Below are 72,089 nucleotides of genomic sequence, written 5' to 3'. Positions count from 1 at the left end.
TATATAGGCTTATTATTTTCGAAATATATCTAACACGTTATTAAAATATATCAAATACTTTAAATTTTAAATTGAATTTATCCACTTTTTCTTTAATTCATTCATGAGTTTTAAATGTCATGGAGGCTTGAAGAAAAAAAATTTACATTGAATTAAATTTACGCGGTTAGAGGAAAAAAACATGGATTGAATTATAAAAGCAAAAGAAAAAATGTGTGTAACTATGATTTCTAAATATTTTATTAATAAATTTAAAGAACTTTTATGTTTTTATTTAGACTAAATTAGTTTATTTATATTTCAATGACATATTTGATGTATTTTAAAATCAACAAAATATATAATATTTTAAAGTTTTATTTGGAGATATTTAATCTTTTTTACTTAACAATGACATATTTGATATATTAATAGATTATGAATGACATATATTTGATATATTTTAATTACATGATAGATGTATTTCGAAAATGATGGCCCCATATAAAAACTAATAATGTATTTAGGTACATATGATATTTTTCTTAGTTAATAATGACATATTTGATATTTGAGTATATTAGAAATGACATATATGATATTTCAAATTTTAATTGGGCAAATATGATATTTTGTAACTTAACAATGACATATATGAAATTTTCCCTAATTTAATTAATTTTATTATCATTCGTGTAACATTAATCTTATTGGAATATGATTCATACTAGATTATTACCTGTGTAATACGCGGGAACATATATAATTAATGACATGTAAAATTTTTATAATATCATTAGTTGAAAAAAATTTAACCAGGTAATAATTAAACCACTAAAAAAACATGAAGTTACATAATGGTCGTTTGAATTCCGGTTAACAGTGACCAGACAGTATACATCATCTATTAGAGATCTCACTAAGTAAGGTTTTTGTTTCTTTGAATGTCTTTCATTCACCCGGATATATCTGCATAAAAATATTAAAAATTAATTTTAAAGATAAAAAATGATGCAAGATATAAAAATATTAGTTTTCATTATTATATCATTAAAAACATTAATTATTAATGTCTACAAACTTAAATAAGGAAATAATAATAATTTAAATTTATTAAAATAAAATTAACTCTAAAAGAGTTAAATAAGGTATATGACATTATTATTTGATCTAATGACATTAATTAAAAGTTGAACTTCATCTAAAGGTCCATATTTGTTTAAAGTTTTTTTTTATATATATTTATATTTAGAAATGATCGATACAGTATTATTCACAATATTTAATTTAAATTTTCGTAAGACAATTATTGTGAGTTAAGGTTTGTATGGAGTTCATTTATTTAATTTAGAAAATATGACAAGTCGTTTGATTAACGTACTCGTGTCGAAAGTTGTTATTATTAATTAATAAAATTTCCGTCTATGTATTTAAAAAGTAATTACTCGTGTCGAAAGTTGTTCTTACTCGTAGTTAGTAACGTTTATGAGGTGGTTTACTGTGAATATTATAATTCCGGGCATATACTTTTCATTATTACTAGGGAAATTTGATTAACGTAGCTTTTGTCAAAAATTGTCAGAACTAATTAAAACCATTTTGTTATGAATATATTTACCAAAATAAACAAAGCAAACAAAATTATCAAACCAAAACTCCAAACGAACCTAAATTTATCACAATAAAACTAAAAGAAAATGATATATCCTTTTAAAAATTAACCTAATAATCTTAAGACATGACAAGTAGTGTAAAATACTTATTTTTTTTCTTGATCTCATCTTTTGATTTTGTCACTTGTTATTATCTTATAATTAAAAGGATTTTTAGGCTATTTGATTAGAATGACTAATATTTTCCAAAACTAAAATATCATAAAGGAATTTAAAAAGCCAAAAAAATATCAAAACAAAATTTGAAAATATAATATTGTTGTAGTGGGTGTAGAACCCATGACCTATGAAGGAAATTAAGCTAAAGAATTACACCCAAAACCTTTTCTATTATAAAACTAGAAATGTAGCCCGCGCTTTGCGCGGAAGCAGATGGCCAACATCTCGAAACAACTGTCAGCTTGATCGTGATTGGTATAGGAACCTAACTATATATTGACCCGAACAACAGTCTAAAAAGAGGAAAAATTTACCTCAACATAAACAAATTAGTACATTATTAGGAAGCATTGTGGATAACAAAGACTAATAGTCTAATACCATGTTGTGTATATATATACACCATAATGATGTTTGCTAATTAAACGATGATTTTTATATTGGGCAACGAAATTACAACACTTGCTATCAACATGAACTATGTTATATCCGTCGCAAACTTAACATTGATGACCAACTATTTACGTATATTGCAAGCCGATATTTAGTGTCATTTCAATTCCTAGCCTGCTCGATCAATTCCTCTCAAACCAATTGGCATATATATATTTTGGTCTTATGCCCTGTTTAGATAACTTATAAATCTTGTTGATGATTCCTTCATTGTAAGTAAATGTGTAGCCTAGCTGTCAACTGTCAACCAAAATCAGTTTTAGCCAAATTCGAGTAACTCTAAGTAGATGCTAATATAATATCCTTTGAAGAATGGACCCGTAAAACGTTAGTGCATAAAAAAACCTAGCAACCACATAACATGTTATCATAGTTCCAAGTAACCGCGTCTTGGCCATGCCAAGTATCAAACAGCTTATGGGTATTACCTACATTTCCACGCTTGAAAAACGACACAATCATAGAATTTACCACACTACTTTGAAGGTATTTCTAATCCATTTGATTGTTTAAATTAGGGTTCTTGATATAATAATTTGGGGATTTTTGGTAAAGAGTATTTTGCTTTAAAAACCCTATGTTGTTGGTTATATTAGGACCAAGCAAGATTGTTTGTAATTTCCCACCTTAATTTGAATAATTTTGTTGTCATTGAGTTGAATGGTTGATTTTAATGTTAACTTTGTAGTGACTTTCATAGTCAAAGAATGAAAATGATGATTTCGATGATTTTTGGGTAAGGATGTTGTATGGTCATATTATTATGATTATGAAAATGGTTTTGATATGTTTGGTTAACTTTTAGGGTAAATTACAAAAATCATACTGGATGTTTGTTCGAAACTACACTGGTCATACCTACAATTTAAAAATTATGCGAGACATACCTATCGTTGTCAAAAACTTACACTGACCATACCTATCGCTGATGGTCGTCTATTTGGCCGTTAAGTAAAGTCATGTGTCGTATCAAAATTGTAAATTGTAGGTATGGTCAGTGTAAGTTTTTGACAACGATAGGTATGTCTCGCATAATTTTTAAATTGTAGGTATGACCAGTGTAGTTTCGAACAAACATCCGGTATGATTTTTGTAATTTACCCTAACTTTTATTAAAAGAGATATGAAAATTTTGTTGTGGCCATAATTGTTAGAGATGGAAATAATATGAAAATGGTAATTTCAGTATTAAAATGAGTTATGGTCATGTTGTTGTGAAAGTAAAATGAGATTTGAAAATGAGTCAACTCAAAGATAATATTGGTTTGAATTGGGTAAAAGAAAGCTAATGAATTGTTTGTGTTTGGCTATGGCTAGATAGTCTTGAATACGATGGATGACCTTATATGTGTTTTGTAATTTGATTTGCTAGATTGAAAGCTTATAATTTGTGTTCTTGCGGTCATCATGGAGTTTGGTTGTCGCGAAGGAGGTGAGTACTCTTGCATACAATTATATGTATGTTGGGTCGATTACCATATGATGGTGGATTCCGTGTGTGGTAATTGATTTGGCGTTAGGGCTTAATTTGAGGTCGGGACCTAAGATTATAGAGGTGTTCATTATTCGGATTAACCGAATAACCCACCCAATCCATTTGAATTGTGTACTATTTGGATTGGGTTATTCGGATTTGGTTTGGTGTTTGGGTGAAACCGATTAAGGAAGTTGTTAAATAGTTCGGTTTTGGTTTAGAAAATTTTTAATTGGGGCCCAACTGAAACCCGATTAAGCATCTATGTTTAATAAAACTATATCCGTTTCTATTTCTAAGGTTTGTACGCTTAAAAAACCTTTCAAATTTAAACGATATATCTATGTCTAAGATATATAAAATATTCAGCCTTTCACATTTAAACAGTATGTTTCTATGTCTAAAGCAGTTAATAACCATGTAATTCTTTTCATATTCACTTAATGTTTTTTTATGACATTGACATTAAGTCTATATCTAAGGTTTTACATAACCTCTACATTCACATTATGTATATGTTAAAGGTTTACCTAACCTTTCTACACTTTACATGATGTCTATGTCTAAGGATTTTAACAACGTAGATCCTTTCACATTCACTTAATATCGATGCTAAGGTCTTCCTTAACCTTCTACATTCAAACTAAATGTATGTCTAAGGATTTTAACAACGTAGATCCTTTCATATTCAAATCTTGGATTTCTATATCTAAGATCTTCAACCAATACAAATTAAACATTGCTATAATCATCTCGTTAAACATGTATCAGAGCAAATTTAACATTAACCATGTCAAAGCAAATGATACTAACCTGATGATCTTAGCCTTGTTTTGAATATATCAGTCTTTTGCTCAAAAATCCTTCCTTTAGATTGAATTTTCTGCAAATACACTGAAAAACATAATTTCGAAACAAAAAACCCGAAACTTGATATCCTGAAACTTCAGATTTAAACAGCAAACTTCAAACTTTCTTTATCGTCATAACAATCAACTAATCCACCAAAGCTTGTTGTAGTCCTCCCCCTCAACGATAAATCCCTCCGTATTAAGCATATCCCGAGTCCCTACTCGCCTTGCATAACCGGCATGGGATAGATGAGTTGAATTTCCAACAATCAATCCTGTACTAGTTGATTATCATGAAAACCATAAACTTTGAGATTTGAAGCTCAAACTTCAGGAACATGAAACTTCCTGTTTCAAAGCAATTCTTTGTCTCTTAGTCTTCATTCTTGAATGTTTCTTCTGATTACTATCAAAGTTTTCAGATAAAGCATATATACAGCTTCTTGTGCTATACCTGCACATATAAGCTTAAAATACAAAAGAAAGAGACAAAAATACTAGTGTTATTCCTTATTATTTCATTACCATAATAGAGAATAGTAACGACTTAATCTAGAACTACAGTTTTCATTTTCTTCTCCAAATTTGTTATTCAAATCTAGAATAACGACAAAAATACTAGTGTTATTCCTTATTATAAGTCATAGATCCTTATGACCTTATCTTAGTCTAGAACTACAAAATAATACTTAATGCGACTTAAACCTATTGTTATCGTCGACTTTGGTGTCAAGAACCTTAAAATCCCTGTTTTATCGTTCTAAGGGATTGACCTATAGATATCTAATCTATTCGTCAAATTATCAAGAAAACAAGAATCTTAAGATCTCGGTCTTATCATTCTAAAGATATTTATCAACAATCTTGAATCTTAAGAACTCTGTCTTACTATTCTATTGATACTTATTAGAGAGTTAGAATCTTAAGAACTATGTCTTATTATTCTATGTTAACAATGAATGACCTATCCTGAGGTCTTTCACTTAATTCTATGGATAACCTACCCTGAGGTTCTCCAGTTAAAATCTATGGATAACCTACCCTGAGCTCTTCCATTTATATCATGCAAATCTATATTGATTACTCTTTCAAAAGTTACTTGATTTTAACTCAGTAAAATCATCTAACTGAAACTATAATCACTTATATTTTTGCATCAGAGAAAATCAATAATTTTGCCACTAAGATATGTTCTCATGAAACTTTGAGTTCCATGTAAACTTTGGATATCATGATCATAAGAAAATTTTGATAATTCCTAAATTTTTCACCAAATCTTCATTGACCTAAAATTTTTCAAATGCTATCAAACATCAAATCTTCATGATTTATCCCATTTTAAGATCTTGGGCAAAAAATAAAAATCACACACCATATGTAATACATGATTACCTTATTATAAGAGTATTACATCTTGGCTAAATTTATTAACAATAATAAATACCTCTATGATTGCCTCATCATACTAATATCTATCTTTGTTGAAGATAAAATGACCTATACATCTCTATGTATTCGTCTTTCTTGCTTCCATGCTGAGAACTTGCTTGACAACCTACAAAATTAAGCATCTGTTTGCTATCTTGCACATCTCAACAAACAATCATCATATCTTCTTAAAGTAATAACATACAATCTGAAGAAATGAATAATTTAGCAAGATAAAATAAATGAATCTGCTTAACAATCTATTATTAACCTAGGTCACTTTAAGGTCCATAATTCACCGTCAAGCACTTTCACACTAAGTCAAAATCATTTGATATCTCTGCATCAAATCTTTTTGATTTAAAACCGATCTTTTAAAGGATAATTCTCAAACTATTAATCATATTCTCTTTAATTCTTTGAGAATCTTCCATCTAAAGATCATATTAGTTCTTCTAAAGATCAAATTCAAAACTATGAACAACTCGGTGTTTATTCTTAAGAAAATCTTCTTTCTAAGAATTAAAAACATTTCTTTCAAAGATAAAATTCAAAACTATGAATATCTCAGTGTTCATTCTTAAGAAAATCTTCTTTCTAAGAATAAAAAAATTTCTTTCAAAGATTAAATTCAAAACTATGAACAACTCAGTGCTCATTATAAGAAAATCTTCTTTCTAAGAAATTTACATTAACTTAATATTTGTTTATTGAAATCAACAACGTTGTGTTCTTTTCCTTAAACCTATATCATTCAATTAAAGAAACTTTCTTTTAGCTTTTGATCATTTCTCTATCGCTTAACTACCCTACTCGTTTATTCGTTGTTCCATACAGAACGTAGTTGAGTTCTCTTGGAAACTAGATTCTATTCTGACTCTGTCTCTCATGCAATAGAAACTTTTATTTTTACAACACAACAATACAAACCTAAATAAATAAAAATTACACACATTTTACGAGACATAACACACACACACACACGAACATAAACGAATAACATAGTTACAAGAGCTAAAGTACTGTATTGATTAGATCAGCTTAGCATGTTACATAAGCCCACATGAGAAATAATTTCTTATTATTAGTTATGAACAATGATCCAAGACGATTACCAATATATGTGTCCTCTTAAACACTCGGTACTTCCAGTTTCCTTTTGGTTTGATCCAGTCACCATGTAACCCGAGTAGCCTAATATGCCACTTAATCAAGTTTGCGAACTTAAGTGACCCACAATCAGATATACTCTCACAATCGACACAAGCACTATGATTAAGACATTTGGTAACTAAAGGGAGACGGTCTTTAAGAATCAAGTCAGCAGTGACAGGTCGGTGATTCCTCACATGCAGAGCGACATAACTTGACTCATCGTACGGAAATATACTCAACATTACATAATGCTAAGTACTTGTATATTTGTGACATAACTTTAAAGCACTTATGAAAACCCATGACTTTCTATGAGACCCATGTAGCGAACTTTCTGACAACCTATCCCAAGTTGGAAGCTTTAGGTAGGCTAGGCATACAAAGACACCCCAAGGACTTACTTGTCCGAATCTCAAAGGCCACATTAGCTCCATAGTTTTCAAAAGATTTATTAAATATTTGCATATCTTGTCACAAGTATACATCCTAAAAAGCAATACATACACATGTATGTACCCGAGACCTTCTATATAACAACCAAATATAGATCTTTCGTAATATTTAAGGACCATACTCTAAATAAAGAGCAGACATTCTCAGCCATAAATCTGAATATGTTTCCCATAAGAACATTGTATACATTTAAGTTCAGATTATAAGGAAACCTTGGTACTTTGTGCCTATCGATACATCATATAATGGAGTCACTGAGCACAGCAATTTTATAGTACAATTAAGTAGGCTTAAAAGCTAAAGTATCGTTACGTCTAATCATCTTCACACAGTGACCTTACTCCTTTTATTATTTTCTTTTTCTTCTCTGATTTTTGTCATTTTTATTTTGTTTTTATGACTCTATATGACACACAATATGACACGACACATTTTACAAAGTTCCTGTTGAGAGACACTGTCACTATAGATTTCTCATTCCAATCAATTGGACTAGCAACTCGAAATGAGTTCGGTCGAAAGCCTTAGTGAACAGATCAACTAAATTAAAGTCACTCGACACCTTTTCTAGGACTATTAATTTCTTTTTAGCACAATCACGAATAAAATGAAACCTTATATCTATGTGCTTAGTCTTACTGTGCTTAACAGGATTATTGGTAATGGATATGGTGGATTCATTATCAATTTTAATAGGTTTACAAAGAAAGTTCTGACCGTAATCACACAGTTGTTGCTGAATCCATAGAACCTGTGAACAACATCCACCAGCTACCATGTATTCTGCCTCGCAAGATGAAATAGCAACAGAAGTCTACTTCTTGCACTGCCATTAAACCGGTCTTCCTCCTAAAAACTGACATCCACCTAAAGTCAATTTCCTATCGAAGTTGCAGCCACCATAATCTGCATCTGTATAACTCACGAACTCAAAATCTCCCCCAATCGATTACCAGAGTCCCAACACTGGTTGACCTTTGAGGTAGCAAAGAATTCGTTTAACAACTTTCATATGGATTTCTCTAGGACACGATAGATAACGTGCACACAAACAAACCGCAATCATGATATCTGGTCTTGATGCTGTAAGATACATCAATGAACCTATCATGGCCCTGTAGCGAGTAGGATCAACTTCTGGATCATTAAACGTGAACATTCCAAGTTGATGGTTCTTTTGTATAGGAGTATCCATCAGTGAAGTATCTTCCATTCCAAATCGTTTCAATATATCTTGAACATACTTCGTTTGATGAATAAAGAATTCATCCTTCTTCTGCTTAACTTGTAAACCCAAAAAGAAGTTCATCTCTCCCATAGCACTCATCTCAAATGTCCCTTTCATAATCTGCTCAAATTCCTTGCACATCTTTTCGTTTGATGACCCAAAAATAATGTCATCTACGTAAACTTGTACACTTAGAAAATCCTCTCCCTTCCACTTTTTGAACAAGGTACTATCGATTAATCCTCTTTCAAATCCATTTTCAAGAAGATGCTTCAACAGCTTGTCATACCATGCCCTGGGTGCTTGATGTAATCCATACAGAGCCTTATTTAGTCGAAAGACTCTATCAGGATTATCTGGAGCTTCAAACCCTGGCGGTTGGGTAACATACACTAACTCCTGGACAGTACCGTATAAGAATGCACTATTGACATCCAATTGATATACCTTAATGTCCTTGAAGGCAGCAAAAGCTAGAAATAGACGAATAGATTCTAGTCTCGCAACCAGTGCAAACACCTCAGTGTAGTCCAACCCTTCCTGTTGAGCAAAACCTTGAACGACTAATCGAGCTTTGTTTCGTGTAACAACACCTTTTTCATCCTTTTTGCACCTAAAAACCCATCTGGTGCCGAAAGGATACTCTCCTACTGGTAAATCAACCAGCTCCCAAACTTGTAATTTTTCAAGCTGAAGGAGTTCCTGCTGCATAGCTTCTACCCACGATGGATCTTTTAATGCCATTTGGATAATACTAGGTTCTTCTTGAGATACAAAGCAGCTGAACTTGCATTCATCAACTATGCCGGTTTCTTTCATCTCTGCGAATAAACCATATAGCTTATTGAGTTGAGCTCTTGTCTTTACTCTTGCACTTGGTTCACCAATAATGTCTTCAACTGGATGATACTTGTTGATTCTATGTTGTGCAGCCCTATCAACTTGAAGATCAACACCCATGTTTGAACTTATTTCTCCCTCGTTGGGTAATCCTTGAGGTGAAGGAGTAACAGGTTCAACCTCATGTGTACTTAGAACTTCAGTATCCTTTGATGAACCATCTGCTGAAGAATCTGACATAAGCTCTTCCTCTTGTGTACTTAGAACTTCAGGTTCAACCATTGGCTGTGTCAGTTGAAGTTTTTGATGCAACTGAACTGCTATTCTTGCTTTGATTTTGTGGCAATACCACATCTTCTTCCTCAGAGCTACCTGTACCAAAAGAAATAGGGCCATTAAAGGAAGTAAACACATCATCATAATTAAACAAGATAGTAGACCCTTGATGTACAGGAGAATTATAGCTAGAAATCATGACATTATAACCAACGTCAACTATTTCAGCCTTAATATTGTACACCCTCCTATTTGGAGATCCTGGAATGTAACCAAGAAAAATTCCCTCCCCTGCTTTCTCAGTAAATTTAGGTTGGTCACGAACTTTGAAAAACGTGCATGGGACTCCAAAAGGTTCCAACCCCGTTAAATTTGGTTTACGATTGTTTAAAATTTCATAAGGTGTCTTATTAAATCTTTTAACAACTAAAACCCTATTTAGGACATGACATGCAATATTCACTGCTTCCCCCCAGAACATAGTGGCATGGGAAGCCTTTCTGCCAACATGGTTCGAGCAGTCTCTATCAAGGTTCTATTCTTTCTCTCTGCAACTCCATTCTGCTGGGGCTCATAGGGTGCACTGAATTGATGCTCAATTCCTTTACTCAGACAGTAAACTTCCATAATCTGATTCTTGAACTTTGTCCCGTTATCACTTCTGATTCTCTTCACTCTTGTGCTGTATTGATTTTCGACGCTTTCAAGAAATTCCATGAGAATTTGAGCAGTTTCATCCTTGGTCTTCAAGAAAAACACCCACGAGAATCTAGAGTAATGATTAGTAACTACTAGGCAGTAGATCCATATGTAGTAGCTGAACGCTTACTGGGCCCAAATAGATCCATATGTAGTAGCTGAAATGGAGCGACAATAGAAATCAGGGTCTTTGGTTTGTGTGGCTTCTTAGTCTGTTTGCCTTTTAAACATGGCACACACTTGTCCTCCACCATAAATCTTTTGCTAGGAACACCGAGAACTAATCCATTGCTGGTAATATGATTCATTTTTCTAAAATGAATATGCCTCATCCTTCTATGCCATAGCAGAGATTCATCTTCTGAAGCTTTTGTCAACAAACATACTGGCTCCACTGAATCAACCACACCTTCAGCAGAATCCATTCCTCGGGAATGACATAACCTGGTTTCAAAATTAGAGCCTCCCTTTCAGTAAAAAGAACTGGATTCCCTTTGTCACATATCTGAGATACAGTCATCAGGTTATGCTCTAGCTGCTCAACAAAATTCACGTTGTCCATTTTGATCTTCCCATTGATGACTTTTCCAATTCCAGAGATATTACCACCCTTGGGACCAACAAAACTGACATACGAACCTCTAACAGGAGTGAATTCAGTTAACAATCTCTTATCTCCTATCATATGTCTTGAACATCCACTATCAACAAACCACATCCCTGTAGTTTTCCTTAGTGATTCTGGTTGTTCAATGTCTTCCAAGTGTGCCGTGAACCCTGTCTCAGCAGAACTGTTACTTGCTCTTATTGGTTCTGATGTTTTCGGTTCCTCTTATACCTTCTGATGAAAACTATCATGTTCATCCGTGCTGGCATACAATGTATAGTCGAATGAATTATCAACAAGATCGTTCATCCCTCCAACAAAGTCTTGAATTTCTGCCATGAATGCATGATTATGATCATCGGCACTAGTCGAACCCCGATTATATGTACCATCAGACTGAACCACTAATGCTCTTGAGTTGTTGATCTCTCCTGAGCTATAGTTCCCAGTATTAGCATATGGACGCCCAGAATTCTGACTAGCAATAGAACCACCTTGATTGAAGTTCTAACGACCTGTAGCTGAATTGTTATCCCGTCTTGGCCTCTGATACTCACGTGCAAAATGTCCAAAGCCATCACAGTTAAAACGTTTCACCTTGGTTTTATCAAACCCTACTTTGCCATCAATCACCTTCCTTCCAGTTCTATCAATGAAACGCTGAACTCTCAATGTCAACATAGCCAATTGCCAGTTCAGGTCCATTTCTTCCAGATCGTCTGGATCAACTTGCTTGTAATCCTTCCTAACCAGATCAGGATCTGTCATTTTTCCTCCAATTAGCTTTTCATGAGCCAACACAAAAGAAGCGAGCATGCTCAGATGTCCCTCTACAGATCTTATGCTCATCGGCATACCTGTTAAACCCGAGCTTGGAGAACTACTGTTCTGATTACCATTATGCACAACAATTGTTGATTCCGGAAAGTTTACATACAACATGTTGTTGTCAGAATCTATCGTCCTCTTCATTTTCTCATCATCTCCACTGTAGAAGGCAGTGATCCCACCACTTGAAGATCTTGAGGAAGGAATGCTTGTCTTGCTATAATAGAATTCAGGATGCTGAACAAAATCACTGCTGCCTGCTTCCTTCGACTTTCTTTTCATATCTTGGCTTCTCAGCTTTCGAATAATCTGTTCCAGTGTCCATTTGCTAAAATCGGGATTTTGTTGGATAAAAGTGATAAATCCTTCCCATTTGATAGGAAGTGCCTCCAACAACTTCTCGATCACGTCTCCTGGATCTGGATTGTACCCAAAGTAGGCAAGCTCAACCAGCAGATGACTGTAACGAACCAGTGTCTCATCAAGAGTTTCATCTTTGAAGCTAGTGAACACATAATACTACTTCTTCAACAAGTCTTTCCTACTCTTCTTGAGATCGTCGTCACATTCACAATGCTCTTTGAGAGCATCCCATAAGCCTTTTGCTGTATCATACTTTTCAAACAGATGCAGAACTTCCCCTTGGAGAGCCACTCGAAGCGGGCCCAATGCCTTGCTTTTGGCTTCATAATCTTTCTTCTTATCGACGTCCATTTGCTCATATGAAGCAAGCCTAGCAGTGCTCGAACCTGGAGTTTCACCTGGTACTGTAGGAGGAGTATAACCCTTTGTAATACACATCCACATCCTCACATCCATCAGCCTGCAATATGACTCGAATCTGCCCTTCTAATTGAAGTATCTGTCAAGGCTTATCAACTTTGGTGGTGAGTTGGCCTTTCCGGTTTCATGGTCCATCAGAATCATTTGATTCAGCAAAGCCTGGTAATTTGCGGGTAACTGAGACGTCAATTTCTTCGAGCTAGTAAAGTTTACGAACTACTTAAAAATAAATGAGGTCCAAGAATACAAGGTCGCAATTAGTACTCGAGGTCGTAATTGAACTGTGAGGTCGTAATTGAGCTCACGAGGTCGCAAACGAGATACGAGGTCACAATTGAACTGGCGAGGTCGTAATTAGCTATCCATGTCGAAAATACGAGTTGGATGAGGTAATACGAGCCCGCGAGGTCGTAAACGATGCTGGTCCAATGATTCTCTTGAATTCGAAACCCTAAAAGCCAAAAACACACATACGACGGCTGCAAACACCAAGATATACCACGAACGAGATTTCCGGTCGTAAACTCGTGAAAGAATCACGTCTAAATGACCCTAAATCGATGTTGTCTATCACCAACAAACTATAACCTTCCGGTATTAAACCAAGAGGCTTTGATACCACTTGTAAGTCCCCTTGACGCGGATCGTTAATAGTTTGATCCCGTTATCCAGAGGTGCGGAATCCCTCTCTATAACGTGGTGATTCACAACAAAAGCCCCTAGATCACCTGCTGCCTCGCAGGTCTTCTTCGGGCTAGCGGAACGATCTTTGACCTATTAACCTGCACAAATATGCTTGATAATTCGACAAATGTTCGACCCTAAACTCTATTAGGGTTCTGGTATTTATAGGAAACACCCAAATGGATTTCCAGCGAGTCGGCCTCGCAAATCCAAGCCCAACCCGTCAAAATTACGAGGTCGTAATTGTTGATTGGCCTCGTATTTGACCCTGCAAATACGGGGTCGTATTCCTATGTCCATCTCGTAATTGACCCTGCAATTACGAGGTCGTATTTGCTCCTTAGCAAAATATCATTATACATTCAATACTCAAAGTCAATCTAGTATTCTATGTATAGTACAAAGTTTATTAATGACAATCACATGATAAAGACATATTACAATATAAGCCCAAACAATCTAGACTGCTATTGACATAGACGTGCACTTAAATTCCCACCCCCACCCTGACTGATAACCAAGAAAAAAGATCAGAACAGATATTGTGACTTCCATAAAGATTATGGACATGACACGTACTCATGCCGAAACCTGCTGCGAGCTATAGAGGACGCAATAGCAGCGGGAAAATTCAGGCACCTGGAAAGGAGCGTAAACAGCGAAGATGTAACTTAATGCGAAGGCATAGACCTCGGAAGCAACTCATCTCGCGAAAAGACCGTGTTGTACTAAAATCCTAAAAATGGCTAGGTTGACCTTCCTGCAGAACGGAGGACGAGTGTAGATACATCAAGATCAATAAATCAGGCCTTTGCCAATGACAAGCCGAGACCAGCAACACTCAGTCCCTGTATCCCTCCATAGGCAGGTTAAGGAAAATTCCGGATCACCGGGAAGCAGCCAATGAAAGCTAATGGACCTTACTATGTAATGGTCTCCTACCTCTTGTTTTTTACGAAAAACTGCTTTCATACAAGATTGATCAGAATATAGCACGCAAAAATTATACATATATATAAGAAGACTTTATGTGGAGCACAGGGGATGCCCGATAACGCTTCCATAAAGCAAATACGTCATAAGATGACTGCCATAAAACAATTAAGTTAAAAGGCGACTGTCATAAGACGATATATGAGCTCCAAGCATAATTGCAGTAGCTCGATGCAAATTCACGGACAAAGCCTTCGCGACAAAATGACCAACAAGGAAAGTCCAAATATAGTCATAAAGAATAAGTCTTGAAAAGGTAAAAAGCCAGTAGATTGCCTGATCAGCATCTTGAAAAGGCATATACCAATAGATAAATCCACAAACAGAAGACTAAATTCATAAAATTTTGTTCAGACAAATTCACACATTGGGGACCTGCATCAGCTGAGATGGAGAAGCATCAGGAATTGCGGATAAGGCACACAAATATTGAGAGTGGATATCTTCAAGATCACTCATAGCTTTGTTAAGAGGACCTACGGTATCCCTCACGAGCTCCGAACCATGCAGGGATATGCGTCCTTCTGTAGCAAGAACACGAATGAGCTCAGATTCGGCATCCACCCTATTCGCATTACAGAGGCTCAAAATCCTTGCGCCTACCTCAGATACATTCAGAAATACCTTGCAGACATGCGGGATCACTTCAGTAACAAGCTGCCTATACTTCCCTCTTAGCTTAAGAAAGGCAGCACGATCGCCAACAAGCATCGCATCTTTGGCAGACAAGTCCTCTCTCAGCAACACGACCTCCTCCTTCTTTGAACGAACTCCCTCACGAACAGCTTCAAGTTCCATAGTTTACCCACTTAACCTGACCTCCAAATCAGAAACCTTAAAATCCAACGACAATTTCTCTGCCCTCAATTTCCCAACCTGCTCGGCTGATGGCCCTATATCCTCAGAAAGCTCGCGAAACCTCGAGTCCAAAACATTACCAATCACGGCTGAGCAAGACAACTGCAAAGAATTAAGACTTGCCAGCCTTGAAACCCAATCAGCAGGGGTTATAAAGCTAAGGCTACGGTGGCAAGACAAACCATCAGGAGCTTGTGTCAAAGGATTAAAACCTACATACAGAAAGATGACAAATAAAGCAGAAATCTACAAGACCAAGCACAAGCAATTTCTATAAAAGATGGAAGTATACCTAAACTATCCCATGCCTCTCCAGATCTCCTCGCCTTCTTCCTGGAGGAGGGGACATTGGATCGCTTCAAGGAGGTCTTCTTTCTACTCCTTAGACGACCGGAAACAGTACCCTGGTCATCCTCGGGTGGGTCGCATTGCCCTCCGCTAGTAGGGCAGTCCGAAACTTCAACAATAGGAGGACCAACTGAGACAGCCTCATGAGAGATGGCTTCACCCGCTTGGCATATAGCCTCCAAACCCGCCCGATCCTCCACCCGTGGATCATTTCCCCCACTGGAAGTTCTCGACCCCGAGGCAGCAACAGAAGACACAGCCTTCATAACCAGTTGAGCAAGAAATGATTGGCTGTTTATCTTTTGCTTAAAAGCCATCCTATACCAACACAAGACAAGGAAATGAAAAACCGCAATAAAAGCAGCACAAAGCATACAAGTTACTAATGGGGGTAATTTCAAGACAACAATCATGACGAATCGACTAGAAAGAGGGATTAACGGAAACAAAAACTACCCAGTCAAAGAAAATCCTAAAACACTTCAGAAAAACAGGGGAAACAAGGGATACAGGCAGAGAAACAAAGGATCCACAAGAAGGACACTAACACGTGGTAAGGCAGATACATAAAGATACATGATACCGGTCAATACAACGCAACTAGGGTTTCAGGAGAGTGGAATCATATCAATTCATAGAAGAAACAAGGGAAATCCAGCCAGAAATACGTACCTTGTCCGACGAAGAAGTTGTATCGAAGATATGATGGATGAATCGTTGAAATCAGAGCCGCCAGGAGAAGGTATTACCTATCTTATTTGTTTGAAATAATATTTATAAATAAGAAATGATGGTATTTTGGCAGAAGCCGCTACTTCAAATCCTTACCGTTGAAAACGTACGCGATACGTATCTCATGGTTTTCGGCCCAATACATGCACGTTGTTCGTGTGACCTCCGTTAGGGGTGACCTATGTAGCAGAATTTGCGGTTGAGTCTAATGCGATATCCTAAAGATATCATCTCCCATCAGACTGGGGGGCTTGATGATATACCCATACGGAGCTCTAGCTCCGTACCCGAAGCAAAAGCAGGATACGAAGTCACCTTCGTATAGGTACAACTATTCATACCTATAACGGAGCTCGACCTCCGCATAAAATGATTGTCGCGAAGCTCTAAAGGTAACAATTACCCAGCTCCGAGGAGATATATAATAAAGATCGGATATAGATCTTCTCCTATAAATTATCTTACTAAAGATATACCGAAGCTCCGATGCACTCGGACACAACTTGGTAACAAGATTACCACAAATCTCCTCAAGAAGGAAACAAGATATTCTCAAAAGAGGGAGAGATTTACCGTAATTCTCTTACCTCCTCTCCAAGTTATCTACCCTCTATATAAATAGAGGAGGATGCCTCACGGCACATCATCATACACAACATACAAAACCCTCACGCATAGTTTATTCGACCTCCGAATAAACCCTAAATAAAAGCGGTCAAATCGACTTAGACACACAATATCCGGCGTAAAGCGGTCTCTCCGACCCTCTGACCGTAAGGGAATCGCCGATAAACACCAACAACCCAACTCACACCTCCGGTTGAGCCATAATGCGGTTATTTGATCAAACAACCGGTACCATTATCCAGGAGAGGAACAAAAAATCTCGACAAATTCTGTTGCTTCCATAACGGATACGGTCATAGCACAGACTATTGTAGAGAACTACTAAGACAGATAGACAACGCCACAAGAGAAAACAAGTTGTCGCATCTGGCAAAGCGAACCAGGCCGGGCTTCGATGAGCCGGAACCAGACGAACACCGAAGAAGGATACTGTTAAGCAACCTGGTCAAGGAAGGACCAAAACATTACCACTTCGATGGTCTGGATGGACAAGGCTCGATAGACCCGGTGTTCATAAGGGTCAACATAGGCAGCATATGCCTGAAAAACACACAAGTGGATATAGGAAGTAGACGTGACATAATCTATGAAAAAAGCTTCCTCCGACTGCCAAAGAAAATGCGGGAAACTATGCTACCACTGAAAGGCGAAGTGATAGGATTTGCTAGTGAACGAACTCGCCCGTTGGGACAAATATGGTTGGACATAACCATCGGAGGATTCCCATGGCGGAGGATCGCAAGAATTTTGGTAGTAGTGATAAAATCAAACTCACCCTACGACATGCTGCTTGGCAGGGAATGGTTGAGGAAGTTCAAAATGATAGTATCCACAATACACGGATGCGTACAATACAAATCTCGCGAAGGAATACAAACAATGATCTCCCCATTTACCGTAGACACAAAGGGTGAGACCTCTGTACCCCTGTATAAACGCAACCAAAGAATTATCCAGAAAGCCCCAGGGGACGAATGGGGCCCACAACAGAAGAAGGATCCTTCGAAGAAGAAAGCATAGAAAGCCCCGATGAAACGGAGAGCGAAAAAGACGGCAAGCAAAAGACTTCGGAAGGCATTAAGACCGGTTGGAGCATGATCTCCTCTCGGGATAAGCCATATTAAACGAAGCAAATAGGGCAGCACAAAAGTAGTAGTTAGGAAAATACAAATTTCTTTTTGTAAAATCCTCCTGCCATGTACTTATAAGCTCCCAAATAAATAAAAACGATCATAATATTATTCTAAATGCACATAAAATTGTTAAGGGGACGCCCATGAGACTTTTCAAAACAATCATGTGGTAATAACCCATGAGGCTAATGCATAAGTTACTGATTCCTTATGATTGAAGTACATAAGCATTAGTGTGTGAGACATTCCCCTAAAAAAGGAATGCACTTATAAGGGATATCATTCTTTCGTAAACAAAAGAGGAAAAGAGGTCCGAGCGTGATTATCCCATCACACTCTAGACGAAGGGCAAAAGAGGCCCGAGCATCAGCCCGATTAGCCTCCACCAACTCATCCAGGCTGCGATCAAACTCAGGACTCACCATCAGCATCCGGAAGACATGAGGAATGACACCAGAAATTAGCTATCGGTTAGCATTCCTGGCATCCTCGAGTTCTAATTCCATCCTGTTGATCATACCAGCAGGGCCTTCAGAAACGAGAGAAGCAATACGTTCATGAGCAGCATCCAGACTCTAAGTAGCTTGAGACAGCGCCTCTTACGATTCAGACAACTCCCTTCTAGAGATGCATCTGCTGCCAAAGCACTCATAGAGGACCGAGCAGCCTTAAGGGAAACCATGCTAGCAGCAGCAGCAGAGCTAACCATGCCAGCAATGAACAAACCCTGATCAACAACCCCAGCAAGCCGTTGAACAGGCATAGTATCCAACATAGCCCTCAGATGGCCAGGAACCATCGTATTCAGGCTCTGACGGCAAAGCTGAGGATCAAGGAGATCACCGAGAAGAGAGATCCCTAAAACAAAGTTCATGATTAAAAAACAAATCGATCAAAACAAAATAGAGAAAGGAAGCCAACACAATATGGTAAATACCTGCTCCAGAAGAAGCTCCAACGACAGTTGTGGTAGCTCCGGTGGAAGTAGGCCTAACCAAGGGAGTCCCAACAACAGTTGTGGTGGCTCAGTTTCATCAACTGGCTCCTTCCCAGGCCTCCGTCTAGGGTCAGAAGTCCCAGCTACAAAAGGAAAAAGAATGCACATAAAAAAAGAGAAAAAAGACAAAAAAAAAATGGGGGGAAGGACAAAAAGGTAAAGCTACAAACCTTGATCGCCACCAACAGTCGAAGGAACCATAGTTGCATCAGTCTCATCCCTCGTAGGCAAATCCAAGATAATCACAGGGGTCTCACTACCCACAATACCTTCTACAGTAGAAGGTCCTTCACTAGTCCTTCGTCTTTTTGGAGATGGCAGTTGCACACTACCAAACGAAGGTCCCTCATCATCAGAAGGAACCAAGGGTCGCCTGCCAACCACCATTCCCTGAGGATTCATAATAACAGCGTCCCTATGAGTCAACTCTACAAACGACATATGAATAAGTATCAGAAACAACCAATAAGCCCTTTGAAGAAGAACAAATAAGAAGGAAAGAAATGATATTACCTTCGCAACACCAGATCAGCACAGGCATATCCGGTGAACCCTCCCATGACAATGTAATCCCGGCAAGATATAGGATTACATTGGGATACGCAATCAATGAAAAAGAAGAGACACGGACTTGGCGGATCAGTTCATTATCAAGAGAACGCCATGAGAAATTATCCTCAAATGCCACCCTTGGAGCCAACCTATTCTTATCCAATATACCCCTAAACATCGGATAAATATATTCCTCACTAAAAAATAAAAATCCCGGCCTCCAGATCAACATATCAAAGCCGCCTATATCAAAAAAACAACCTACCTGGCCTCTCCTCAACCATAACCCACCCATCACATACACAAAACTTGAAAAAAATATCCAAACAAACTTATTCGGGGTTCTAATTCGAATGCCCGACAAACAATGACAAACGATACCATAACAGTGATCGCCAGTGGGTGTACCGTGGATACATGCAGTTCATAATAATCAAGTAACCCTAATAACCGAGGGGATAGGGGAAACCTAAGATTACCACCGGAAAAAGGAGCGGTGTACATACCTACGAACCCTAATTTCAGGATCATTAGGGCGGCAGAAACATTGGCGAAACCATGCGACATCGCCCTCCGTCATATCTGAATAAGTGGTAATGATAATACGAAAATGATTATGATCCATAACAACGGTGACAAGTGATTCAGAAAAGAAGAGATGATTGATAAAAGAGGATAACGTGAAATGAGAAAGGGAATAGTGGAAATTGAGGGTCCTCAGAAGACGTCAAAAGAATAAATAGGGGATAAGACTGATGGTTTGAAAAAACGGCGCACAAATAACCCTAACCGTCGATTAAGTCTCCCCTTGGGAAATGCGTGTTCGTATTAACCCATCGAAGGAACATATACGCGGCAAGGTATAATGACAATGTCACCCTTCGATATAAAGCTCAGAAGGAACAAAACTATAGCATCGACAGATTCAGAGTCCTCAACGAAGCTTTGAATGTATGATCGTAGCATTAATTCTCTTTTTGAAGTATAATGCGATATTTTACAGATAAAATCTCCCATCAGACTGGGGGCATGATGATATACCCATACGGAGATCTAGCTCCGTACCCGAAGCAGAAGCAGATTACGAAGTCACCTTCGTAGAGGTAATAAGTATACATGTCCATAACGAAGCTGAACCTCCGTCCAACATAATTATCCCGGAGCTCCAAAGGTAGCGATTACCCAGCTCTGAGGAGATATACAAGAAAGATCGGATTAAGATCTTCCTTATAATTATCCCATTAAACATTATCAAAGCTCCGATTTACTCGGACACGATTAGGTAACAAGATTACCATGAATCTCCTCAAGAAGGAAACAAGATATTCATAAAGGATGAAGAGATTTACCCTAATTCTCTTACCCTCCTCTCCAAGTCATTTACCCTCTATATAAATAGAGGAAGAAGCCTCATGGCAGAACACTCATTCACATCATATGAATCATACACATTCGATATACAAAACCCTCATAATTTATTCGACCTCTGAATTGAACCCTAACTAAACCCCAAAACCCTAATTCGAACACTAACGACTTATGATCAACAAATCATAGGCGTAAAGCGGTCTCTCAGACCCTTTGACCGTAAGGGAATCGCCGATAAACACCAACAACCACACTCGCACCTTCAGGTTAACCATAGTGCGATTATTTGATCAAACAGTATTCACTAAGCTTTGCTTACCTTTTAGTTGTTACCCTTTTTATAGGTTGTCCTAGATGTGGAAACAAAGAAAAGTGCTTGACGAATGAAGTTCAATTGGAAATATTAGCTTTTGCGGTAATTGGCTTGTGACTAGAACCCATAGTGGCCCCTTTGAACTAGTGGCTCTCAGTAGAAAGATTTTATTTTGTGACTTCTTGGTTACATATGGTGTATTTCAAATTTAATAAAGTTGTTCTTTTGTAAGTTAAAGGTCAAAATGTTGTTTGGGTCATTGGACAAAACGGGTAATGAACCCATTTTTTTGTTAAAATGTACATTTTAGCAAATGGAAGTTTTGAAAAGTTTGATTTAATAGTAATGTTTTATGTGAGTCATGGAGTCTTGAATTGAAATGATTTGTATGGTGTCATGGTGTAAATGGTGTATTTCGTCAAGTTGGGTAAAGGCGGGTACACGACCCGTTTCGTTGTAAATGGTTTACTTGATCAAATGAAAGTTGTTGAAATGTAGAGTCATGTATCTTTAACTCATTTGAGGTTTGGCAAATTGGTTTTTTTTAGTTATGGAAATGATTGGAGAAAGTTTTCAAGTCTTTTAAGTGCTCATCTTGGTTCTGAAAATTTCTTCATCTTGGTTATGAATTTTTCTTCATCTTGGTTTTGAACTTTTTCCATCTTGGTTTTGAAATTTTCTTCATCTTGGTTCTAAAATTTTCTTCATCTTGGTTCTGAATTTTTCTTCACCTTGGTTCTAAACTTTCTTCATTTTGATTATGAATTTTCTTCATCTTGGTTCTGAAGTTTACTTCATCTTGGGTATAAATTTACTTCATCTTGTTGTGATTTTTCTTCATTTGTGTAAAAAAAATATTAAAAAATTGTCTTATTTTCTTAAATCGAGTCGTGTCGTTAGAGAATGGTCTTGGCTTTGAAATACGTGAGGAGCACAAGGAATACATGATCAAGAAAGCTATAGATGGGAAGTACCCATTTGGATAAGTAGATGTAATGCTTGGCATATGAAGGTGAGTCATAGCTCCCTTTCAAACTCCTTTATGTGTTTACTTTAGGGGTGAAAAGCATGATAAACAAAATTGTTTTCTTTTATGAAACAATACTTTGAAAGAATGTTTATGATATGGGATTTATATTGTATGTTCAACGTGTTATATGTTATATGACGAGCTTGAGTACTGTCAAACTATTTCACCTCGGTACACTACTATTAACTCTTCGAAAGGCCTGTACTTTAAGAGTTGGGCAACCATGATTTGTCCCCTTACCCACTAATTAGGTAACGGTGGTATGTTCAGTTTGCCGTTGTGGCGATCTTCATTCCCAGTCCGACCACGCGATGCTCTAAATACTATATCAGTGGTCACCCCCATGCCACGCCCCTTCTATTATTATTATTATTATTATTATTATTATTATTATTATATTATTATTATTATTATTATTATTATTTTTATTATTATTATTATTATTATTACACGGGATTGACGGCACGTACTTCTCATTATTATTTCATTTGAGACATAAACGGTCTTGGTAGTGGCTCAAGCACAAACTCATCAAGTTATGCCTTTGGCTAAATGTTATTGATATTACTTATGGATGGATATTATGGAATAAACATACGGTTTGGGTATTGGACCTTATATGGAATTTTGAAAGTTGTTGAAAATGACGATATTGAAATCTTGATGACCGAATGGTTTTGGTGTGATGTATAATTAATCGATTTATATATTTTTCTCTCACGTTGAATTTGACAAACGAGAACTTTATAATTCACCATGGATTTATAATATCTTGAAATGACAATATGGTATTTGGAAAACTTGATAGTTTGATATGAAAATTTTTCCGATCATGTGGTTTGGGTATATTGATAAGCAATATTGTGTTTTCCATGTTTTGTAATGGATACGTAACGAGATTTACTTGAAAATCTATGCACTCACCAACTACGTTTTCGTATTTGACACTTTTTCTTCATGCTTTTCGGGATTTAACATTAGCTTTGAGGACTTGTATGCATCATGATTGTTTGCATTGCACTTTGGAGTCAAAGATCAAACCTTGTGATAGGCAATAGAATCCGCCTTGATCATTGTAGTATATCGTTTCATGTATTTGTTATTTTTCTCGTAGGCTTATTGTCCAAGTACGGTGGACGCATTGTACTTGAGGATTAGTTCACATGTTTGTACATTTTTTTAAAAAAATTTTTATCAAATAAAGCTATGGTGAATGTTTATCCATTATCCTTTGTTTGATACTCGACTTTCTGTACATCTCATTATTCTGTCTTAGTTGGGGTGTTACTGAGGTGAGCTCCGTTCTGACGGAGGTGAGCTCCGTAATTCTGGAAAAAAGCATCTTTAAGCAGCTTCCGTAATAGCAGATTTACATACGGAGGTAGGGAGGTATAGGGTATATCATCAAGGTACATATTTGATTCTTTACTTTGTTAATTAATTATATTGCATATGATTCTTTCTGCTGCTGATATAAGAGGATCACGGATTCAGCAACAAGAAAAAGATCAAGACCATGATTTAGTTTCCTTATTTACTTCTTAAACTCACGTGTAAATAGAGGTTCAAGGTTTCTGTAAAAATCATCAAAAACAATATCAATCAAATCAATGTTCTCAATTCTATTTCTAATCATGGTATCAGAGTCATAAATTCTGGTCTCATCATATACATGATTAAATCACCAATTGTATCACCCAAATCAAAATCGAAGCCACAAACCAAAGGCGCCGGGTCAAAATTGGCATTACAATTAACTAACTTTCTGCAAAATAATGACAATCAATCATCCCACAACCCAAAACTCTCCGACAATCTTTAGATTAATCTGAAACTTAATAGCCACAACTACGCCTTTTGGACCCGTTTCATCAGGATTGCCATAGGCGGTAGATCGAAAAGTTTATTTTCACATTTAACAAAAAAAAAAGCCACTGGAAAAATCATTAGTCAAAAAATATGAGAAATGAGAACAAGAAGACTTGATCGTGTATTCTTAGCTCATTCAAAACATTGAACCAGTTTTAGCCGGTAACCTCACCAAATTTTCCATTGCAAAAGAATTATGGAACACTTTGGTAATTACTTACATCAGTGATTTGTAAACATAAATGTTTTACTTTCTAATAATAATTTTCTATGTTTTACTTTTTAAAAATTATTTTCAATCTTGTTCACATAAATAGTAGCATAATTTAACCAATAACTAAACTGGGTGAAACAAAGACTATTACTATATTTGGGCCTTCTTTTTCTAGCTATGGCATACTAGTTATAATATGAAATTAAAGGATTTTGAGCATACTAACTTTGGATGAACAATTCTCTTTGTACAAACTCCATCATCAGATGTCAGATCTAACGGCACACCCTCTTCGTTCGGGACAAAGTATTTCAAAACAGGTGAATAAATGCATTCATGGCTTAAAAGAATTTTTCTATTTTAGCAACTGAAGTTATGGTAAAAAAAAAAAGAAAAAGAAAGGCATATTTGTGTTTGTTGAGGCCCTCCCTACAATGATTGAAATATTAGTCGTGCGTTGATAGCCTAGTGACATTTTAATGGTGGGATAAGGAATAGTGACCATAAGGTCATAGGTTCAAAACTCACATAGGGGGTTTTCTCATATTTATTGAGTTTCATCCTGAATTGGTGTATTGGCATAGTATTGCCTAGTGGGGATATGATCGGGTGGTACCCTGGTGGCACGATAATACTCTAGTGCCCCGTCAGTGATCCAAGTATGCAATTAAAAGAAAAAAAGTGGCATACCTTTTATGACTATAAAAATGAGTCCAGATAAACCTGTAGTGATTGTTCCAATAGCACTATTTTTATTCAGAAGGAGAAATATGACTCTCTTCGGTCAATAATTTAAGGGATTAATCACTAGATAACCAATGTAGTTTCCTTTTGTACATGGTTGCCCAATAAAACTGGATATTGATGTGTATTACCCATAAACTTGTAAATTTTGTACTTGGTCGACCAAAATTACCTGTAGCCAGTTACTCTCTATTGACTTGACGTGGCAGCTAACCTGTTAAATGTACTTTTTCTTGTGCACATGGTTGCCCAGTTTACTTTTTTATTAATGTGTAACACCTACAATCTTGTAAATTCTGTACATAGTTGGCCAAAAAAGCACCTGTTATAGCTGGCGGAAATTATGAAAATGTTATTAACATCAATAATATGGATACCAAGTCTGTATTATACTGATGATCCTAGTAAATCTAGCATCTTTCACTAAATACAGACGTTGTCTCAACTTTGTTAAATCAACAACTATAGGATGAAACAAACGTGGTTGGCTGTTTCATGTTGTTGCTTCTTTCATCATCGGGATAAAACAACCACCCACATCTGTTTCATCTTTGGTGATACGCATCAATAAAAAAAAGTAAATTGGCCAACCATATATAAAAGAAAAAGTACATTTAACATGTAATCCGTAACGTCATGATCAGCTAAAATGTCACGTCTGCTCAATAGAGTGTCACCGGCTAAAGCAAGTCATTTGGGTCAACCATATACAAGATTTATAAGTTTTTGGGTGATACACATCAATATTCTAGTTTATTGAGTAACCATGTACAAAAGAAAAGATACATTTGGTCATCCAGGATTCAGTAATTAAAGTAAAAGTCATTTACTTTCATCTTGATATGGTTAACTCACATTATTGGTCGTAAATTTAATAAAAACAATTTATTAATTAACATGTTTGATATATATATATATATATATATATATTGAAAATTTGAAATATTATTAAATATCTGAAATCATTCAAAAAGTTGAAACATTTTTATCTCTAGCTATACATATATGTCATGGGTTCAAGCACTGGGCTGCACATAGGGAGTCCTTTTATGAGGGCTTGACTTGGGTATATGTAGGTTCAAATCTGAGAGGACAGAGTTTTCCCTTATTAATTGTCGTGCCTTCGGGCTGATTAATAGGGGGTTTTCCCTATATCGGGTATTTGAAATAGACATTTCTACTTCGATGAAGCTCGCTAGCGCAGACCCGGTTAAGACAACGTATGCTAGACTTTCCGCTGTCGAATCACGACACAAAGTTTCAAGCGAAATTCACTTTTCATTAAATATATATATATATATATATATATATATATGGGACCCTTATTTTGAGAACCCATTTTTTTTGTAAGAGCCGTGAGAACTCCTACATTTTATATTGAATCACATGTTTTTTTTGTTCATTCACATGTGAAACGTTATAAAAATATATGTTGTGGAAGAAACAAATTTACAAAACCTTATATATAGCCGTTTGTCATATGTGAACAGAAAACGTGAACAAATGCATTCACAAGTTCACAAAAGGCTACTTTGAAGGTTTCCTCAAAAAGTTTCTTCTACAACATACATTTTTATATCATTTCACATGTAAATGAACAAAAGAAACATGTGAAGAAATATATAATTTAAGAGTTCTCATGGTTTTTTAAAAAATGACTCTCAAAATAAGGGGAAAATATATATATATATATATATATATATATATATATATAGGGGGACAATCAAATAAGAACAGTTTTAAAATGAGAACAAATGAGAACACTTAAAAACTACATTTTGATGCATTAAAAGTCCATAAAACTGACATAGTGCATAACTAATTAACATTATTTAAGTGTTTAACAACACATTGATTCATCAAAATCGAAAAAATCACGTTTTTTGTTGGATTCATCATTTTAATGAATATGCATCCAAGATGGATGCACAAAACAAAAAACGTGATTATTTCAATTTTGACGGATGAATGTATTGTTAATCACTTAAATAATGATAATTAGTTATGCACTATGTTAGTTTTATGGACTTTTAATGTATCAAAATGATATTTTTAAGTGTTCTCACCGTTCTTTTTTTAAAAGTGTTCTCACCAAGTGCTCTCACTGGTGAGAACACTTTTAAAAAAAGAACGGTGAAAATACTTAAAAACATCATTTTGATGCATTAAAAGCCATAAAACTAACATAGTGCATAACTAATTATCATTATTTAAATGTTTAACAACACATTGATCCTTCAAAATCGAAAAAATCACGTTTTTTGTTTTGTGCATCCATCTTGGATGCATATTATCAAAATGATGCATTCAACAAAAAACATGATTTTTTTCGATTTTGACGGATCCATGTGTTGTTAAACACTTAAATAGTGACAATTAGTTATGTACTATGTCAGTTTTATGGACTTTTAATGCATCAAAATGTAGTTTTTAAGTGTTCTCATTTGTTCTCATTTTAAGTTGATTCTCATTTGATTGACACCCTAAATATATATATATATATATATATATATATATATCGTGCATACAATGGGCCATGATATAGTTCAAAACATATATCTAGAAAGTCAAGAATTGGGTATTGGACCGAGTATACCCAATGCCCCATACTGGTATGCTTAATTCCCACTTGCACTGAGTATCAAGCAAATTGGAAAGTATTGGGTTTTTGGTTCTAGTAAAAAAAGATATGCATTGGGTATTGGATATTACGCTGCTACTTTTGGATTGGTTGCAATGGGCCCTTATTGGGATGCTGCACGTTTCTGTCATGAGGTCCCAAAATTTATCGCAAATATTATTATGTGTGCAGTGTTGGTATCTACTCTTACTACAACATGGATTTCTATCCATTTAATTTTATTGTTTCACCCATCTTGGTATAAGCTCTCGTCTCGGTTTCACTGTAACGAGCAAAAGTTTTTTTCACCTCTTTTGCAATCCTAAGAGTCAGTGTGATCGGATATATAGTGTCTAGAATAGGTAATATTGTTAAATTCTAAAACCGTACTTTGTATTTTTGATAACTAGCGTCTTGTTAGTTACATTATGTTAATTTTTTGTCAAAATTCTCAAAGAAATACTTTAAAGGTGTTTAATTGTTAACTTAGAGGAAGGCATAGAGTAATATATTATGAAATCTTGATTGACTAGTAACTGAATCTAGACACACTAAGGGCGCGTTTGGTTCACGGAATGTTTTTTGATGGAATGGAATCTATTGAAGAAATTGGAATCTGATGGAATAGAATTTGATGGAATGTTTTTCATTTTTTGAAGATTTAAGGGAGGGACGGAATGAGATTCCTTCCCTCATCCCCATGGAATGGAGATTCCTTCAAATGAGAGAATGTTGACATTCCAACGGAATGATATTCTTTCATCATTGAGCAACCAAACGCACTAAGGAATTGAATTGAATTCCAATTCCATCAAATTCCATCAGAATCTGCGAACCAAATGCGACCTAAGATTCTAAATAGGTGTAAAATTTAACAACTTATGTAATTTGTAAAGCTAGCAAAATACACACATATGGATGGAGAAGAGGTTGTCTTCACAAAGAGTTTTTTTTTTTTTATAGGCGACGTCAACACTTTTTTAAGTATTGGATGTAGATGTAAAAGTGGTTGTCAACATTTCATTGGTGAAGTACTTACATTTTATTATTTTGAATTTAAATTTGTCCCAATACGGGTGAAGGAGAAAACTTCGTATTACACAATTCCAACTTTTCCATAAAATAATAAAATAGGTACATGACTTTTTGGTGTCATTCATTTAACCATTTGGTACCAAAGCTATTATTTTGGTCTCTCCCATTTATATTTGATTTACAATTATAGGATAAGATCAAGAAACTTATTTGTTGTGTAGTAACCGATAATTGATTAGGTTATACATAATGGGCTAATAATGATTAAAGATATTTAATATTAACAAGAATGAGCTTATTTTAATATATATATATATATATATATATATATCGTATGTAATTTAAGTTATGTAATTCTCATTATAACTTAATGGTTGAGCACCAGCTTTACATGTTGGAGGTCTTGAGTTCGAGACATGAGAAAGACATTTAAAAAGAAATTTCACAAGAAAAGTCATCCAGGGAAGTAGGATCTCTTATTACGAGCAAATCATCCACACCTTTTAAAAAATATATAATTTAAGTTCTAAATAAAATGGATAAAATATGACAGAAAAATGATGATACGGTGAAGTGACGTTATTCAGGCTTGGTACACAAAAACAAAACCATAGTTTTCTTCTTTTCATGGAGCCGCCTAACTCCCTCAGTAGTCACATAAGAAAAGAAAGGCAAACGTATTTGTTTTTTGGGCCTCTCATGCGAACGGACATCACAAAAATAATCAAAGGAAATAAGCCCATTATGAATCCTTGTTTCTTTTTTGTTTTTGTTTTTGTTTTTGATTTTTTCTTTTTTGTTTTTTGTTTTTTGATTTTTTATTATTTTTATTTCTTTTGTCTTTGGCGGACTGCGGATGAAATAAACAAAGGGGAAGAAAAAGGGCCCATCATAATTTGTTGGCGGATTCGTTTTCTTGCGGCCCTACAAACCTATGAACATATATAATTGTTTTCTTTTATAGAGGTGGATAAGAAGTGAATCATTGTTAGGATAGAGGTGAAAAAAACCGATTAATCGAACCAATCTGATTTGTAACCGGCAATCAAAACCGACTAATAACCGGAATAGTAAAAACCGATTATAGTTTACCAAAAATCGTCGGTTACTAACCGATTACTTTTTTCAAAACCAAAACCAATTATTAACCGGTTAATTATTTCAAATAGTAACCGGTTAACTGGTTAATCACATATTATATATATACATAGGTAAAAGTTAATTTAGGGACATCTTAAATTATATATATTATATACATACACTAATATATATATATATATATATATATATATATATATTATACATATGTGAAAAGTTATTTTGAGAACCTATTTTTTGCGAGAACTTCTGAGAACTTTTCAAATCAAGGCCAATCGATGATTATTCTTTACATGAAAATTGTTTTTTGATTGTTTTTTGAATAGCTTATGTGTAATTTTAAAGTTTATAATTGTTTGGATGCATGTATTATCTTCTGTTATACAATTATGTGGAGATTTGGATTATTGATCACATGTGCACGAATATTGTTATGATTACATGTGATCGACTTGCATACATGTGATCATAGCAATATTCGTGCACATGTGATCAAGAATCCAAATCTCCACATAATTGTATAACATATGATAATTTATGCCTCCAAACAATTATAAACTTCAAAATTATATATAAGTTATTCAGAAAACAATAAAAAAAACAATTTTCATGTAAAGAATAATCATTGGTTGGGTTTAATTTGAAAAGTTCTCAAAGGTTCTCGCAAAAAAAAAAGGTTCTTAAATTAACTTTACCCTTATACATATTATATATATATATATATCATATTATATACATACACTGATATATAACCGGAAAGATCGCACCATCAAATGATTTCATAAGCTTTCAATATATCTATATACTATATATAGATTAATGCTTCTTTCATCAGATCTAACATCAAATTTTTATTGTTTTTGAGATTTGGGGTGATGAATTTTGTTTTGTGTTTAGAAAATAATGTTTATTTGGAATATGGAGTTTTTGGAAATATGAGTTTGTCGCTCATACTTGTCGGAAATGATTGTTTTTCCCTATTATTCACCACTTTCTCGATATTATTGGGGGCGGTTAAAAAAAGCGAATAGTTTAACCGGTATCGGTTAACTGATTATTATTAATCGAAATCGGTTAGATAGGTTCCAGTTTTAAAACCTAGAAACCGGTTATTACTGTTTCAATAAATAACCGAAACCGGTTATCAAAATTATTAACCGAAATCGGTTAACCGCTTCTAAAACACCTCTAGTTAGGAAGAGACCTCAAGGGGGAGGGAGCGAGAATTGGCAAACCCCACCAGTCGAAGGATAGAGAGTGTGATTTTCGGCAAACCTGACTGAGGAGAGAGGGGATAGAACGTGTTGGGTGATGTTTTTTTCCCTTTTTTTTTTTTCAAATCTACTAATAAACTAAAATCGGATTGAAATGTTCTTAAAACGACATGTGGTGTAATCCTTTATCGGCACGTGTCCTTTAAATTTATTTATTTTTATAAATTAGCTTTTTAAATTGTATATAGATTTAATTTTCTTATCAGACTTAGAATTAAACTTTAACTCTTGGCTTATAGATACAAAACACATTATAACCTTATTTGCTTGATCGTTTTTTCATTAATAAAAATGTTTCTTTTTCTTTCTCAAATTTTCAACTCCTATTACCAAGGTTACGGAAGTCACTAATCGCTCCCAGGTCGGTTGACAAGCGAGTTGGGAGTACTCGGGTGTATGCGGTGAGTACTCGGTGGTCAAAGTGGTCAAGTCGGAGAGTACTCGGAATAATCGGGCGATTCGACACCCTACCTTGTAGCGAGTACTCGGAGAGTGCTCGACTCTACTCGGTGAGTTTTACAACAGTGCCTATTACTTATATTACTTATAATAATAAGTTATTAACTTGAAGACTTCAAAATTTTGAGTTTACGATTTGAAATCACAAGGCTATTTTTCGTCATCCACTATGCTTACAAATTCCGATTTTGATGTGATTGTAAAATTTAAGGTAAATCCACAACTCTAACTAAACATATATTATATTTATCATTACTGTATATTATAGTTTATCTTCGATCTTCGGGTTATTTAACCACAATTTATTTTATACAAACAAATCATGTATGTGGCATATTCGAACTTTATTATGATACAGTCTATATAGCTACCGTACATCGTATGGGTCTTAGGACTAGTATATTTTATATAAATGTGTTGTAGGTTTTTTTATATATTTACTGATATAGACGAGCATGGTACCCACACAATGCGGCGGCGGTGGCATGGACGTCGGTCTAGTGGTGTTAGTGATGGTACTATTGGTGGTGGTAGTTGTGTCAAGTGATGTAGTCCGATGTAAAGTTGATAGTAAAATTTTTTAAAAGATAAGGACTTATAATGTTATTTATTAAAATAAGGGTTTGAAGGGTAAATTAATTCATTAAGAACAAATTTTGGTAATTTATAAAAACTATTTCCAAAGTAAATGTTTATTAAAGGTAATTTAGTAATTTCGTATGTAATTATTGTGTAACACTTTCCAAAATTAACGGGTGCAATAATTTTTATAAAAGAGTATAGATATAGGAGAGATAGCTGTATGTTTAGTACTTCATATAAATTTTTCTTAGCCTTATATTAAGACTAATGGAAAGGAATAATAAACTTTCAGCAAAATTCACTTTTACGACAAATAAACAACAAACATCAAAGTTTTTAAACTAATAGTAAACTTTAAAGAAAATTCACTTTTACAACAAAATTAAATTTTTTTCACTTTAAACAACAAACATCAAAGTTTTTTTACTTTTTATTCTTACAACAAATTTTGAATGTCTTCGCTATAAATCAAAATTTTATTTCTCACATGGACACTAACATAAAACTTAAATTTATTTTTTTTAAACACCAAACCTCAAAATTTCTATTTTTTTTTTTTTGGACGCCAAATTTTTTTATTTCAGCAAATTTATTCGTGATAAAGTGATATTTATTAGGCAATTGTATATTCAAAGCAATTGTAATATCATAATGAAACTTTATGAACACAACAGTTGAGGCCACGTATCATGAGGCCTGTAACAATTTTTTTTTTCAAAATTATATAGTTTCAAATAGTTTCACTTTTAACCCTTAAACTATTATAAAGTTTTATTTCTTTGCTATATTTTGTTCAAAGTAATACTCCTTCCTTCCGTTATATCAAAGTTGTCTATTTCTACAATTTCAAAGTTATACTTGTCTAAAACCATAAAATTTTTATTTATGTTATATAATACGAATAGTTTATTTATATCAAAAAAACATACATCTAAAACACAATTACTCAAACATACAAACAAATACGTGAAGAGCAAGCTAGGGTACGTATATGTGAAACTAAACTTTATTGATTGTGATTGTGATACAGAAATGAAATCTATATATACATATATTACATAAAGTACCAAACTTATAACTGTGATCATATATATGTTAATACATAATTAATTAAGTTCTTTACCCACGAACATAATAATTACGCATAATACTCGTACTAATTACCTGATTTGTCACTAATTCAATTTCAACAATATATATATGTCTGTCACCATGCATCAAATTTTAGGGTAGAGATATTGAGGGAGTCTTGGTTTAGCAATGGCTACCAATGGCTTGGCCAAGTGAAGATTATCATGATTTTCGACAAGCTTAATCGCAGACTGATTACAAGGCACCTCCCATGAGAACGCTTGGATCATTCTAGCTAACAACATAATAGTAATGGTCGAACCCAACATTACTCCAGGACAGCCACGCTTCCCCGTGCTAAACGAAATCATCCTCAGCTCATTATCCGAAAGAACCACTTGTTTTCCAGACCCTCCTAGATGTCGATCTGGGTTAAACCGCAAGGGATTGGCCCACACACTTGGATTCCTTCCTAATCCAACTCGGCTAAGAAGCACGTGACTACCCTTTGGTATGAAGTAACCAGCAACGACAGCGTTCTTCGTTGAAACATGGGGTGGATTGAAGGGTGCAAAAGGATGCATCCTAAAGGCCTCCTTGAGGCATGCTTTTAGGTAATTTAGTTGTGGCAAGTCTGACTCTTCAACTAAGCGGTTACACCCTACAATGTTGTCCAGCTCCTTGACCGCTCTTTCTAGAAGACTAGGTTCATTGATCATCTCTGCCATTGCCCATTCAACTGCATTTGATGGATTATCAATTGTGGCTATCATTAGTTCCTGTGATTAGACAAGATAAAAAGTTACAACTAATTAAATACTACTCGTATTTTATATCGCACTGCAAATATTTGAAAACTATTTATATGAGTATGTTTGACAAAAGTAGCTGGTGGAACACGTGTACGTATATATACGTGGCTTAAAAGAAATTATAATTGTAGAACGTGAAATTAATAATAGTATGTGAATCTTACGATAATTTGGGCTTTGATCTCCTCTGGTGTAAGCTTAGGGTTTTCATGTTTGATGAGAACATCAAGAAGATCATCTTCTTTCTTTTTAGACCCATCTTTCCATAATCTAATCCGTTCATCGATCAATGGATTGTGATACTTTCGAACCTTTTCAATGGAAGTCCTCAAGATCTTTTCATGGCCATCAAAATCAACCTTCCCTCTCAACCATGGAAAGTAATCAGTGATGCAAAATCCATAAAGATACTTGAGGATGGTGAAAAGAGCATCCATATGTTCGGTTTCTTCCACACCTGGACCTCCATCTTCTAATCCATTCCCAAATAAACTTGACCCAAAAATCATCTTTCTAATCAAGTTTCCACAAAAATGTTGGCTTACAAATCGAATGTTAATTAATCCACCTAGAGAATTTTGTTTCTCTATTTGATTATAAATGTAGGAAAGCAAGTAATTGGCTTCTTCGTCTCGTTTTGGTTGGAGCCATTTGTGTATTGGCAATGAGAGGATGTTCTTGTGAAGGATCGTTCGCATCTTCCTCCACTGGCTCCCTAAAGGAGCCATTATGACCGAACGATATCCTTCGCTAGTTAAACCAGCTGACAATATTTCTGGCCTTGAAGCAAATATATCGTCTTGTTTTTTCAAGAACTCGCATGCAATGCTTGGACACGAGACAACGATGACATGGGTTGATGGTCCGAGTCTAACACAAAGGATGGGCGTGTCGTACTTGTCCATTAGCTTGTGCAACCAACGGAATATTGGCCTATTCCGAAGCATTTGGATTATGCAGCCTAAGAATGGAAAAGGGGTCGGACCAGGTGGAAGTGGATGTCGTTTACCGGGTTTTTTCTTGTTAAGAAAATTGATGAAGTAGAAGAGAATAATATTAATGGTTATGGCTGCTATAAGTATAGTAGATAAATTTTGAAACATGTTGATCGTGTAGCTATCTAGTATAGTAGTGAAGGTATCCATATTAAAGCATGCATGTGACCTATATATATATAGTTGAGAATTTTCGTCTGTGATAAACATCTTGATGTAACTGCGACTTAGCTTGCTATATTTAGAAATTGACGATAACTATTACCATTATAAGCATAGTCACATTTGATAAACGCGCGTATATATCAATTTTTTTTTAAAAATAAAATAAAAGACAGATAGAGATCGAGAAGACAAATCCAGAATGACTGCGATATATATAGTTGAAGGTGATTCAAATGAAAAAGTGATTTAAGACGATCGATGATTCGCTAGAGTATATATACGCTATATCAGATTTTGTTTAGATTTATGTATCAATATCGTTGTATTTAATAATGCATGGATGCCATATAATTAAATAATGGTAATTTTAGTAGAAATATACAATTGATCAAAGTTCGTATATATCTACTTTACGTTTATGTGCTTGTGTAATATGATTGTAATATAAGTTAGTCCATAATTTCATCGAGTTGGCTTACTTGTTGCAACGATATATGTACATTGGAGGAGATGATAAAAGTATAGAAGTATCACAAACTTTTAACAAATCTATCATTTATAATAACTATTTTTGTATTACAAGAAATTTACACTCGCGATACACTGATGTACAATAGTGGCGGCAGTGGTGGTGGTGATGGGTGGTAATTGTTGGTCTGCGGTGTGACGATGTAATAGCGGCGACGGCAGCGGTGGTGGCGGTGACGGGTGGTGGTGGCGTGCAGAGATAGCGGCGGCGGAAGTGGCGGCAATTGATGGTAGTGGAGCTAGTGGCGACAATTGATGGTGCTGGTGCCAACGGCGACGAATAGTGTAATTTATTGATTTAATGTGGCCTTGATGTATAACACATCATGTATTAATATGTGTAGCTTGTTAGATATTAAAACTTGAAGCTTAAAAAGAGATATGCTTTATAGAATAATATAATATAGATATAGATGGTATGTAGTATATATATGTTGTATTGCTAGTTCTAAAAAATGTTTAACTAGGCTTCTCCTTATACATACCCACTTATTCTCCTATTCTTTCACTATTCAACAGTTTTTCTCTTTCATAGAATACTTCAAGAACACCCCTCCTTTTATTCTTCCACTATTTATCAATTATTTTATTATTTCATTTTTTTTTTTACAAAATTATACAAACACATTTTATTATTAAACAAACACATTACATTAATACTTAAAAATAAAACATTACATTCTAAAAACACAGTAACCTACTGGCCCTGGAATTGTTGATTCGTAACTTGAAATTCACGAAATTGTTGCATTAACAGAAACTGCTGATATTGTTCATTAAACAAATTCAAATTTAACAAATTCGAAAATGATCGGTTTATCAAACCAAAGTTGCTCGATGACCCCATCATATTAGAAGACGACATGGACGGAGGAGATCCCACTTGAAGAGATCCCATTTGAAGCAGTGCCACAAAATCTTGATCGATGGTGTTTGTCGTGGGTAGTGATTGTTGATTTTGGTTTTGGTTTGAAAGGTTTTTGTTGATTCTCCTAGACATTTTGGTGGATGAATTGTTGAGAGAAAGTATAGTTTTTGAGTAAGAAATTGGAAAATGGTGGTGAAATGTGAATAAATGGTGGTGGTTTAAATAGGAAAAGAAAAAAAAATAGTAAAAAAAAAAGAGTGGGGTGTTGGTTTCAAAACCAACAACTATTTTTACAAAAAAAAGTTTTTTTTTTAATTAAGCAGCGTTCAACGCAAAACGAGCCTCAAATCCGATCAAACGTTGCGTCTAAGTTTGGAACAAACCTCCCGGACGCGCCCCTAAACTGCACCCGTGCTACTAGTGTTCTCCGCCGTTCCGGCGTCGAACACCCCCAAAAGCACCCAATAAAGAGGGGCCTTAGAGCACCCCCAATGTCTTAGTATTGGTTCCATATTGACTTCCCAATACGGTGAACACCATTAGGTGTGAGCCGTATTGGGTTCGTATTCGAGCTCGTATTGAGCCTCCCGTGGTGGTGAATACAGAGCGGCTGAAGGAATTTGTTTTTTTTTATTAATCAACGGCTAATTTGGTAAAAAAATAAAATTGTTTGAGTTTAATATTTTTTTTATTCAAATAACCTTAAACAAACACATTACTTTATTAAAACAAACACATTACATATTAAAAATACACAATTAAAACACGAAATACATTACGATACGATTACTCGTCATCATCTTTAATTGACATTTTTCCTAAACCACGATAAGCGGTTTCATTTGCCCACCATTTGTCATGTTGCGGGCACTTGACTTCCCACGTCGTTTTGTCTTCTCCGCAATTGTCGTGGTACGATTCGGCCCAAGTGCATTGGTCGGTCAACGTGTGACCGGTCTTAAAAAAATCATCAACCACGCTCTTGACCTGCTTGATCTCTTGTTGCAGAAACGAAAAATAATGTTCTTCGTGGTTCGAGACCTTGCGGCCTGGTGCTTGTATTGCCTCAATCATTTGCTCGCATCGTCGTCTGTTCTCCCGCAAGGAACCCATGACCCTAGAGATTTCAGTTTGAAGTAGTGTGTCCTCTTTGACATCATCCATGATTTTTTTTTTCATCTCATCTTCGGTCAGACGAGATCAGTGAACATTCTTTTTAGATGATGATGATGAGGACGTCATTTGGTTAAAAAAAGTGAATTGTATTTGTTGAAGAATGAAAGTTGGAATGGTAATGAAACTGAATTGTACTCTGGGTTGGTATTTATAGAGTGACAATCCAGGCTAGCCGTTCAGGGACTGAAAGTATAAATGTTTTTGAATTATTTGGCCGTTTGAGGGACTACAAGCGTAAAAATTTTGAATTTTGAATTTTGAACGTTAGAGGAGCGTCTTTTTGTTTCTATATATACTGGCATTGATCAAACAATTCTGATCAACACACAAACTCTTAATATGGCTTCCTCATCAAATGTCCCTAACCGAAAACCACCAATGACCGTCGATCAAGTGCATGAGCGTATCATGGCTGATATCGTCGACCACCAAAGATTCAAAGAGGAACTGCTTGAAGTTGGTCTCAAACTAAAAGCGAAGAAGGAATGGTGTCAACAGCAAATAACCTACATACAAACCGGGCATTGTACTGAACTTGAGTGTCAGTACTTTACTTATTTGCAGGGGAAGATCGATAAGATTGAAATTGCTATGGAACAACTTGCTTCGGCGATCATAACCTTGAACCATATGATCATATGGGCGAAATCAATGAATAATTTCCGTTGTTAAATTGCTCTAAGACATGATAAGTTTGTAATGCTTTTTATTTTATGTATTGTACTCGTTTTTATTAATAAAATGGTATTTTAGAATTTTATATATTCAAATATAATATTTTATTTATTCAAATAACGTTACACAAACACATTACAAACAGACACATAAGAAACAGACACATTATAAAACACACTTAATTAAAAGACTAAAACACACTTAATTAAACGTTTCGAAAGTAGGAAACCATGATAAGCTCTATGAAACATTGCTCGTAACGGAAGCCCCTCCCATAATTCTCACGGTACTCCTGATGCGCCGTTGCATAGAGCAACTCATCAGATAAGGTCCTCCTCTTTGCCTTCAGCCTCGTATAGATTGTCTCAAACTCCTTACATTCATTGTGAATTTTTTTAAAGCGACTGAGTAGTTGAGATATGGTCCGTGGACCTTCAGTCGTGAGGCTGTTAGAGCTTTCTGATATGTTGGTCCAAGCAGTTTGTTGGGTTGGGAAGCGCATTTCACATCCTTCTATCCAACACCTGACAAAAGATCTTCGGATTCAGTCCACATTTGTCTCGCCATTTTGAAAGAATGAGTTGAAAAAAGTTGAAAGAAGTTGTTTTATATAGAGTGACATAGGGACTAAAAGTGTAAATGTTTTGAATTATTTAGCCGTTTAAGGGACTAAAAGTGTAAATTTTTTGAATTCGAATGTTGGGGGACTAAAAGTGTAAAATATAATATTTGTGTTTATTTTCTAAATTATATTTGTTGTTTTATTTATTACAAGTTTGAAAATAAATATGTTGGAGTGTATTGGTTAGTATTGGGTATTGGGTGTGAATTGAGCAAAATGTATTGGAAAGAGATTTTGCTGATGCGGCGCTGATGTGGCACTATATTAGTTAGTATTGGGTAAGACCATTGGAGGTGCTCTTAGTGTGGTAAAATAATTATCGAATGAAATGATACATGTACTGCTCCTTTAAGGAAAAGGAAATACATCGATATCATAATATTAATGATAGTAGCATAATAGGAAAAGAAATTTGAAAAAATCACTTTATTGACTACTAAGAACACATTATAATCTCAATCTCATTATCTTTCGTTTAATATAAATGAAAATATTAAGCTTTCCGGCCTTTTATAAAAGAAAATACATCTATCTATACTATCTAATAAATCCAATGATCTTTTTTCTATCTTAAATTTTAAGCTTTTGAAAAATCAAATATATTTTTCTCCTTAATTCACTAATTTAATTATATCCATCTAATATACCTATAATACCCTTAATAAAATAATTTACAATATAAATCTTTCAATCTTATATAAGCACATTATCACCTTTAACATTAATTACTTTTACATTCACCACCATAGCCGTCCCTCTTTCGCCCCCACTGCCGCTCTCACCACTGACATCGCTGTTGACACTACCCCCTCCACTTGTCACCACCACCTCCGGCGCCACTCGTTGTCGTCACCACTACCCTACGGCTCCATCGGTGTTGCATTGCGCGAACATAAGTCTAGTAATTAAATACTTGATTTAGATTAAGAAATTAAGTTTTTAACTTTCGAAGTTAAATAATTAATTTCCTTCAAATTTAAGTCCCTTCTTTAATTGAATCATAAGTAAATCAATACCATTGTTATTAACAAAAAACTATTTTTACCATTAACTTATATAAATATATTTAGAACCCTGGACTTTCAAAACCTCTATTTTTTCTCTAATCAAAATCAAATATACTTGATTAATCTGATGTACTTTTATCAAAAACAAAAACCCTTTCAATGTAGAATCATATTAGCAGGCCTATTGTTTATCAAATCACTTAATTCTGCTACTAAGAGAAAAAAAAAGAAAAAAAATTTGGACATACAAAAACCACGTGTCATAACAAGAAAAATATTGTTGAAGCGGAAAACGTCTCTCCAAATCAACCACAAAAAAAATAGCACGTGATTTTGGACTATATACAACGTTTAGTTTGAAGTAATCAACCACCACATTATAATTTAGTTCTATCTTTTGATTCATTGTATTGTTGTTTATTGCTTTGATTTATACTTTTTTTTTTCATTTACATGTTAAAACTTTGATTTACGTTTTTTTATGTTGTAGTGTATAACTGTATATGTATACTAGAAATCATATATTAAAGGTTGTCTTTTTGAGCTGTCCCATTAATTCCCTAACTCATATTTTTTATGCCACTAGAAAAAATTGGTCACGGAACACGTGGTTCGGTCCATACTGGTTTCGATTACCCAAAACCAAAACTGCATAAACAAACGGTTTTTCGTAAACTATATTGATTTTCCCTTAAATCGTCAGTTTTCCAGTCTGTGAACCCACGTGATATCCGAGCATAGAGACAAAACTAAGGTTGAAGGCGTCTTGTTTAGTCGATGTCGGTGATCAAAAGTATGTAAAACGCATCTTTAACTTTAAATTCATAAACAAAATTATAAATTTTCAATGTTAAGAATTAACCCAGTGTCAAATTCATGGTATATATACTAAATGTATGTCCGTATGATGCGGCAGCAATGGTGGTAGTAGCTGTAGGTGGAGGCGGTCGTGGTAGCGTAGATGACAATAGTGTCGTGATGGTAAATGTAAAGGTAATTGATGTAAAAGGGGTGATATAATTAATTAAGGTTTGAGAGATCTTTATAATGATGGTTTTATTAAGGGTATTATAGGTATATCAGGTGAAAAAGTTTAACTTAGCGGATAAAGAAGATAAGTAATATGATCATTTCAAAGTCTTAATTCTTTAAAGAATGAATAGTGGTTTGTTTTATATTCGAGTAAAGATAATTGGTATATAAATAAATATATATATATATATATATATATACTAGCGTTGTACCCGCGCGATGCAGCGGAGAATAAGAAAAAAAAACGCCGATGGTTTGATGGTGGTTTGTGGGGCGGCGACGATGAAAAAGAAAAAAAAATAAGCACGCGGCGGTGGATGGTGGTTTGATGGTGGTTTTTGGGGCGGTGGTGGATGGTGTTTATAGGGGGATAGCGTACATAGAAGGTGGATTGCGGCGGTGGATGGTGGTATTTGGGGCGGTGGTGGATGGTGTTTATGGGGGGAGAAAATTAGAGAAGGGGGGAGGGAGAGAAAATCGGAAATCGGATGAACGTATGTGTGTGTAATGAGCGTGATGGAGAAAAAATAGGGTAGTGTAAATTAGGAGGGCATAAAAGACATTTTAAAGGTAGAAGTGTTAAAAGAGGTGTGAGGTAGTTTGCTTATTAAGGGAGTATAGATATTTAACGGCAAGATAATTGGTATATTAATGACCCATAATCCCATTATATTAAGTTGTTAAATTTCAAAAATCAAGACATTGCAGAAATCCAATAGACAATTATTTGACGAAATATTTGTGGAGATTAAAGAGGCGATATGGGACTGTGGGAATGAAAAATCCCCGGGTCCCGACGGCTTTACTTTTGCTTTCGTGAAGCATTTTTTGAGATCTTCTGAAAGACGATGTCATTGGTTTTATTCAAGAATTTTTCTCCAACTCGTGTATCCCCGTCGGATGTAATGCTTCTTTTATTTCCCTTCTTCCTAAGGTCAAAAGCCCTATTGTCATGGCTGATTATCGACCTATTAGTCTAATAGGCTTGCAATATAAAATTATTTCTAAGATTTTAGCTAATCGCCTGGCTCGAGTCATAGGAAAAGTTATAAGCCCGGAGCAATCTGCTTTCATTAAAGGCAGACACATTCTTGATGGTCCTTTGATGCTCAACGAACTCATTGATTGGTTTTCTTGTAGAAGGAAGAAGCGTATGTTTTTTAAGCTTGATTTCGCTAAGGCTTATGATTCTGTGTCTTGGGATTATCTGATCTCTCTGCTAGGCTTTATGGGCTTTGGGCCCAAGTGGCGTGGTTATATTCATGCATGTTTATCTTTTCCAAAGACATTTGTGCTCGTTAATGGCAGTCCAACAGCGGAATTTGATGTTCAATGGGGTCTTCGTCAGGGGGATCCCATGGCACCATTTTTATTTCTTATTGTTATGGAAGGGTTACACGTCTTCTTGGAAGATCTTGGGGCAGCAGGGCTGTTTTCGGGGGTGAAGGTGAATAATCTTGTATTGTCTCATCTTTTTTATGCCGATGATGCATTTATATTGGGAGACTGGTCTATGGAGAATATGTCCAATATTGTTGTTGCTTTGGAGTGTTATCATTTGGCTTCAGGGTTGCGGTTGAACCTTCAAAAATCCTCCATTTTTGGTATTGGTGTGGATTTTGGGGTTAGTTCTTTTTCCAAAACTGTTGGTTGTACTCCAGCTACTTTTCCTATCACTTATCTTGGCATTCCCGTTGGGATTAATACGTCCCGAATGTCCAACTAGGACTATGTTATTTCTAGATTTCAGAAACGTCTTGCTAGTTGGAAATGTAATCTTCTCTCTATTGGTGGAAGGGCTACCCTCCTTACTTCTGTTCTAGGATCTGTTGGATCATATTACCTCTCTTTATTCCCGACTCCCAAAGGGGTCTTAAAAAAGCCAGAACCGATTCGGTCTAATTTTTTTTTGGGTGGGTCGGATATCCATAAGGAAGTTAGTTGGGTTAAGTGGGACCTGATTTCAAATTCTAAGAAACAGGGGGGTCTCGGTTTTGGAAGCTTGTTTGTGATGAATAGGGCGTTAATATATAAATGGAAGTGGCGTTTTTTGTCGAAATCCTCTGATTTGTGGGTTAAAGTAATTCATGCTATTCATGGAGTCGACTTTAAAAGGTCCAAAAAGGGTAAACCATCGGGTGTTTGGAACCGTATTGTATCTTCTATTGAGAACCTTAACCAGGTTTGTCATATTCCTCCTGACATTATTACTAGAAAAATTGGCGATGGTTGTAACAATAGATTTTGGCAAGATATTTGGGTCGGCCAGGAAGCTTTCCAGTTCCAGTTCTCGCGTCTTTTTGCTTTATCTTTGTTAAAGACTGGATTCATTTCTGATCATGTTGCGCATCAAGGTTGGAAGTGGCAATGGAGGAGACCTTTACGAAGTGGTATCGAACAACAACAACTTTCTGATTTGTCTTCGATTCTACAACAAGTGACATTTTCACAACAGCCTGATTCGTGGACCTGGAGCCTAGAAGGTTCGAATACATTCATTGTTAAGGAGTTGCGACTATTTGTTGATAATATTATACTTCCTTCAGGTAATGTCCCTACTCGTTGGTCCAAATTCCTTCCTAAAAAGGTAAATATCTTTGTTTCGTGGTTGTTACTTGACAGACTTCCTTCTAGACTTAACTTATCTTTTCGAGGTCTAGATGTGCCTTCACTGCTCTGTCCCATTTGCTGCAACTGGATCTAGTTTGTTGCTCATGTTTTTTGTGATTGTCATGTGGCAAAGAAAACATTGGGCTTGATCTCTACTTGGCTCTAGGTTAACTCTCTCATTTTTGACTCCCCTAAGATGGTTGTAGATACTATTGATAGCTGATAGCTGGCATATTAAGTCCATGCACAAAGATCTAATTTTCTCGATCACCTGTATCGCTTGGTGGACTCTTTGGAGGTTTCATAGCAATTGCATCTTCGAGCCTACAAAGACTAGAGATGACGAGATTTTTGATAGTATTGTCTATTATTCCTTCCATGGGTTTGTTAGTAGGAATCATAAGATAAACATTAAATGGGAAGAGTGGCTTTTAAATCCTCTTCTCGTAATGTAATCTTTTAGGCTAGCTGCCCTTTGTGTATATATATATATATATATATATATATTTAATTTTATGCTGTTCAAAAAAAAAACTGTTGATTAGGCTATTCGAAATGAGGCTTTCATTGTTCTTATTTAGGCTATTCGGAGTGAGGCTTTCAATGTAAGCTCATTCATCGGGTGTCTCGTGATATGGGGCATTCCCTATTTTTTGTTTGAGTAGGAGGGGGTATTTCCAAAATAAATAAAAACTTCTTTTTGAGATAGGCTTATAAAAAACTGATTAAAAAAACGTCACGTATTGTGTGGATTTCAATGGAAAAGGTGCTAAAAAGGAATCTTTCTGCTATATATAGCGGGCATTCGAGACGAAACGCGATACACATTTTATCACTATAGAGTGTTAGGCGTTCAGGGACATTCTTGGTTGAAAAAGTAATGAATAATGTCTCATTCTGTTTATCATTTTCCATAATTTTTTTATATCTAAATCCTAAGAAATACAAACTATATTACTCGGTATATCAATGATGATATATCAAAAAAAATTTGTTTAACATCTAGCTAGATTAAAAACAAACTTTCACGTATATTCATGTAAACAAACTCACCAATTGCATAAGGTTTAATTTGTTACTTAAAAAACTAAAATATTATATATGATATACATCATTTAAGCATTTTTTATTTATTATTGAAAATATGAAACTTCTAATTTACCTATTACGCTTGTTTCTGAAATTTTTAAATTTTGAATTTATAAGATTTTTTTATTTACATTTATTTAATTTTTCATTTTATTTTGAAAAAAAATGTCATTAACCTCCCAAATATAGAGATGTCATTCGATATACTTTCGACGAAATTTTAAATCCGAGGTCGAAACCCGTACGATTAAGGCATTTGGCTATCACACTCTATGACCTATTACACTTTATGATCTATTACCCCACCATTTCACCACCATAATGCGCGGGTACTTACTCTCGTTTGTAATCATACAAAATCACTTCGATAAATGAAGCTATAAATTGATGAGCAAATGGTTCTTTAAAAAGAAAAGTATTTCATGCAAATTCAGTATAACCTAACCAGATGTTAGGCCAAGACGACCTTTGCTATAATGAAGGAGATGTTAAGTTTTAGCATTAGTTAATGGTGTTGTTCTTTGTTGTTGCCTAGGACTATGAACACCCGAAAAGTAAAAGCATCAAAAAATTCATATATATGGATGATATGGTTTAAGATTAGGTTGCACAACCCTTTAAAGCACAAAATCTCCAATGCATACAATGAACATGTGTTAAGTTGCACAAAATAAATAAGTAGCTTTATAGCTTTATGAAAACACAATGTTTAAAACCTGTATGTTGCCATAATAACTAGTGTATATTGTATATATATATTGCATAGTAATTATTATGGGATTCGCGCGACTAGATAAGATTGCAACCCTTTAAAGCACAAAATTTCCAAGCATGCAATAAACATGTGTTTAGTTATTGCACAAAATAAATACCTATACCTATCTATCTATATAATATTGTATACGTAGGGATGGTTTTTCCTTTGAACTTTTAGTGTTAGAGTGGATATAAAGTGGAAAATGAATGTCCCTCTGTATTAAGTAATTACAATATATTTTTGTTTATTTAGGTGAAAAAATTATTTCTGATTAACTTAATGTATTAAATATCTTTTTATTAAGTCATTTAAGTTATAAACGCACATGACCTTAATATGAGTATTTTTTTTTTATGAAAGTTCATTAAGTCATAAATAAACATGACCTTAATCTCATATAGCTCCAAAAACATTGTTTGGTAGTTAGAAAATATATGTTTCTCAGTTTTCATTTTTTAATTTTTTATAAAATGAAAAGATTATTCTATTTTTATAAGACATAAAATTTTCGAAATCCATTCAACTTAGAAAATATTATTTTTATTTTTTCATATAATTAAAAAACATTTTATAAAAAACATTTCTATGAAAAATAAAAATAATATGAAAAATAATATTTTCATATAATTACAAATTTCTATGAAATATTTTTTATTTTTTCGTATTATTTTTATTTTTTAAAGTTGGTGGTGGCGGTGACGAGAGGTGGGGTGGGTAATGGTGGTGAATGTAATAGTAATTAACATTAAAGTAGATAGTGTATTTATTTTAAAAATTGAGCAATTAACGTTAAGCTCTTTTTAGGCCCTAAAACTCTCTCCTAATTACTAGAGAGCTCTTTCATTTTTTCTAGATTTTTTAAATTTTTTATTTGCTTATTAAATAGATAATCTATTTTTAAAACTCTATCATAAATTTTTTTCTATCAAAACAGATTTTTTTTAAAATTTTAAAAATATATAATATCCTTAAAACTATCCAGTAAATTATTATGTATATAACCTAAATTTTTATTAATCATTCTCATTCATATTATTTATTTTCTTCCTATCATTAATAAACAAATCAAGTTCAATAAATTTCTTAACAAAAATACATATGGTTTATTTTATATCACTTTAACTTTATTTTTGGTATTTTGTTCGTGTTTGTTTATTAACTGATATTAAATTGTTTTGGTGTTGTTATTTTTCATCTCTTTTAATTTATTTTGTTGTCAATTGTAGTTTGATTATGGCTTCTTCTTCTACTACAAAAAGGTTTAATATTGTTTTGTTCATGTTTTGTATCTTTCACTTGTTTTGTTATTTATTATTTTGATATTTACCTTTAATATATATATATATATATATATATATTTAGACTACCCGTCCATCAGCGAGTCTGAAGACTAGTTATAGATATATTAAGTGGAGGTGTTTAATATATGAATAAATGAGAGAGGTATATTAAGTATTTTAATTCCTTATATGAAATTTTTGCGGGTGAATTCCTCTTTTATAAGGTATTATAAATAATCTTGTAAACCATATTCTGATAAATAAATTTTTTCAATTTTGATTTATCTTCAATTTTTCTTTCTAAATCGACATTAAAATTTTCTTTTTTAAGCTATCTACAAGAATAATAATTTAAATTTGAATATTTTGTAATAATTTGCACCCTAAAGTCAATAGTTATAAACTAGACAGGTACTCGCGCAATGTAACAGTAGTGATGGCACTGGTGGTGCAGCGGTGTGGTTATTAATGTAAACTTAATTGATATAAATGGGGATAGTATAGTTATTTTAAAGGTTGAGAGATGTATATGATGTAAATAGCTTAATAAAGGGTATTATAGATATACAATGTTAAGATCTTTAAATTAGTGAATAAAGGAGAATGATAGTGTAAGTATTTTAAAGACTGAAAGTTGAAAAGGGGAAACAACTAGTTTGTTTTATATAGGAGTAAAGATTATTTAAATTGTTGTTCATTTACTCATTTGTGTTCATTTACGTTTGTTTGTTTTAGGTTATAAATACAAATGAATGAACATGAACACGATTACATTTTCTTAATTATTGTTTGTTAATCATTTATTAAGTTAAACGGATGAAAATGAACAAGGCTCATATGTGTTTGTCTGGTTCATTGGAACCCTACTAAACACCCAACCAAATTACCCACATCCAAAATTAATACATACAATAATTAAAAGGATTTATTAAAAAGTGCTATCCCAATAGATTCCTAAATCCGCCACTGTGATGAGGGCTTATCTTTACTACCTTATAAAAATTATAACATTCTCTCTCCTAACACTTTTCAACACCCTCTCTTATAAAAATGTCTCAATGCTAAATGACCATTATATACTTAATGAATTAATTAATTGTTTTTCTTTTATTTAAAATTTAAAATCTTCACTTAAAATACTTATAATTCTCTTAATGAAATAATTTAAAACATAAACCCATCAATTCTTTAAATAACTACACTAATCCTTTTACATCCACCACCGCTGCCACCACCGCCGCCCCGTCGCCAACACTACACCGCCGCATTGTGCGAGTAAAATGCTAGTATTAATATAAGTACATGGAATTGTGTATAAATGCTTGACCATTTTAGAAAGAAATTCAATTTTATAGTTGAAAAAAAAAAATCTTACACTTTTTATTTTATTTTTTCCTCAGTATGATAATTTTCTCCAAAGTATGTCTCTTTGTTAACTTTGAAAAGAAGTAACAAAAGAAAAAAACCACCCTTTTTCCATCAATCCGACCAACACCATACAAAGATTTCACTTTGTGTTGAAGTTAATTAATTCATGGGATCTCTCCAATACAATCAAACATCAATTATGTCCCCAATTCCATTTTCTTGTAACACTATAAAAACAGCCGCCACAACAATAAAATCTTCTTGTTTTCGGGCCATTGTTTCCAAGTATTTCTGCACATCTTCCCCAAAAGTAAAAGCAGTAAAACCAGCAATAAGTAAAGTTTCTGCTGATGAGCTTAAACAACAATGGCTTAATTCCCTTACTTGCGTGCCTAAGACAGAAAGTTTGATGTTGCAGCATGAGGATGATGAGAATTGTGGGAATGGTGGGGTTGTTTTCAATAATGCCGGTTCGCCGTGGGTTATTGGGGTTGACCCGGATGTTTCTGGTGCTTTGGCTGTCTTGAAAACCGATGATTTCGGCTTTTCTGCTCAGGTATTGCTTTCTTCTTTCTTTTTCTTTTTTTCTTTTAAATATTTGTTGGGGTTTTATTTATTATATGGAGTTTGGGATGAGAGTAGGATGTAAGTAATGTGTTTGTACAATTTGGTTGTGGAGGTACAACAATGATAACTATACCCAATCTTGGCATAAGCGGGGTATGAGGAGGTGAAATGTAGACCGTCTTACATTAACCTAGGGTAAAGAGATTGCTTCTAGAAGGACCTCCGGCTCGTGGATATCTTTGTTGAAAAAGAAAGTTCAATTTGGGGGTGCTTTTTACAAGTGCGTATAGCGTATTGTGTTTTTATGAAAGTTGAAGTGCAGTTTGAAAGGTTTGGCTATTAGGTGCGTTTTAGGTTATTTAGGGGGGAATGCATTTATATCAAGTGTGTACACCTTATTGCGTTTTTTGATAGCCAGAACACAGTTTGAAGGGTTGGCTGTTAGTTGTGTTTTGGGTTATATTTAGGGAAAAATGCACTTTTTCAAGTGTGTAATTGTAGCTTAATTAAAGGGAATACGGTGCTGCTTATTTTGAAAGCAACTTTTAAGCCATAAGCACTTATTATGCACTCACAAACACCCATGCTTAACCGGAACAGCAAATGTATATAATGAAAACGTTCTTACACAAATGCACCAGCTAGTTCATTGCACTTACTTTTGTTTGGATTTGGTCATTAGAGGTATGTCTGGGTCTTTGTTTGTTCACTTAATTGAACAAGGAAGAAGGCATTTGTTATACTTGAGCAAATGATCCACACCTTTCAAAAAAAAAAACAGATTGGTACTTAAGCAAGTACAATAACCGAGGTGGAAAACTTGTGCACATATGCTGCTATTAACTTGTCTGAAATTTTGGGAATGCAAGTGTAGTTGAGAATTTTCTGTAGAACTCTTAAAGAACATTTGATGACCCCATGGAGTGTGGTTGTATTTCTTAGGTTGTTTAATTGATAGCTTTTTTGGTGCAAAAGTCATGTGGGTTGAGTTGATCTAAGACTGCATGCTTGGTGTGCATCTTGTTCAGTTGGAGTTTTCATATGTAGGTAAATGCGGTTACTGAAAAATTGTGGAGAAAGGGGACCTTTGTGTGAAACTTTTTCTCTTCAATTAATTCTGAATTTGCGATTAACTTATGATTTAGTCCATGTTTATTTTTATTTCTTGGGATGAATGTGTTCTTTTGGCGATGGCAGTTTACTTCTTTCCCTATTCTTTTATATGTCGTTGCGGATATGCATCTTATGATCTGTAGCAGTGAGATATGGATGAACCACCTCATCTCCGAATATGTTCCATCTATGTTAGATAATAAATTTAGGTCTCTTACAGCTTGTGAGTTGTGTTGAATTTTTCATGTGGTGTACTAGTGTAATGCAGGAACACTCCTTTATAATGTCGCTGACCCTGGAAGCGAAATTAAGTGATGTTCTTAATAGCCCGTATCAGCCATAAAGGAACTATGTATAATTGATTTTGCTTTAACTATATCTACATGTTGTATAACTGTTATAATATGTGAAATCAAGGGTAAAACCTTAATTAAACAGTGTCAACAATATTCCAGTTTTGGCTCCCTTTAGTTATTCATGTCTTTACATTGGTATCACTTCATTAGTTGGTTGGATTCACAATCTTGTTTGTATGTTCTAGGGACACGCTACTGTTTTATCTCTGAGTATGTTCCATCTATGTTAATAAATTTAGGTCTCTTACAGCTTATGACGAATTCTTGATGTTTCATGTGGTGTACTAGTGTTACGTGACCCTTCATGTGAAATTCAGTGATGTTCTGAATTGCCCGTATCAGCCATAAAGGAACCCTGTAATAATTAATCTTGCTTTCACTATCTCTACATGTTGTATAACTGTTATATGCGAAATCACGGGAAGTTATAACTTATAGTACTGAACTATTTTTTTTTTTTTGATGTTTTGGCTCCCATTGGCTATTTATGTTTCTACATTGGTATGACTTTAATTTGTTTACATGCTACGACCTTGTTTATATGTTTAGGTGCATGCCAAATACCCCATCTCTGAGTATGCTCTATCTATGAAAATAAATTTAGGTCTCTTACAGCTTATGATGTTTTCATGTGGTGTAGTAGTTTAATGTAGGGGACACTCCTTTATAATAGTTGTTACGTGACCCTTCCAAGTAAAATTCAGTGATGTACTTGATTGCCCGAATCGGCCATAGAGGAACCATGTTAATTGATTTTACTTTAAGTATCCCTTTGTGTTGCATCACTGTAAAATTAAGGGTATAGCGAACTATCTTTTTGGAGATGTTTTTGCTCCCGCTAGTTATTCATGTCTCTACATTGGTATGATTTTATTATTTATTTACATGCTACTACCTTGTTTGTATGTTTTAGGTATATGATTCCCCTAATGTGAAAGTTCTGGTAGGCAACCGTATACGTCGTCGAATGGACACAAAGGCTATGGTTCAGTTATTGCGAAGTCTTGACATTCCAATTGGTTTGTTACTGTCTACTGATATTCGGTTTTGCCATGCTATTCGTTTCATTGAGTTTTAGATTCACCATTTTCTGCTTTTAAAACAATTATACTTGAATAAACAGTCTAGAGTTGGCAATTATAATCCTGTTTACTTATGACTGGGTAATATCTGGTATGTTTCCTCTTTAACGGGTGAGAGGGCTGAATTCATTAAGTGTCTTAAAAGGAAAGGGGACAATGAGCCCTGGTGGAATGTTACTAAAAGTGTAATCTGCTTAAAACCTTTTATAATTTTTTTGTCAAAAAAATAAAAATAAAATTAAAGTACCTTTTGCATCATATATTTTTATTCATATTTGGTAGATAAATTACTTGCATAATTTTTTTTGGTAACATACTGTGCTTCTGGTCACAGAACCCATACAAAAGTTACTCATGTCAAACCATTACCCAACCCGTCTGACTCACCCTCTAGTTTTTACTTTTCTTGGGGTTCTGCTGTAAGTAGTGCGAGTGTGTGTGTTTGGTTCTTACTTTCCAACTCCCCGAAGGGCCATTTGTTTTTTATCTATTGTATATGCTTGTATTAATCAAAAGGACAAAAGCATAATTATTAGTTTATACACTTTAACAGCTTGTTGATCATGTTAATATCGTTTTGGGGCTTCCTTCTTTATATATATATTTACATATTCTAAAAGATATTTGTTGTCAAATACTCAAATAGTCATAGCATCTTCAAATTCATATAATTCTAGATGACTCATATAAAACTTATTAACCTTGCATCAGGAACTACTGCGTACATAGAACAATCCCTTCCATATCCAGGAGACGGAAAACAGGTTAGATTTTCAGCATCGTCCTAATAAATGCACTAAAACACATAACCTTATCTTTTGTCTCGTTCCCACTGCCAGCCTGCAACAAAGCTTATTAACTGAGGATAAAAGAAAGCTACGTATTTACCCCTAATCTATATAAAAAGTTTTACTACCAGTACACAACCCTCAACCTTCTTTAAATGTCATTTGTCTTAGCATTTGAGCATTTCCTTATTACAACTTCAAATTATCAGAAAGCACATACAGTTACTATTTTTTTTTATGAATCTAGCTGTATGTTTGTATTATTAAGTATCACAAACTTCTCCGAAACACCCATTTAACTATATATTCTTATGGACTGCAATTAGTATGCACCCTGTTTTCGTCACCTAGCTGTGTTCACTTTTCACTTACCGATATTGTTGTATATAAAACAGGGTTGGTGGAGTGGCGGATTTAATTATGGGCTATGGATAGGCGTCCTACTAGCATCCGAAGTTTCCGTAGTCCCGGTGCCATCTGCGCGGTGGAAACAAGAGTTTAAACTGTCCGGGAATGGCAAAACAAAGGTTTGTTTGGTTCCTAACGCAGGAAAATTAAACTTGCAAAGAAGCAATTCTGTTTACGCTTGTTCATTAATACAAATAGTTAACTAGACTGAGTGCTTTTTCATCCTTTGTTGAAAATGTATATATTAACTGAGAATTGATGTTTTCTTCAAATCTTTTGGTGGAAAATTCAACCTCTGACGACATTCTCTTTTAATATGTAATATGTTGTCAGGATGATAGCAGGGCACTTGCATGCACCTTGTTTCCAATGTTAAGTTCATCGCTGAAAAGGAAAAAGGATCATGGTACGTACACGCCTACCTTATAATATTTTAATATGGATGGGTTCGGTTGGTGGCCCATTGGTAAGGTCTTTGACCTTGGGAGGATCCACCTGGGTTCGAGTCTCACTTCCCACATTTGTGGGGGTAGATTAATAGGGGTTTTTCGAGAGTCTTGGTTTCCAGGCATACATGTAATTTAGGAGTAGGATAGAATGTCGTTCAAAAAAAAAAAAGGGTCACAACGGGTCAGATCCAAACTGGTAAATGTTTATGACGATTCATTGAAGTGAAGCATGACCATTTTAATTCTATAAGTAATAGATGAATTTTGGAAAGTTTACAGAAGGTTTTATACATGTGAATATACATTTCTCCTATTATACCTTTGTCCATCTTAGTTAAACAACTAATTCAACCCATCCACATATGAAGGCACAAAATTGCCACATCTACATTATTTTCTAGTCTAGTTATGCATCATTCATTTATGTTCTTCTCTTCCATAATCCAGTGTTTTTTAATGGATTCTGCAGGCCGGGCTGAGGCTTTGCTCATTGCTGCATATGGGAAAGGCATAAAGTTGAGCTCTGATCTGACAAGTATTTCAGAGTCATCAACACCCACTGACAGAGAGAATACTATATAGTAGTTGTGTGATGCTCATGTTCTATATCTTCATGGCTAAGCACAGCTTGAACATGCATATGGTTGATGAACCTAGTTACACTTGGAATTGCTGGTTCACAGTATTCCATTTCGTATGAATTCAATCAGGCCGATGCTAATGTACATGTGGCATTGATGGATTTGGTTAACTATTGGTAGTTTTTCAGTTACCTTGTTTCCCTTGTAGTTTACTTATTTAGCTGAGGCCTAAAACTATAGTTCTAGCTTTGACTTGTAATCTGAGGAATTTAGAGGTTGGAAAATCAATTTTAGCTAGGAAATTTGAAAGAAGGATGAGCAGCCTTTATTCAACCACAGGGGAACATATAGAACCTGATTCTTTTATTCATGCTATATTTACAGATGCAATTTATATGAATTGAGCAATGGATCTTAACCTTGTAGGCAAACTGCAAATTGGTAGATCTCATCATATTCTCCATTCAAGTTTAGCAGATGTTTCTTCAGATATCAATGACCTTTGATCAGAGTGACTAGTGATAAGTTGATACATTTGTTTATCAAAATGCAATTAGGTAGTTGTATTTCAGCAGGCAAAAAAAAAAAATCACCTTTAAATGTCTAGCTATATCTAAAAACAACAGATAAGCAACTACGAAAAATGATCCTTGAAATAATAGTGATGAATATCTTTCAGACCTTTGCAGTTCCTAGAGGGTTATCTCATATATAACTCCCTCAAGATTTGAAATCACTGATCGAGTGCCAGCAACTTCATTAATCCGCAACCCATGCTGAATGGCTTCTTTTGTAACCATTACGTCCATCCTGCAGAAATATGCATGAGGATTAAACTAAGAAGATGCTGGTATGTTCATCTTGATAATGATTATATGATATTTGACAATGAACTATAGAAGATAGTGAATAGTGATAAGTGATTGGGTGTGCTTCTATTGTTTTAACTTATAGTAATCAAATTATCAGATTATGGAGGCTTACAACTACTTATTTATAAGAAATGGTGTTAAGACCTGACAAAAGATAACATTTTGATAAACCAAAAAGAAATGTCATATAAGTTACGCGACGGACCTTATTTTTACAATTACTGGTTTAAGAAAATACTTTCTGATTTTATGGTACCTAAGATGATAAGCAGACCCTATAATTGCGTATTTAAAAATCACATTTCTAATTACAAATGCTGAGTGATATGTCAGCAGGGACTCAAAACTAAAGAGTGGTCATGACCATTTTGTCCTCTAAGTCATGTTACAAACCTTATTTAGCTGAAAAAGGTTAGTATTCCATGACTAAAGGCACGAATCCAGATAATCATACTAATTCTATGTAGAAGGTACCGAGGTGTGAAATTTACAAAATGAAAAAATGTCCAGAAATGGTTTTTGCACCACTTCTCCCTCTAATACTATAGAGTAACTACCCTAACCCCATAGGTCAATGTACCCCCCTCCTATTAACTCATCCATAACTTATTTAACATACCAACCCAGAACACCTCGAGGGACCTTCTGAATAACATTTTTAGGTCACTTTATAATGTAGAGCAAAAAGGTGTGTTTGTGATTGTGTCTAATGCATTCACATGATATATGTTAAACAGAATAGGTCACTTACATTTTTGAACGAGAGACGTAAGCCAATATGAATTTGCACTGCTCTTTCCCGCAATGACCGAGAAGCTGTTTCACAGTGTCGAAGAGGGGAGGAACACTATTTTGCTGAAAACTTACAAATCGTCAAGAAAAACTAGTGTGGATGCAGATTACATCTCTTAAAATGCACAACTTACTTCAAAAAGCATCGTTTGTGTATATATATGACTTACAAAAGGTATCAAGCGGAATACACAAGTAAAACAATGATATGGTGCATGGACACTATAGTATTAGTAAACTACTAGAAACTAAATACAAGGAACATGCAACGAATGTGAATTTACTATTCAATTTGGTCTGAGCCTTTGACCTTTCAGAATTCAGATGAAGACCAAAAGTAGGGGTGGCAGATCCAAGCCATAACCCGGTCGCCCAATTTGCCACCTCTAACTAAAAGTCTTCTTTAGCAATGTATACATCTATCAAAAGGAAATGATGATGCACATAGCTATTTGAGTCTGCAAAGGCCAAAGATGGGCTTTTTGTTAGTACACCTATTGGCAATAAAGGTTGTTTCGTGACTCGAATGCATGAATGTGTGACCTTCCAGTCAAATATAGTAACCAAGATGGTTACTGTAAGGCTCACCCCACAGCTTATTCATATCTAAACAATCTAGAGGCAGCTTACTGCAAAAGCAGTGCCATCGCCATTCGAGATGAATATATGCAGACGCACATGCAGATCACATGGAAAACTATCACCTACAGCATGCTAATAATAAAAGAAGTCCTCATTTTTAATCTTTCCTTCCATTATTTACCCCATGCCCCAATGAATAGGAAAAAAAGGGTCAGCAGTAAGCATAATTCATTTTTAGACTTCCTTTTCACTATTTACAGGATGCCCCAACGATTAATAAAAAGCAAAAAAAGGTACGAGATTAGACATGTGAAAGCAATCAAGAAGGAAATCTAAGCCTCATGCAATTTGAAGAAGCCACTTCATGCACACAAAGAAAATACACATACAGTAATTCAGAAACGATAAAACGACTAGGATATAGATGTCAGCTCCAAGAATCAGATCAAATCCCTCTGGATGCTTTTGTAATATATGGTTGAGGTGATCAGAGTTTCCCCATTCTAGTTTCTCCGCACTTAAAGCTGTTGACAATGACCCAGTTAGATAGCAAGTACCAAAATGTCTCTAACTTAGTAATCTTACCAGCACATGAATTAGGATTCTCAGAAGATTCATTCAGCTCTATGTTTTTCTTCAAGATCTGAAAAGAAACGTTATGTAAATAGTTATAACCCAGAAAATACAAGGCTTACCATGTCCTTATCCAGAAGAATGAGATCTTGCAATCATGCCTTGAGGACTTCATCATTATGGTCAGTAAGCACAACTTCACGGCAAAATCTGCTGCAAAGAATTCCAGTAATGCCTACAGACAGAGACTCAATGAGTGCATGCCGTGATATCTACAAATAAACAGAATAACAAAGGAGAAACAAGTATATAATCATTTACAAAGTACAAGCACAATAGAACTATAAGCTTAATTGTAGTTGGTAAAAAGGATGAATGTAAATTAACAAAGGGTAGCCTCATGGAACTTGTCATCCAGTTCATATACTTATTCGTTTGCATCTTTTATTTCAGTAACACCTTTAGCTCTAGTCTTGAGATAATACTTGCTTTTCCAAAGTAATTTACTTTACAAATCTCATCCATATTGTATCAATTAAAAATGAACAGGTAAAAATCAAACACATCTTGATCTAAATGTCTCAAGCTGTGGTTCGACAGCCAAACAATGCTTTCCAGTTTCCACTATCTAAGAATACTCAAATTAAAAGTATTCAGACAGAGGAATTTAAATAAAATAAGGTTGCTTAAGAATTAAGATGATAAATGAAGGCAGAATGTTTGTAAGGAACTTTCTTTGTTTTAATTATTTGTTTCAAAAATACAGATACTCGCAGTATGCCTTTTTCCTACAATAAGTTTTGTTTCTTTAGGAGCTATCCCTCTCTTTCACTTTAAACCCTACATATAATCTGAAACTATTCAATAAGACAATCTTTCCATGTTGACCAAGGTAACAATCATGCATGCATGGGATTTAATTTGTGGAACAAGGGATTTTATGCATGCAATTAGGAGCCCACTTCACCCATTACTATGCTTCTTTTTCTTTTCGTATTCTGTTAATCTGTTTTGACGTAGTCTTGAGTTCGCAACGGCCGGGTCATAACTAGTTACTGCAACCTTTATTTTTTCTTTTGCATTTTTTTCTTGTGTGACGAGGATCCCCCACGGATCACTATCAGAACCAAATCTACTTGTATTTGAGCCATGAAACATATTATGGCCAATTCTGGCCTGTTTCATTGTTATAATTCTCGACTCAGGATGTGCTTTGCGCAAAATACAAGAATAAAAATTAGACCTTTCAAATCATTTTCCAAATCTTGATAATATCTAGATTTAGAACCTATGTTGCACGGGAATTGGTACCGGAACGAGAAACGGGTACGGGTACGAGAACGGAAAACGGCAAAACTCGGAAAATCAAGAAACGGGTATGACACGGGTACGGAAATAAACACATAAATATATATATATATATATTATAGATAATGTACCACAAACCCTAAAATATATTCATACGTTGATGTAAACTTCAAAATTCATACATCTTCCAAAGATAATCATAAATCTTTCAAAATTCATACATCTTCTAATACTCTTAATGAGATTATTTACAAGATACATCTTTTAACACTTAAAATAACTACATTATAATTTTTTATTAATAGTTACAATAATAAACTTAACTAATACATGACAAATAAAGTATATTTTACAAGCATAAGGTTGAAAAAAATATTAATAATCACTTAAAATAACTACATTATAATTTTTTATTAATAGTTACAATAATAAACTTAACTAATACATGACAAATAAAGTATATTTTACAAGCATAAGGTTGAAAAAAATATTAATAATAAATGAAGGGGCTAAAAGTAAAATTGGTATAAAATATCTATGGTTGAAAAGTAAAAAGGCATCTCATCTTCACTTTATTATAACCCGCAACCTGCAATCTTCGACGAATACAATCGGAAAACAACAAAAAAAAGGTTATACTTCTAGGTGATTTCATTCGTATTCAAAAAGCCATAACGTATTTATGTTAAAAAATTGGTTGCAAGTTGGGGGTGGCTAAACACATACCAACTCCCCATCTCTCCGGCATTCCCCATCACTTTCTGAGAAGAGCCGCCGGCGTCCCCGTACACGTTTCCGTCCCCGGCGAGTTTCTGGTATGGGGGACGGTGCCTCCACCACGTTTCCGTGCATCAGAGTTTAGAACCGATATTAGCCATACATAGATCGGAATTTTCCGTTGTTACAAAAACCTTTACATGCTTGGCATCTTCAGTAGTTTTTTAAGGTTTCCGTTGAGGCCTCTATCTTTGTACCTTGAACACTAGTGTATACCTATACCTTGTATGGTGAACAAAGAAATTTCCGTAATTTTATATGTTTTATGGTTATTTTATTTCCATAATATAGGTAAATCTTGAATTATTATATAAGCTTATGCATATATTTATTATTCCAAGTGTGAAATATTAGATACAAAGGCCCTTGGAAACTATCAAGACCAAAGTACAATTGAAGATGCCAAACTTGCAAAAGGACTTTGGAGAATATAATAACCTCCAAAGGAGACGGGTTGACGAAGAGTTTAAAAACTGATATCTAGAAAACTGAATCATTATTATAAGATTCCATCCATTATATTATAATGGTAACTTCAGTCAAGGACATGAATGATGGAAAAAGGCCAGAAACTTGTTTATCATAGTTGCATGTCCTGAATACTACGGGTCCTAGTTGTGACAATGAAAAACAATCTATGATTGTTAAATCAACAATTTCAGTCCTACCCCTTAGGTAATGTATTGCGTCTTTATTCTCATTCTCTATTTTTAACTAAAACATACAATATGGGATTGGTTAATAAAATGGTGGCTGCTTGGAAAATTAAGGCATTTCTCACTTAAAAATGTGAATACTCTCTTCAAAAAGAATTTGACCTCAAGTAAAAATAAAAAATAAATAAATAAAATACAAGTTTAATGAAATGGAAGTATAGGAAAACAATGAGGCCAACGGTAGATTAACCACTTTTATGAGGTAATGCACATAACACTGCAAAGGTAACAAGTCGAAGTGTTTGAACTTCTAAGGCACGTCCCAAAGAGAAGAAAGACCGAATTAACCTTTTTCATAAGGGAATTGCCACTACGCTACCACGGTGAGTTGGTTACAAGCTTTAAAGATAATCATCAATTGCAAAATGGCAACATGCTTTTTACACTTTTACCTTGATAACAATTTACTTCAAGAAGCACCATATATAATAATATACATTATCTTTTCTTCCAACCACGAGCTAAAAAAACGTTGCAGGTATGTTTAGTTGGACAGGTAAAAACAAGTAAAATATGCAATCATGATTTAGTAGATATTTGGTCGCTGTGATTGGTAAAAAAGGGAAGTATGTAGTTACCAGTAGGAATATACAGAGTAATTTGCTATTATAGGTATAAGTGGGAAGTAATAAATCAATATATTGCACATATACCTAAAGTATAAATATGCATCAAAGAATACTGTATAGTCATTGATCATAACTGACCTACACCAGATCCTAATTCGACAGCAGAACATCCTTGCAGAAGCTCAGCATTATTTGAAAGGTACTCATTTAACAGTCTTGCACCAGGCCATACCAATTGCCCAGTCAAATCAAAATCAGCTGTGCCACAAAAAGGTAGTACGTGATCAGCTTTTACATCGCATCAAAAAACTAAACAGAATTAGTCGAAAGTAAGAACTTATAACTTTGTTGGAAATATTAACTTTTCTTGGTATTTTCATCACACGAGTAAACATATTACTTTGTTATGATATCAATCTAACTGATTATTGAGAGCTTAAACAAGGGATAAGAGCAACAATCATGATAGTAAAGAAATACATGAATTGATGACCTCTTGTGTATTCAATCACAGATCTTCAAAATACTGTTTTTGAGCACAGCAAAAAGGGCGAGTCTCATAACTAATAACAGATAACCTAAAAGCATATTTGATTGTTGCTGGAAATATAAAGATGAACCATTATTTCAGATATTTCAATATTTTCATGCCTACAGATAACAACATCAACCTCTTCTGATGTGAGCCCAATGAATGCTCTTAAGAAATTATTGTTGAGTATATGCTAACATGGTGAAAGCCTTTGTAACTTCCATATCACTGGCCATGAATTACAAATAGCAAGGAGGCCACATCAGGGTGTAAGTCAGGGAAATCAAAGTGGTCAACAATCTTGACTTTTTTTTGAACAGCTTCAACTTTATACATAGATATGAAGGTCCAGCAACAATCTTGACTTAGCATAAGATTTCCTTCAAAAACAGCGGTCTACAGCTGTTTCCCAGTGTCACGTCTAATGATGTGAGATGTTGCCTCTTATTCTCTACCCACAATCACTGATCAATTTGGCATGCTAGGAACATAGCTAATGTCACATGGCAAGGTATTAAATCAGTAAGTGGTTTGACCCAGGTTTGATATTGTGCACTTCTACAAACTCACTACTGTATCCTAGATAAAGGCACATGATGTTTCTACGCAACAATATGTAAGTCCATATCTTAGTAAAATTTAGCACCTACATTTCATGATAGGACTATCCATGACATATAGGTGTTAAATTCTACTGTGATATGGACTTGCACATTGTTGCATAATTCTTACAATCCAATTTAGTGTATTGGCCTGTTTTCGTATTAGCTAACATAGAGTTTTGGTGCCGACAAATTAATCGACCAACACAAAGGTTTCACTAGGATTTGTTGCCAAAAGAGGTGTGATACAAAATATTACAATCCAATCTAGTACATAAGCACTTTTTCATGTGTACAAATGAACAAGAAATCCATGGTTCAAATAAAATATACCCCTTAATTTTTAACGAAGCCTCTCATCCGTCCATCTTAACACTGAAAGTTACCAAGATGCAAGGTTCAAGTTTTCAACGCTTTCACAAAGAACCCAGTCTCAGTTATAATAATCGACTCCTTAGTCCTAGATTATTTAATTTTATCCAAACAAAGGCATCACAAAAGCACACATAATAGCACGTTGACGAAAACAATAACATATCGCCTCATTTTTTACTTGTCAAACATATTTTCGATTATAATACTTCACCTCATTACAACTTCAATAATCAAAGATCAATCAAATTCATGCTAATAACCAATCTTAAACAATACTATAGCTCACACACAATCATAAACCAACTTTATTTCCAAATACCCATATACAAAAACAACAAAAGCCACAAACTTTTTACAAAAAATGTTAAAAAGTAAAATAAAGGAAACTTACTGGAAGCTGATTGGAGACAAAGAAGCTGAAGAACATTAGACCCAAATGTAAAAGTAGTCAGCTCATAGCTATACACAACATTAGCATAAACAACAAAAAATATATATATATATTAGTTATATAATAGAGATATCTAAGCATATCTAGATATAGATATATAGATATAGATATAGAGATAGAATTATATACTTGTTATCTATAAAAAAATCTCCCAGACAAACTATATCATCATCATCATTAATATTACTCTCTACATTTGGTATATTCAACTGGGTTTCCATAGACATGCTGTTTTTGTGATGAACAGATATTGGGTTGAGAGATTTTGAGCTAATGTTTACTTCTGGTGGTAAAGATTTCAAGACTTTGATGAAAAGGGTTTTAGGGTCCGAATACTAGTAACCGGACCCGGGCTGTTCAAGAAATGATACATTTCAACAAAAAAAAAAAAAAACAAACAAACGTTAATGACTAATGTAAACAGCTTGAATACCCAAAAATCACTTTAAATATACGAAAATACCTAAAAAAATTTTAGTTTTCATAAAATGTCCATTAAATTGCAAATCGCAAATCAGATTTGCGATTCAGACCCTAAATCGCAAATCGCAAATGAGATTTGCAATCTGCGATTTGCGATTTTTTAAATTCATGCTTGATATAAACAGATGGATATTCAGCTCCATTACATCACCTAATGTTAGTACTTTTCTTCAAGTGGCAAACGCAAACGATGTGTCGATGCTTTGCTTTAATGAAAAGGGAATTATATTTTTATCCAGCTCCATTGTCCACTGTAGCAATGTCAAAATGCCTACTTGTCTTCTAGTCTAGTACAATACAAACCCATAAAACAAACCATAATTTGATGATTTGATCGATATTAATTTCGGCTATGACAAAGTGGCAACTGGCCACGTTCTTCATTAACCGTCTCACTAGCACAATATACAGGATGCAAACATATTTACCAAAGTTCTACAACCATCCCTATGGACCCTATTTTCTTAATTTTTCGCTGCAGTTTCAATGCAAAGGCGTATTGATATTTACAACTACTACTATTATTGATATATTTAATACGAATAATTTTGGTAGAATAATTTTCTTGTTATGATTGAATTACTTGGTTACAAAGTTTAAAAATATCGATCTGTTTATATAAAACTTGTAACCCTAATTCAAACCAAAGCATCAACACATCGTTTGTCTTTGCCACTTGAAGAAAAGTACTAACATTAAGTGATGTAATGGAGTTGGATATCGATCTGTTTATATTAAGCATGAACTTAAAAAATCTAAAAATCGCAAATCTGATTTGCGATTTAGGGTCTAAATCGCAAATCTCATTTCCGATTTGCGACATAATTTGATGATTTGATCGATATTAATTTCGGCTATGACAAAGTGGCAACTGGCCACGTTCTTCATTAACCGTCTCACTAGCACAATATACAGGATGCAAACATATTCACTAAAGTTCTACAATCATCCCTATGGACCCTATTTTCTTAATTTTTCGCTGCAGTTTCAATGCAGGGGTGTATTGATATTTACAACTACTACTATTATTGATATATTTAATACGAATAATTTTGGTAGAATAATTTTCTTGTTATGATTGAATTACTTGGTTACAAAGTTTAATAATATCAATCTGTTTATATAAAACTTGTAACCCTAATTCAAACCAAAGCATCAACACATCGTTTGTCTTTGCCACTTGAAGAAAAGTACTAACATTAAATGATGTAATGGAGTTGGATATCGATCTATTTATATTAAGCATGAACTTAAAAATTCTAAAAATCGCAAATCTCATTTGCGATTTAGGGTTTGAATCGCAAATCTGATTTGCGATTTGTGATTTAATGGGTATTTTATGAAAACTCAAAAAAAGTTGGGTATTTTCGTATATTTAAAATGATTTTTGAGTATTCATGCTATTTGCTTTTTTAGAAAACCAAAACTATTAAATTATGTTTTTGTTTGATTTGATTTCTCATTTTCAGGTTCATTTTAGATCGGTTTTGATTTTTATTTCGGTTTTATCTTTAATTTTTTTTATATTTTTTATTTATTATGTTATAAATTTAACTTTCAATTGTTAAAAAAAAAATATGATGTAAAAACTAAAATATAAAAATGTTTTTTATTAACAAATTATATTTTGTATGTTTTAAAACTGATATAACTTTTATAAAACGAATTAAAATTATTGTACATCTTCATCTAAAACATACAATTTATATAGATATGTACACTAAAAAGACAAAAAGTTTAAACATATTAACATATTTACAAATTGTAAGTAATAAATATAAATGTAATATAATATAAATATATAATAAATTAAAATATATGAAACTGAAACCCAAACCGATCCTTTCGATTTTAGAAAACGAAAACCAAATCAATGTTTCGTTCGGTTATCATTTTTGTCAGGTTTTTTCAGTTTTTGGTTTTTCGATTCGGTTTTTGCCCCCTAAGAAGTATATCCAACCTACACAAATACCTTTTGAAGGTCTCAATAAAGGTATCATATAAACGCTTTTATAAAGTAAAAGTTTTAATTAACAATTTTGCTTAAAAACTACGGCTTACAAATCCAACTAAAAGCTATAACTACTTGTGGCAAACATATATTTTATGATAAAAATAAAATAAAAATATATAAAAATTAATATTAAATTAAAAAAATATATAATTATGAAAATAATTAACTACCTAATATTGAAATTATGAGTCAACTTTGAATAAAATAAAGACAAATTAAAGAATATAGAGACAAGGAAATGAAATTTAACAGAGTTATTTCAATGACCACGGGCTTTAGCGACTTTATAAATATAAACAACCTATAAAACAATGGATAGTCACGCTAATTAAATTGGTATATTGGTAAGGTCTTTAACCGTATACAGATCTATCAAGGTTCAAGTGTAATTTTCTATACATCCTTATAAAATAAATTTCTCTTTTCTCCTTAATTTTAAAAATTTGAAATGACAAATTTACCTCCATCTTAATACATTTATATTTCCATTTTATAAACTGTAACTAAAATAACCTTAAAAAACTCAACCTCTATTTCTCTCACGCAGAAACACATAACAAAACCTAACTCAAAATTCGTCCCCCTTCTCCCCCTTTCATATCCCACCGCAACAATTCATCACATCTCTGACCACAAATGAAATTACTTTTACGTTAATAACCACACCATCACCGCCGCCATTACCCGCTGCTGTATTGTACGGACACCAATCTAGTTACATTTATAAGAATGGATTAGTAGGAGTTTTCAAGAGTTTTGGTTTTCAAGTAGACATTTGTTTAATATAAAATAATAGTAAAATAATATGTCGTTAAATAAAAAATAACAATGGGTAGTCATAATATAACAATACATTTATAACAGAATTGTCATGCATGAGTATTTTTTGATTTCTTTTGGAAAAATTTTATTTTATTAAATGTGTACTAAACAATGTCTCCATAACGCTAATTAGCAATTTTTTTAATTTTTTAAAGGCCAACAAATTTTTATAACATTATCACGTCCAACAAAGTGTTAAAACATGTGATATCCAAAAGGCGATCATGCCAGAAACATAAGAACAATTACAAGCGATTAATATGTCACAATAATTTGCCCGAAAAGTTGAAATCGATCCATTTCCCTGCCCCAATTGAATATTGTTGTGTTTCAATCTCACCTTTGACCACAAGAATCCACTTTTAATCTTCTAAATAGTATGATTAGAGGTGGATCGACACCTATTGACAGCCATGTTATTACAAACCCTCCACAAACACCATAAGGACACCATCATGATAAATTAGTTCGCTCCATTTCTCTAATTATTTTAACTACGTAGCCGAGAATTAATAAAGGCCCAAAAGGTGTTTAATTGAAGCAGGAACGAGGGAATGAAGTCTACACCACCTTGCGACTTCCTGCGATATAATAAGAGACACCGCATGATAGCCAAACAAGTGCTCACTGTCTTCAAACTCGGTCACAAAAAAACGCAACATGGTTATATTTGTGATAACCGGCCCCTCTCTTAGCAAGTTCCATTTTAGATGGGAACATATCCAACCATAATCTCCACCTAAACATATTTAGTTATAAAGAGCCAATTATTTCAAGAAAAACAATCAACCAATATCATGCGAATTCTAGGCAAACAACTTCCTGACTGGCCGAGTTGAGAAATTAATCCCATCTATACCATTTTGAGACAACACAATAGAACCGAGCATATTAATTAATAACTTTAATCACATCCCGTGCGATCAGCCCAGTTGGACATGTCGCCCAATTAAAGCAAATTCCTTTAATATAATAATCTTCCCCATACTTTTTTTTTATGGCACTCCATACTTATTTTGTCATTTTGATTATCATTTTGTCTTCAATCATTAGGTTTTCCAAGTTTGATAGTTTTTCCAAGTTTGTCTCGCCCACATGATGCATAGTAGATGGGAATGATATATTTGTCAGAATTCTAGGACGTGGTTTTGGGATGTGATATCCGTTGAAAACACCCTAAACCCTTAATGTAATCGTCACTAATAAAATAACATTAAATTATATTGTAGAAATATAATATTATAGAAATATAATATTCTATTGATGTATTAAGCTAGATATAGTAAACATTAGTAAAATAAAATCAAATTTAAAACTATATAAAAGAGTTATGTTTAAATAAAATAGAAAAATTTAAAAATAAAAAAATTATTTTATGATTCGTGACTCGTAACATGACTCGGACCGACTCGTACAATAAAACACGAGTCATGCTACGAATCTGGAGCAAAACCGAATTATCTATCGAGTTGCTTCATTTTCACTTGATTTTGACTCGACTCGCACAAGTGAACTCGTGATTCGTACGATTTGACAACAATGCCATTATCTTTTAAAGGAAAGAAAAAAAGACGCCTTGCCACTTGATGTTTATTGATGGGGTTGGTGAGACAGCGACTCATACAAGTCATGCCTATCGTTTTGAGTGAATGAGTGCTTATACGAGTAGTTTTTTATATTATGCGCCAAAAGCCCAAAAGGTTTTAGTAAGTTTAGTCCTTTAAATTCTCTTACAGAGTACATTATAAAAGTTTTAGAAGAAAATAATAAATGTAACAAATTTTATATGTTAAAAAAAAGATTTGTTACGAAATAATGAAAGATTATTGTTGAAAACCATATATCTTGTAATGTTTGCATTATGCATGTGCTTAGATTTACGAGTTAGAAATATGTATAGAAATTTGACCCAAATAGTTTTTAAAGAGAGAGTTAGAAACGATTCTATATGGATCCATGGATCATATTTTTCAATAAATATACAGAAATTTGACCCAAAAAGTTTTCATTATAATTTGAAATATTTAAAATGGATAAATTATAATTAAAGACACACAATTTTTATTACCAAATTCGTCACTAAGATGAACCATTTTTCCCAAATTTTTATCCTGTCACGGTTTCAAAGTTGTACCAACTTTTTAATAAATTGGGTACCAATAGTCATTTTTTTAATAAGACGAGCACCAATATTCATTTTAGGATTGATAAAGAAACGGGTTAAGAAGATACCACATAAATCAAAAAATACTCGCATACTTCCAATATACCGTAATATATGAGACCAAGATCAATACCATATTAAAATAAGATACCGAGATACCGGTATAATCAATACCAAAGTCAATGTTGTCAAAACCAAGACAGGCATAGAACAAACCAGTCTAGTCTCACACTCATTCGTGAATATATGTATCATTTTTCAAGTCGGCCGATTCTATACAAAGTGAACAGATAATAGATTGAAATCGACATTATGATATCTTATTCATCACTCCACAACAACATTTTACCAAACTAGTCTTCACCAACCCCAACCATTCCACAACTAAATTACCTAAAACACCCTTTACCAACTCCCTATAACAAACATTATCATATGTTTCCATATACAATATTTCAATCAATTCATATATAACACAATTTTCATACAATATCATCCACCACCCTGTGCCAAAACCCAACATGACCCTCCTACTCATTCCCCTCTCCATCACATTAATCTTCTTGTTTTACAACCTCTACCAACGTCTAAGATTCAAGCTCCCACCCGGCCCGAGCCCAAAACCGATAGTCGGAAACCTTTACGACGTTAAGCCCGTAAGATTTCGTTGCTACGCTGAATGGGCTCAGCAATATGGTCCCATAATATCTGTATGGTTTGGGTCAATTTTGAACGTTGTCGTATCGAACAGCCAATTGGCTAGAGAAGTGCTTAAGGAAAAAGACCAGCAGTTGGCTGATAGACATAGAAGTAGGTCAGCTGCTAAGTTTAGCCGTGATGGTCAAGATTTGATTTGGGCTGATTATGGGCCACATTATGTTAAAGTTAGAAAAGTTTGTACACTTGAGCTGTTTTCACCTAAGCGACTCGAGGCCCTTAGGCCTATTCGAGAAGATGAAGTTACGGCTATGGTTGAATCCATATTTACTGATTGTACACACCCAGGTATGTCCATAACAAAATGTTTACATATATTTTGTCTTTTTATACATATACAATTACTTATGGTTGGGACTTTGATCCATTGATATCATTATTCTAATTTATAATTCATTTCTTTGTTAGTTGCATTAAGTTTGCCTAATCAATCAAATATTCTAGTTATTTCAGATTGAAAAAGTAGGTTTGAACTTTTTATAAAGTTGTTACTATGGTCCTACTATACCAAATAGAGATGAATAATTGAATAGATGGATCTTAAACCTACCACAAACGGGCTCGGAAAATATAAATCACATAATATTATGGTTAAAGAGACATGATCGATATTTAAACTCTGACTTCTGTTTTTGTGTTATATATGTGTCCACCACTACTTAAGTTCTTTCTATGTTAATGCTTTTTGACTTTTAGTCTAAACAAAATGATCACTACCTATTACCAAACAGATAATATAGTTGTTTGACTATTCTAAATGCATTAAAAATAATGAAAAATTCTGCTTTTAGAAAAACTGATGGGTAAACACAGATATAAACCTTATTAAAGGATGTGGTTTTAATCAGGTCAGTTTCAAAAGAATCTAGGCATTGATATGGAAATGGGTCAATGCGGGTTGAGTTTCATTCACAGTGCTAAATTTTTGTGATACAATGGGCCAAAAATGACCAAAAGTCACTTATCGCGGTTTCAAATGCTTACAACCTTTCATAAATAGTTCTGTTGAAGAATTAGACTAGTTTTTATATGATATAGTTCTTGTAATGAAGATTGATACATCTCTTATTTTTAAAACTCTGAAACAACTGGCAGTGAGTTGCTGATGGGTAACGGGTCAAACCGACCAGACACATTCAAATATGTATATATTGATCTAGTCTTGTTTTTTCAAACATTCACCATTGTATTTGTACAGATAAGATTGGCAAAAGTTTGTTGGTGAAAACCTACCTTGGAGCAGTAGCTTTTAACAACATTACAAGACTTGCCTTTGGGAAACGATTTGTGAACTCTGAAGGCGTGATAGACGAGCAAGGGAAAGAGTTTAAGGCCATAGTAGCAAATGGGCTGAAGCTTGGTGGATCTTTAGCCATGGCAGAACACATTCCATGGCTTCGTTGGTTTTTCCCACTTGAAGAAGAAGCTTTTGCTAAGCATGGTGAACGCCGTGATCGTTTGACTAGAGCCATTATGGAGGAGCATACTGCTGCTCGTTTAAAATCTGGAGGAACCAAGCAGCATTTTGTTGATGCATTGCTCACCCTACAAAAGCAATATGACCTGAGTGACGATACTGTCATCGGCCTTCTTTGGGTATCTATCACTCCTCTTTCTTCTAATAATAAGGACGATAGTGATTTGGATGTGGTTGAAAACTTGAAAATGATTATTAATTACTGCAATTTAAATTCAATAAACAATTTTGAGTGTCTGAATATGGATACTAAGGTAAGGTGTAGCTGTAAAAACATTTTAAATAAGTTTGCTAAATACCATTAAGCTTAACAACTTAATATATGATCATACAAAAAGTAACCACAAGAAAACTTCAACATGATAAGTTGGGCAAGTCGGGCAAATTGGGTAACTGGTTCAAAATAGATAAAACTGTGTAGGAGTTGAAGAGGTACACATAGGCTTGAGTTGACCTGCAGAATTTTTTATCCAAGATTTGTTTCAAGCAATTAACATTTCAGTATCATTACAAAGAATGTTCCATTTATCATTTGACCACTCTCCTTTACTCCTTGTAATCTGTTATATTTATCTATTTGACCCGATATTCATTACATACAATCTAAACTAACCCATTTAAATGTCTTTTATGCATGAACAGGACATGATTACTGCAGGAATGGACACAACTGCAATCTCTGTAGAGTGGGCAATGGCCGAGCTTATCAAGAACCCAAGGGTGCAACAAAAAGCCCAAGAGGAATTAGATAATGTTATTGGATATGAACGTGTGCTCACAGAGCCTGACTTTTCCAACCTTCCCTACCTCCAATGTGTAGCAAAAGAGGCATTGCGGTTGCACCCTCCAACCCCACTCATGCTCCCTCACAAAGCAAACACAAGTGTCAAAGTTGGTGGCTATGACATCCCTAAAGGCTCCAACGTTCATGTAAACGTTTGGGCTGTTGCCCGTGACCCTGCTACATGGAAAAACGCACTAGAGTTTCGTCCTGAACGGTTCCTAGAGGAGGATGTGGATATGAAAGGACACGATTATAGACTTTTGCCATTTGGTGCAGGAAGGAGAGTATGTCCAGGTGCACAATTAGGTATTAATTTGGTTACCTCTATGTTGGGTCACCTACTACACCATTTCTCCTGGGCTCCAGCTAATGGCCTGAGCCCAGAAGAAATTGACATGTCAGAAAATCCCGGGTTGGTCACGTACATGCGGACTCCTCTAGAAGCCATCGCCACACCTAGGTTGCCAGCCATTTTGTACAAACGTATGGCCGTGGATATGTAATCAATTTTCTTCGAGTTTCTTCAAGGATTCAGTTTACTTTGGGAATTTGTGTTTTATCAAGAGATGTAAAAGTTAAGGTCTTGCAAATTTGTTTATGTTATGCTAATAGGATACCACAAAAACATATATGAAAGGCATTCTCAGAAAATTCTCAAGCTTTTTCTATAATTACGAGCGTTATCTTTTAGTCATACATCACAGATATATGCTTTTATGGTCGTGTAGAACTGCTGGTTAATTACTCAAAAAAGACAATCAAACTTTTTTTCTTTTCCTTCTAGCCGTCTTATCACGGTACGAAAAGTCCAAAACCCATCGAGTTCTCTGTGTTGATTTCTAGTGTGGTATCATCAGGCCCATTGATGAACCATGGGCCATGGTTAGGCAGTCCAGTTGCACAGGCCCAAAACCATACATGGGCCACCAATTTTCATTCAAAGATATATACTGAACCCAACCGATTTACCCATCATGATTGATTCAAAAAGTTGTGTATGAATATTATCACCAGCCATTTTATGATTTTATCCCCGAGTCCCCGCTAAATTGCATATTCATCACATACTCGTAGTCGTCTCAGTCATTTGGGACTGAAAGTTAATTGCTTTGTGATAAAAACTTTAAGATTACAAACGCCAATACTAACTTCCAGTGTTTTTAAGTAGTGGCCATGTCAAAAGAACATATTTCATGAAAATGGTATAGACGATTGAGACTACAATATTAGATTTCTATAAGGCCAAGAAAATAAAGATGGATGCCGGACACAATTCGATTAGATTTTAAGCCCAACTCATTGACTCAATATATTGGAAAAATCCATAGTCACCGACTCGTAGTTTTTGATTCGAATCGAAAACATAATTTTTTTACTCGTGACTCGGAACGTGACTCGACTCGTAAGAGTCAAGATATTTTTAAGTAATACATAATATCGTATATATATATATATATATATGTGACGTCGTTAGAAGCAAAATTTAAGTTCGTTATCGTAATAAATTTACCAAAATATTATCCAATAATTTTGAGACATAAACTTACAATTTATCTCCAAATTCATAATAAAATGATCAAAACTACATAGATGACACCCAAAATAATGTAGCAGATTTAGTATAATATATAATATATATCCATAGTATCAAAGTACAATAATTA

General features: G+C 34.3%; 4 protein-coding genes across 4 annotated transcripts; 2 read left to right on the top strand and 2 right to left on the bottom strand.

Annotated features, from left to right (window-relative positions):
- Positions 1-33,633: 33,633 nt before the first annotated feature.
- Positions 33,634-35,261, bottom strand: LOC122586074 (isoleucine N-monooxygenase 1-like). The gene is made up of 2 exons (XM_043758179.1): positions 34,464-35,261; positions 33,634-34,266 (listed from the first exon to the last, which is right to left on the bottom strand). The coding sequence occupies exons 1-2, from the start codon at positions 35,244-35,246 to the stop codon at positions 33,634-33,636; spliced, it is 1,416 nt and encodes a 471-aa protein (XP_043614114.1). The 5' UTR covers positions 35,247-35,261.
- Positions 35,262-48,534: 13,273 nt separating this feature from the next.
- Positions 48,535-54,215, top strand: LOC122608828 (Holliday junction resolvase MOC1, chloroplastic). Its single transcript, XM_043781908.1, has 6 exons — positions 48,535-49,027; positions 51,421-51,526; positions 52,301-52,353; positions 52,773-52,904; positions 53,119-53,191; positions 53,704-54,215. Exons 1-6 carry the CDS (start codon positions 48,638-48,640, stop codon positions 53,814-53,816), a joined length of 867 nt encoding a protein of 288 aa, XP_043637843.1. The 5' UTR covers positions 48,535-48,637; the 3' UTR covers positions 53,817-54,215.
- Positions 54,216-54,331: 116 nt separating this feature from the next.
- LOC122608832 (protein N-lysine methyltransferase METTL21A) lies at positions 54,332-62,324 on the bottom strand. The gene is made up of 8 exons (XM_043781913.1): positions 62,094-62,324; positions 61,905-61,972; positions 60,143-60,262; positions 56,796-56,869; positions 56,647-56,704; positions 56,484-56,585; positions 55,439-55,550; positions 54,332-54,625 (listed from the first exon to the last, which is right to left on the bottom strand). Exons 1-8 carry the CDS (start codon positions 62,189-62,191, stop codon positions 54,508-54,510), a joined length of 750 nt encoding a protein of 249 aa, XP_043637848.1. The 5' UTR covers positions 62,192-62,324; the 3' UTR covers positions 54,332-54,507.
- Positions 62,325-67,922: 5,598 nt separating this feature from the next.
- Positions 67,923-71,096, top strand: LOC122579549 (cytochrome P450 98A2-like). Its single transcript, XM_043751742.1, has 3 exons — positions 67,923-68,452; positions 69,363-69,760; positions 70,284-71,096. The coding sequence occupies exons 1-3, from the start codon at positions 67,969-67,971 to the stop codon at positions 70,926-70,928; spliced, it is 1,527 nt and encodes a 508-aa protein (XP_043607677.1). The 5' UTR covers positions 67,923-67,968; the 3' UTR covers positions 70,929-71,096.
- The last annotated feature ends 993 nt before the right edge of the window (positions 71,097-72,089 follow it).

The sequence above is a fragment of the Erigeron canadensis genome, chromosome 1, assembly GCF_010389155.1.
Source record: "Erigeron canadensis isolate Cc75 chromosome 1, C_canadensis_v1, whole genome shotgun sequence".
NCBI lineage: Eukaryota > Viridiplantae > Streptophyta > Magnoliopsida > Asterales > Asteraceae > Erigeron > Erigeron canadensis.
This window is presented reverse-complemented; position numbering and strand designations above follow the sequence as displayed.

Coding starts and splice junctions, on each gene's coding strand:
- LOC122586074 (XM_043758179.1), bottom strand. CDS start 35,246: ATGCTTCGGAATAGGCCAATATTCCGTTGGTTGCACAAGCTAATGGAC. Junction 34,267..34,463: donor AGATCAAAGCCCAAATTATC/GTAAGATTCACA, acceptor GTCTAATCACAG/GAACTAATGATAGCCACAAT.
- LOC122608832 (XM_043781913.1), bottom strand. CDS start 62,191: ATGTCTATGGAAACCCAGTTGAATATACCAAATGTAGAGAGTAATATT. Junction 56,586..56,646: donor GAATCCTAATTCATGTGCTG/GTAAGATTACTA, acceptor CATTGTCAACAG/CTTTAAGTGCGGAGAAACTA. Junction 54,626..55,438: donor TACGTCTCTCGTTCAAAAAT/GTAAGTGACCTA, acceptor ATATTTCTGCAG/GATGGACGTAATGGTTACAA.
- LOC122608828 (XM_043781908.1), top strand. CDS start 48,638: ATGGGATCTCTCCAATACAATCAAACATCAATTATGTCCCCAATTCCA. Junction 52,354..52,772: donor ATCCAGGAGACGGAAAACAG/GTTAGATTTTCA, acceptor TATATAAAACAG/GGTTGGTGGAGTGGCGGATT. Junction 52,905..53,118: donor CCGGGAATGGCAAAACAAAG/GTTTGTTTGGTT, acceptor ATATGTTGTCAG/GATGATAGCAGGGCACTTGC.
- LOC122579549 (XM_043751742.1), top strand. CDS start 67,969: ATGACCCTCCTACTCATTCCCCTCTCCATCACATTAATCTTCTTGTTT. Junction 68,453..69,362: donor TACTGATTGTACACACCCAG/GTATGTCCATAA, acceptor GTATTTGTACAG/ATAAGATTGGCAAAAGTTTG. Junction 69,761..70,283: donor CTGTCATCGGCCTTCTTTGG/GTATCTATCACT, acceptor ATGCATGAACAG/GACATGATTACTGCAGGAAT.